General features: G+C 35.0%; 2 protein-coding genes and 2 non-coding genes across 4 annotated transcripts in view; 1 reads left to right on the plus strand and 3 right to left on the minus strand.

The window, feature by feature from the left end:
• Positions 1-5211, plus strand: part of KCNMB3 (potassium calcium-activated channel subfamily M regulatory beta subunit 3) — a 14815-nt gene extending 9604 nt beyond the window's left edge. The window contains exons 3-4 of the mRNA XM_068969655.1: positions 497-695; positions 5164-5211. Of these exons, the coding sequence (XP_068825756.1) occupies positions 497-695; positions 5164-5211 (247 nt within the window). The remainder of the gene's footprint in view (positions 1-496; positions 696-5163) is intronic.
• Positions 5212-10280: 5069 nt separating this feature from the next.
• On the minus strand, positions 10281-40243 carry PIK3CA (phosphatidylinositol-4,5-bisphosphate 3-kinase catalytic subunit alpha). Its single transcript, XM_068971460.1, has 20 exons — positions 39892-40243; positions 39182-39391; positions 37714-37964; positions 35645-35890; positions 34888-34973; positions 31050-31155; positions 30427-30579; positions 30195-30329; positions 22959-23083; positions 21997-22078; positions 21069-21233; positions 20749-20852; positions 19520-19691; positions 17653-17759; positions 17007-17128; positions 16107-16185; positions 12994-13164; positions 12298-12415; positions 12041-12192; positions 10281-11253 (listed from the first exon to the last, which is right to left on the minus strand). The coding sequence occupies exons 1-20, from the start codon at positions 40241-40243 to the stop codon at positions 10983-10985; spliced, it is 3207 nt and encodes a 1068-aa protein (XP_068827561.1). The 3' UTR covers positions 10281-10982.
• A 5796-nt stretch (positions 40244-46039) lies between these two features.
• On the minus strand, positions 46040-46146 carry LOC138093281 (U6 spliceosomal RNA). The gene has a single exon (XR_011146033.1). It is a non-coding gene; the product is annotated as a U6 spliceosomal RNA (small nuclear RNA).
• An 11073-nt stretch (positions 46147-57219) lies between these two features.
• LOC138093905 (small nucleolar RNA SNORA20) lies at positions 57220-57349 on the minus strand. The gene has a single exon (XR_011146171.1). It is a non-coding gene; the product is annotated as a small nucleolar RNA SNORA20 (small nucleolar RNA).
• Between the last annotated feature and the right edge of the window lie 14740 nt (positions 57350-72089).

Genomic DNA, 72089 nt, shown 5'->3' on the forward strand with positions numbered 1-72089 from the left:
GGACAAGCCAGTGGGCAGATCTTGAGTTGATGAGGCAGAAAGAGATGGTAAGATTTCTGAGTGTGAATTTTTGTGGTTATAGTATTGAGGCTAATATTGCTAAAAAGTATGTTTCCCCAAACACCTTAAATACTGTTAAATTCACGGATTTCTGGGCCTCAAGTCGGACCAACTGAATCCAAATCCCTGGAAGTCATAGAACCCATGTTTTAACAAATTCCTCATTTTAACAAACCCATTCAGGTGATTCTGAAATTCGAAAATCATTGATCTACAGTGAGAAATACGCCAGGAGGGTCATAACTGAGATGGAACTTGGTACCTTGCTGCTGTTTATCCCATTGCAAGTTTCTCTGTGCTCCTGAATCGCTAAATGCCTTCTATGATGCGTCCTACGTTGCTTTCAAATAGACAGGTGCCTTGGGTTATCACATTAGAAGTACAGGACTAAATTTTCTAGGGTTGAAAATCATTTATTTACTTTTCCAAATGGAAGCACTCAGAGAGAAGAATCGAACTGCACTATCATTCATGCGTATGTCATGGACCACTGGATGGACTGTGCATTTTCCTGTGGGATGGACTGCCGAGGTCAGGGCAAGTACCCATGTCTCCAGGTGTTTGTGAACCTCACCCATTCAGGTCAGAAAGTGCTCCTACATTATAATGAAGAGGCTGTCCAGATAAATTCCCAGGTAGTGTAAATTTCATGTGTGAAAGTGTTCTAATTACAGCAACCTTTCCATGGCAGACTGTCCCTAGCAAGGTGCAGTACCTAGGGCCATCTCTAGATAAAGCTGTTTTCTTCCAGTGAACGTATCAATAGTGACCCAATCAGGATAAATGAAGCTAAAAGCATTCTTGGAGGAGAAATGGGGTATACAGAAAAGAGAGTTCATGTTGGTGTCTGGAATTTAGACTTGAGACAGTGAACAAAGTTATTTGTAAGTAGTCTTAACTTATTGTTGGGAGATCCCATTCCTCATCATATCAAAAATGTTAAAATGAACATACAGCCCACCTTAAATCAAACAATAATTCTTATCAAAGAAATTTAAAGATTGTCCTTTAAAGGATACTCAACAGGTTCATGGGAGAAGGCAATGGCACCCCACTTCAGTACTCTTGCCTGGAAAATCCCATGGACAGAGGAGCCTGGTAGGCTGCAGTCCATGGAGTCGCACAGAGTCAGACCCAACTGAAGTGACTTAGCAGCAGCAGCAACAGGTTCATATGATTTAGAGAGTACATTTTCACCTAACTATAAAAAGTTGACTTAAATTAGTTGACATTTTACACTTTGTGTTTACTAAAGCACTCATTTCAATCTGGTGATTTCTGTTTTGGATGTCATAACCTTTAAGGTCTCAAATGTTTTTGTAGGCCGATGGCAGAGTGTCTTGGGTGCTTAGTGGATATGGTAATAAACCTCAGTGTCTTTATTCCCACATCTTTGTTTAGTGCTCAGAAATGGCCAGTTCACTATTTGCCCTCCTGGTACCCCTTCACCATGAGCTATGTAATGGGTCTTATCACCTTCAGAGATTAAAACTCTTAATAGCTTCAGTTGTGATTTCAGAATTAAAACTTTAAAGCATTTGATTCAGAGCCAGCGCCCTCATTTTTCTTCCTCCTCCGTATTCCTAGTGCTTCTACACACCTAAGTGCCACCGGGATAGAAATTATTTGCTCAGTGGTGCTCTGGACATAAAGGAATTCTTCGATGACAAAAATGGGACCCCGTTTTCATGCTTCTACAGTCCAGACGGCCAATCCGAAGATGTCATTCTCATAAAAAAATACGACCAGATGATGATCTTCCACTGTCTATTCTGGCCTTCGCTGACCCTGCTGGGTGGTGTCCTGATAGTTGGCATGGTGAGATTAACACAGTACCTGTCCTTCTTGTGTGAAAAGCACAGCACTGCATTCAGAGATGAGGTAAGTGGCAAAGTTCTTTACATGGCACAGCATCAGTTCAAAGTGTGGCATGTTGGGAGGAGCAAAGGAAGGAGCAGAGAAACCTTAAGACGGTGGCCAAATTCAAGTCCTGGCCTTCAGATACCTGCAGGGTCTGCACTTGAGGACCTGATCATGCCTAAACACAAACTAACGGTGTAGAAACAAAGCATGGTTATTTCATGTGGGAAAGAAAAAAGTTAAAAAGTCTCATTGTATATTCTATTCTATAAATAAATACAAATCCGCCATCTTTTTTATTCCAAATCTCTCCCCATGAGCCAGGGAAGCACCTTTTGTTTCCACAGGGTAAAAGGCGCTCACGGTCATTGTGCTTCGTCTAGTATCAGCCCCTGCTAGAACCTGTCACTGTCAAAATAAGTGATGCAAGTTTCCAACCTGCTGAGCACGGAACAGGCAGTCTAGTTCCATGGAATGCAGTGTACGTCAAAACACTTGTCAAAAAAGCCTTAGTGAAGAGCAGTTCATACACTACAGGAAGATAATAATCTGGTAATTTCAGAAAACATGGACCTACCATTTTACCTCATCACCCATGAGAAAAGAGGAAAGCTGCTGCCTGGGAAATTCACTAAGCTTAGTGTTATCTGTACTTAACCTTGCTATGTACTATGTGATTTTTCTTTTAGAAACATTTCTTTCTAGTTAATTATGCTTCCCGTAAGTTCATTTTGCTCTTTGTGTACACTCTGAAGGGAGTGGGAGAGGTGGCTAGAAATGTTATCAAGTTAGGGAGAAGCTGTACCGGATAGAATTTAACATTCATCTCAGATAATCCGCATCATAGAAAAGTCCCACATGGATAGTCAACAATTGTCCGTACTTTAATTAATGAATCAACCATGGTTATGAAATAGTATCACAAGACTCTCCCAACAAGTGCTTTTAAGATTAAGATGAATATGAGTTGAAAACAGACTTCATTTTGAAAACCAATGTTCCTCAAAGTATCTTTACAATTTTACTAAAAAAATCTTACATCATGGACAATGAAAAAGATGACTTTTGAAGCAACTCTGATACGTAGATGTAATCAAAACAAACTTTGATTCTAAGCCAATTTAATGCCTTTTCGCAATAATTGCAAGTCACACATTATTAAACAAACTGAATAACAGAGCAATATTGACTTGACCAGCAGTGAACACTTTGGGTATTTTCTCCTCCTTCTAGTGTGCAATAGTGGAGAGAACATGTGTCTCAGAGCATGATTTTGAAAACATTTGTAGGCCATAATTACAGCTTTTTAGATATGTGTCCTTGGGCAAGTCAGTTGAACTGAGCCACTCTTCTCATCTGTAAGATGGGGATGGGTCTTTTCTTTCATGAGGTTATTTTTAGGGAAGAAAAAAGTCAAAGTGTGTAAAACACTTAGGTTGGTTTCTGGTACCTAGTAGATAGATAACAAAACTTTTGCTAAGTTTCAATTTTTAGTTAGCCTTATTCCTCTTCTGGGTATATACCCAAAGGAAATGAAATCAGTACCTTCAAGAAATACCTGTACTCTCATGTTCACTGCAGCACTATTCACAACAGCCAAGATATGGAACAACCTAAGTGTCCATCGACGGATGAATAAATTGTGAGATATATATGTGTGTGTGTGTAAACATACATACAATGGAATATTTTTCATCCTGAAAAACGGAGATCCTGACATTTACAACAACATGGATGAACCTGGAGGGCATCATGCTAACAATCATCCAGACACCGAAAGGAAAACACTGCATTTCACTTATATGTGGAATCTAAGAGAGTCAAATACACAAAAAGCAGAGAGCAGAATGCTGGTTACCAGAGGCGGGATGGGGAAAATAGGGGAGACATTGGTTAAAGTGTACAAACTTCATTATGAGATGAATGAATCCCATGATCTAATGTACAACATACTGACTATAGTTAATAATACTGCATTGAGTACCAGAAGTTTGCTAAGAGAAGAGTTTAGGTGCTCTCATCACACACACACACACACACACACACACACACACACACACACACAAAGGTAACTATGTGAGTGACACATTAACTAGCTTGACTATAGTAATCATTTCACTATGTATATGTATATCAAATCACCATATTGTAAACCTTAAGTATGTACAGTTCTTATTAAAAATAAAATAATTCAACAAGCCTTGGTACCTTTTGTTGGACAGCTGGAACAGGGGCTGGGGTAAGGAGCTGCAGGAGCCGATTCCTCCCCACTTTTTCTTGGCTAAGTATGATATGTATCTAGAGTTCAGAATATGCTATTTAGAAGGCTATAGTAGATTATTTTGTATGCCAAAGACTTCCTCGTAATAAAATGTATGTATACATACACTTTTTAAGTCATTCCACAAATTGAGATTCTCTAGGTTTCTTAAATTAAGGTCACATATCTATTCCATTTCTTAGTAAGTTTGACACCCACCTAACAATATGCACTTCTTTGGATTTTTCTCCTAACAAATTAAAAACAATCGAAAACCTAAAGCATATGAAGGTGTGAAACCTGAAGTGTTTCAGATACTACAGTTTTCCATTTATATAGTAGCTACTTGGCTCATCTCAGGAAAGAGAGACATTAGGCTTGAAGAACAAAGTCAATTTACAACGTTAACGCAAATCATTTGGCAAATGAAAATTTTAGCAATTATTTGCTGTGAATTGCTTAGAAGCCCTAAATTTCAATGCCCATGTGCATTACTGGTCCAAGAAAAGCCCAGACTTACCTTTTGCAAGGTTTATGATAGCTGAATGCAAAACCAGTTTGCTTCCAGACGAACTTCACTTTTAGGTTCTGGTCATCAACTGACTCGGGAAAAAGTCTGTCCACACATACAGACACATTCATACATGTATGTGTACACATGTAATCTCTGCTTAAAATACAAGCATATAATTCTTCATGTTTAAAGGAAGTTAATATTTAAACTGATATTTCTCCAATATTCATCATGTTACTGCGACAGAAAAATTGGCTTTTAAGGCATAATAGTTTCAGGTTTTCAATCAACTATACTTAGTCATTGTTGATAAGAAAAATTCAGCTAAATTTTGATTATTACCAACAGTGGTTTGCTGTTAAGTATTAAATGGCAAATGTAATTATCACAGTTTTTTTGTTCAACATATAGTACACTAAGGATTGTTTGGACACAAGTTAAAGTAATTTTTTTTTTTTTTAATAAACAGCGTGATGTTACAGACTGCAAAGTTAAAGCAGACATTGACAGTTTCTGATGAGCACAAACAGTAAGTGCAGTCACAGGCCAAACTTCTTGCCAGGAAGAGCATGACTGGGACGAGGTCTTAAATTTAGTGACACTGTTATTATTCTATATTCTCAGTACAGTAACACATGCACTTGCTGTGTCAAATACTCTTTTTGGGCCATCATTAAAAGAACATTTAAAACATTTTCCTCCTAACTAACGTGATATACTACAGGACTCTAACTCAACGAAAGACAAATATAGATAAATAGATTTGTGACAATAAATGGGGGTAAAGAGGGTGATGGGAGCTCCTTTTTGAAGCTTCCAAAGTCTACACTGGAGGTGTCAGTAGTCTGTGGTGGTGTCACATTCCTAAGATGTTGAAGTGTTATGTTCTAAAAGGATACATTCTTTTAGAGTTTATTCAACGGAAATAAAGTCTTAGGACTGAACCACACTGAAAACATTAACTGCATTTGAAACTTTGGTTCCATAGCCAAAAACATTTCTAGAAATCATGAAGGCCAAGCTCTCCAATAGGAATATATATCTGATAAGAGTTTTTTTCTTACGAAATCAATGGCTAGTGACCACATTTGGAAATCTGCACTAGAATTAAAGAGGTTAGTCTTATTAAAGATATTCTGAGAAAATAATAGAACAGTGAAGGTTCTGCCTCCTTGCTATCCTAGAAGGATTAACAAAAGTAAGAATCACCAGAAATATACACGGCTCTTAGCATAACCACAGAATTATTATAGTGAGAGATTAAATAATATTTTAGATAGATTCATAAACTTAATGCTAAAAAATGCATTATCCTTCCCATACTTACCAACAGGAGGACTGGAGTCAACTGTTGGTAGTAAAAACCAGCTACCCATTATGCTAATATGTACAGTGGACTGATCTTTTTTTGTTGTTGCTAAAACTCTTAAATGTAGTTGTGTAAAAATTGAGTCATAAGATTTTCTTATGGCTCCTAACTATCTCTTCACGCTAACTAGCATGGCTGAAATATGAACATAACTAAAACCAAGCGAAAGGAATGGTGCTGCATTGACAAAAGTGCAAACCCTTACTCAAGTGAAGTTCTTGAACGAAGTAAGCTTGTACAAACTGACACCCCAACTTGGGAAACTCCTGATTGATTCCCAACTCTTCTGAATTTTAGAACCTTGATGTTTACACCTTTTATAAATGATGTCTCTTGACTAGGGTTAGCAAGTACTGTGTATACAAATATAAATGTCTGCAAATTTACACACATCAATTTCACTAACAACAACAACAAAAAACTAATTTCAAATGCTAAATTCAGGAACCTAGTACCATGAACGTCCTAGCACTGCTGCCTTTTCCAAATGGCTGAAGCAATGATTAAATTTTAACCCAATTTTTTTCTAAATGTATCCAATGCCATTAAAAACAGGACATGCCAACTCTGACTTTATAAATCAACTCTGACTTTATAAATCTAAAATACAGTGCTCTGCAAATTTCTGTAATATCAGAGCCAAAAGTATTGAATTGTGACTCATCTACTTTTTTTCCTTATTAACCTTCTGAGGTAGAGTTACCCATCCAATTTTATCAGGACCATAGTTATCTTGAGCTGAACCCTATATTCTTTTCAGAAAGTGAAAATAACTCTTAAGAGAAAAGAAAAAAGGCTTCCCAGGCCATGGTACATAAGATACATTTACAATTTTTAATGTGATAATTAAAAAATAAAAATGGTTTGTCTTTATATTTTAAAAAACAGCCCAGCTGTATTATTCTGTATCACCAAGAATTATTATCTGAAATTTTGTCAGTGCTGATTTGTATAGTTCAGCCTTCACAATCCCATCCTTGATGAAGAATTAATTCCCTCATGGTGTGCACAATATACTCTCACAGCTTTCAGCCTTCTTAGTGCCCGATCGAAGCAGGACGGATATGAAGAGTGTAACTCATTCAAGCAACTCCTCCTTGTTCTGCCCCCTCCCTTCACATTCCCCTCTTCTCAAAAATATCTGAAGTATGAAAGTTGTTTTTAAATAGTAGAAGCACCACAATCCATTAACACCACATATGGTCTTTAAACTGAAATATTTTAGTGATGCCTTGGACATCAAAATCAATTTTTAAGATGGATTCTGAATGTGTGGGTCCAGCCCAGGTCTGCAGTTTGTGCAGATAATAGAAACAAAAGGAATTTATAACATTCAGAAAAAGTTAACTTGCTATGTTTAAAATAATGCTGGAAATTACATTTCTTCAAAATGTGGCAAACATGGACTATTGATCAGGATATGAATTAAATGGGTTTATAAATCATTAAGAAACAAATCCAAGTTTATGCACTGTGAAATTTCCATGGTGCCTTTAAAATACATAGGCAGCTCATAAATTTTTTTAAATAAATGCCAAATCACTAGATTTTTGATGAAAAAAGAATACAGATGGACTGTGTTTTACCTATGTGAAAATCACCAATCCATTTAAAATAAAATCCAAGATATATACATTCTAATCAAGTAATTGATTATTTTCCTGATTAATAAGAACTACACTTTACACAAAATACTTTATCAGCAGCTGTTTTCTTCAAAAAACCAATAGTCATAGTTTCACAGTTGAAAAAGTTACACATTAAAATATTTTACAATTCATTATATATTCACCAGGTTCCCATTTCCTAAAGGGCTTGTAATATAAAGCAGATTAGAAGGGAAAACCTCAAAAGTTGATTACTTTGACACTAAGTTTTACAGAGGACACTAAGAACCACAAAAAGCTTAGGTTCTATCATAAAATAGTGACCAAATTCCATTCTTTTTTAAAAAATCCAATTAGAAACATCTTTTTTAAAAAACCAAATTCTACAACATGATTAACAGATTTCAAATTAACAGCATTCTGAAAGTCTTCAAAATAAATGATTTTATATAGCTGAAAATATGATAAAAAGTTAAAGCATGATTTTCAAATAGTTGATTATTTCTGGCGAGAATGTGTTTAAATTAAGTTTTATTTTCTTAAAACCTATTTTTCTTTTCTCCAAAATAGTCATTAAAGGAAATATTGCTCAATTGACCAAATGAACCTGTCAAGTCAACAGTCAGTTATACCACATTCAATGACAAGGACGGTTGGTCATAGAAACTGGCCAATAGGAACTGATCTCTGATACTGAAGTACCTGGAAGTAGCTATATTATCACTGACTTACTTGAAACATATCCTAGTCATCCCATGTAACATTTAATTCAATTTTTGGTTCCTTGCCTTCTGAGTACTACTTGTCCCCTTTTTCCTTATTTTTAATGTTGTTTGCATAAACTCTGCTTGGATATGTTTGAAATATACTTTGTTTTTAGCTAGTTCACTTAATCCATAGTCTTTATAGAATCTGTCTACATTTCATCCAATGGAATTAATTTGGTTGTAATAACTCTTAAAATTTGGGATAAAATAAGCTATGTGGCTTGTCTTTTAGTAGCAGAGAGGTCCTATGGGAAGGGACTATCTGGACTGATGTGAAAAACGCAAAAATTATATAAACTTTGTACAAGGAAGCTCAAAGGTTTTTTGGCACTCAGTAAAACACAGTTAGTAGTTCTCTGTTAAAATTTCAGTTTCCACCATCAAAACTTCTTTCAGAATTGTATTATTTTACTGAGCGTTCCTGTAATTAATCCCTAATACAGAAAATACTGGGATGTTAGTATGTATTAACTGAATAAATCTAAAAGACAAAAAACATTAATCACAAAGTTTTAACAAGTTTGAAACTTCAGATATCTGCAAAAGAATCTATCTGGTGTCCTGCTTAAAACAGAGTTTAAATTCTCCTTAACTATTCCAAGACAGTTTAGAGAAGTTTCCCTAATTTTCAAATTAATCTTTCTTATTGGCAATATTATGTACACACTTTAGTGAGGTACCTAAGTCTCCAATAATTATGCCCTTTAAGGGTTCTAAAATAGCCAAATATTAAGAGTATCTGTATTAGAGTCCCTGTTTACTATCCAAGACTTATACTATAGGTCTGATTTCATAAGTGGATATTTTTAAGTGATGCTGTATACAATATGCACTCTTCATAAAGTTGTACTTCAATAATAAGCCTAGTCTAGAAAACTGTCAGTAAATTATTGCACTTTTTCTGGTGTGGCACCTGGACATTTGCTAAAGCTATTTCCTAGGGCATTAATCATTCATTTCAAATACTCAGTAAAATATCAGATTGTAGAGTGATGACTAGCCTGAGCCCCTACATTCTGGGTTAATGTTTTTCAAAATGTTTAAGAATGTATCTTGTGCTCAAATGCTATTTAATAAAGTTGGAAAGTGAGCCCTGATGACTCGGAAATGGGACATGATCTTAAAATGGTTTAAGGTCCTAATTTTACTAGGGAGATACTGAGTAAATAGCCTTAAAAGGTAAAAAGTTCATGATTTCTGTTCCCCTTATTATAAAGTATTATTCATGAGCATACTTGGGTTGAGGGGTGAAGCAATTAGGAAAATAGTCTAAATTGTGTTAATTTGGCAACTAATTTCATATGATTGAGGCATTCTCAATTATAAAAGAGGATGGAAGATGGGCGATTCAAGTGAAAACAGAAGAAAATAAAAGGAAAGAGGAGAACTTTTAAATGTGTTTTCCTTAAGTAGTTATATACTAGTCATTGGTATGAGATAGTGCCTGAACCTTACCCACAGATCAAGAAAAAAGCTGACCATGCTACTACAAACAATAAAAATTTGGGGTGCAAAACAATGCATGACTATGGGACAGATCATGTAAATAAAGAATATATATTAATGATAGTTTCTATAATATAAATAGCCTTTAATAAAAAAAATAATCTTTTTAATAACATTAATACTTCTATTTTCTGGAAAACATGCATGAAAAATGTATTGAATTCATTGCAAAAGGAGAAAAAAAAGTCAATCTAAGGTGAATACTGTACAATTCTGGAGCAAGAATTATTCCTGCTCATTCTTTCTCTACGATGATTATTTTACTTTGTGGGAGCCCAGAATTTCCCTGGGAAATAAGAATCAGATTCTTGTAAATACTGTCCAGGAAAAAAAAAAACCACCTCAAAATACCACCTTATAACAGGTCTCATTTGTTCCTGCTTCCCAAACTTTGCAGATAAGACCCCAAATCATCAAAAGGTTTGATTTATTAAAAAAGAAAAGTCTCTGTTGAAATCTCAAGAGTCCCTTACACCCCAAGCATTTTTCTTCATCAAACAAGGAGTCAAAAACCCACTTCAAACTATAAATTGAACAGCAATGGAAAAATAAGAAATTTTCATTATTTTCCAATCTTAAAGTAATTTAACATCAAACTCCAGTTTACTTGGACCTAATGCAATAATAGGTTTTGTTGTGTCCATATTTCAAAACAGAAAACATTTGCAAGACAAAAAGAGAACATCATCCTTTTTCCTTCTCCATCATTTCTATATATTTTGGGTTTTTTTGTTTTGTTTTGTTTTTTAAAAAAAGATACAAACAATCTTTAAAGTTTACCTTTTTGGACTTAAGGCATAACATGAAATTGCGCATTATTCTAAAGCTTAATTTTGAAATGAACTAGTTTAGTGCTATCAAACCCTGTTTGCGTTTACATTATTTAAATTATATAGTATTTTATTTCTGTTCTTGCTGTAAATTCTAATGCTGTTCATGGATTGTGCAATTCCTATGCAATCAGTCTTTGCCTGTTGACAGTTATTAACAGTGCAGTATAGAATCCAGATACTGAGCTTTTAGTTTCTTAGTTATCATTTCAGTTCAAAGCATGCTGCTTAATTGTGTGGAAGATCCAATCCATTTTTGTTGTCCAGCCACCATGATGTGCATCATTCATTTGTTTCATGAAATATTCCAAAGCCTCTTGCTCAGTTTTATCTAAAGCTAGGGTCTTTCGAATGTATGCAATATCATCAAAAGATTGTAGTTCTGGCATTCCAGAGCCAAGCATCATTGAGAAAAGATTTATGAAGAGATTGGCATGCTGCCGAATAGCTAGATAAGCCTTGTAACACATCTCCTGAAACCTACAAGTAATAAGAACAGTTTGGTCAGTATGGAGTAAATCCTGTTAATACCTTCAGGTCTCTGCTCAAATGCACATAGTTATACAGGCCTTCTTAGACTAAACTATAACAGATAGCATTCTTCTCCCTATTCCTCTTACCAACACTTTCTACTCCCTGACCTGACATTAGAATGTGAACTCTATGAGTCCATAAGAAGTTTGTTTATTGCTGTCACCAACCCCCAAAATAATGCCTGGCATATTAGGAATAGAATAAGGATTTATTAAATGTATGAACTGGTCTATACTAAAGCCTTTAGAGTTAGGTTAGGGCCAGGACTGAGCTATACATAAAAGATAATTTTATAAAAGGTTTTTAAAAGTACATTAAGGTTTTCAGATAGACTAATGATACTCCATAAGGTGGTAAGAAGAATTATGAACAAACATGATATTCATGGCTGACTGAATTCCTCACACTGTATGACTAAAAAGTATTGTATGTAGCACACTATACATGATTTGTTAATACAGAGAAGGTGGACTCCAATTTTTAAACAGCAGTAAAGAAAAACTTACTGTACAAAGAAGTTTAAAGATCACTTCCTTTTTAGGCCTTAACTAATTCAGTAAGTTAAACTGGTTTTTCTTTCCATTTCCTTCACAGCATTACACAATAAACACATGAAATATTCAGTTTATGCTACAATGTTAACATAACATATATTATTTTAAATTGCTTGAAAAATATCAATTGCATATTAACAAGTATTCTTTAGCCTGTGCTTTTGATTTCTTCAGCTTACCTCTCAAATTCTCTTGTCTTTGTGCATTCTTGGGCTCCTTTACTAATCACTATTAAGAAATCTTGTGTCAAAACAAACGGCACGCGCTCTCGTTTATAACCAAATTTTTTCTTCTTGTGATCCAAAAAGTGTCCAAAATCTATATGAAACAGCTTCCAAAAATAAGAAATTATGTTAGTTTGACAAATGCAGAAATACAATGTCCCAAATTAGTAAATTTAAGAATGTCAATATATTTAAAAAGAGGAAGCTATTACTTGTCCATCATCTTTAACCATGATATTACTATTGTGACGATCTCCAATTCCCAAGATGAAGGTTGCAACACAGTATCCAGCACATGACCGTGTAAACAAATCGATGGCTGCATCATATCTACACAGAAATAAGCATGCGTTAGTATGGAAGTACAGAATGATCCAGTCCAAGCTGGTCAGAGTCTCTAGTGAAGTCTGTATTAAAACAATGAAACCAATCACTGACATTAGGGGAAGGAAGTAATTATGTTCAAAACTCTGATGAACTTTAGGATTCTGAAGTTATCAAAGGTTTCTAAGAAAACTTCTAGATATTCTCTGACCAAAGCATAATTCTTATAGTGAAAAAATACTTAGTGTGACATTAAAATAAAATTTTTGAATCATTTTAACAATGAATTGGGAGTAAAATTTTTCATTTTAATTTTTATTAATTTAATGTTAATTTAACATTAACTTCTAAAAAAAGAATAAGCATTAAGAAAAACAGATTTTAGATTCTTGGATTTCACCAAATTATAAGCAATTCTGATCATTTAAATGCAGTAACCTCAAACATTTCAAAGGCTGAAGATATCTTTTTCCAAAGTAAATACAATTTTTTTCTTCTGATCTAACTCGACATATATACAACCATTAAAAATTTTATCTATCAAAAACTTCAATTAACACAGAAGAAAAGGATAATAAACTCACATTTCTCCCTTGTTCTTGTCTTTGAGCCACTGATGGAGTGTGTGGCTGTTGAACTGCAGTGCACCTTTCAGGCCTCCTTTACACTGAATCTGCATTATAGTGTGAGAATTTCTCACCACCTCAATAAGTCCCACACAATCACCAATTGACAGACATCCATAAGGTAACATTCTGAAAAAGGATCAAGACATTTGCAATTAGTTGATGAGATTTTAAAACAGCAAATATTTTATCTTTTTTTTTTTTTAATGTGAAGATCTAATTGGCTTCATTAGGAAATTCATGAATCAAGTGGCATTCCGTCTAGCAAATAGAAGGGTGCTCCCCAAAACAGCAAGTATTTTAACAGGCTAATAAAGGAATATTCTATGTGCAAATTTGTGAAGTGGGACCCTTACTCCTTTAATCTAGTTTTAATTTTCTTTTATTACAGAATGACAAACATTCCTAGAAAAATCCTCAAATTATCTGCCATCATTTATTGTAACCTTCAACTGTGAAAGCATTTAACTGTACTTAAGCATGAAGATCACTGTGGCAACTCAAAGTTTATAAACATTTATGACTTTAAAAATATGGGTGAACTTAAAGAAGTTTAATGAACATCTAAATGATACCTTAAGGTATCAGTTCTTAAGTTTTTAGTTTCAGGACTCCTTTGAACTCTTAAAAATCATCAAGGATACCAAAGAGCTTTTATTTATGTGGGTTATATCTACTGACACTGGAAATTAAAATTTAAAAATTTCAATATTTGTAAATTCATCTAAAGTAATATTTATATTTCTTTACATAAAAATACTATCTTTTACAAAAGAAAAACCTTAAAAACCAAAACAAACAAAAAACCCTTAGAAGAGTGATATTGTTTCTCATTTTTTCAAATGTCTTTAATGTCTGGCTTAATAGCACCGAGGTGGCTTCTCATGTATGCTTTTATATTCAATCTTATGCAAAGTTTTAACTGAAGCATACGAAGAAAATCTGGCCTCACACAGGTATGTAGTTGGAAAAAGGAGTATCGTAGTAGCCTTTTCAGATTTTTCTTTTCCACTGTTTTAAAACTTGATAAGTGATAGTTTCTCAAGTTGCAGTATGGAACGTGAAACCATATCAGTAAGCTTTTCATACTCTGTAACATGAAGACCCACCCATTTGTTCATCTTGCCTCTGACTGGAACGTTTACCCATACATGACTTAGTAATATCCTACATTATTTGGAAGATAGTTCACTCAGATATGGAGATCTTTCAAATTATGGTATATTTTTTCATTATATCAACTGAAAAAAAAATTACAGTTGCTAACATTGTCACTGATCTCATCAGAAAAATCTTTAATTTGGGGGAAGCTCACAGCAGTAGATACAAGGTTCTCAAAATTCTAATTTTTGCTTGCAAGCTCAAATTTGATCCTTGACAACAAATGCTGTCAGTTTTTCTCTCTGAAGAGTCTCATATTGTTCACGCTCAAGAAATTGTTCATGCTCAAGAAAATGTCTGAGAAACATCCATGTCTGAATAACCACATTCTGTCTGTTAGTTGTTCTTTAAGTCAAAATGATGTTCCAGGATAAAAGCAGTTAGTTTAGCTCACAGCTCAAATAACCAACCAATGCTTTTTCCTTGATGTAAGCATACTTTGACGTGAAGCAGAAGTGCTTTAGGGATACTTCCCATTCACCACACAATATAAAAAAGGACAAGTAATCTCAAGCACAGAGATGTGAGGATTTACAGAGACAATGAAAAAATTATCTAAGTACTAAAGTATGGTTTTTCTTGCTCTGTTGTTCTCATAGGCTACTTTCCATCTTTCCTTTACTTCTTAAATTCCTAAAAGAGTAACAGTTTAACTTATTTTCACTTTCTCACTTAATTCCTTGTAGCCTAATTTCTGTGCCTACCATTTTACTGACTCTTCTAAAAACTAACCATGAATCATCAAATCCAAAGGCTTTTTCATAGTCCTTATGTTCTTAAACTCCTGAAGCAACTGATACTGTAAATTGTAACTTTCTCCCCTCTTCTGGGATCTGTGAATTACTTACTCTGGTCTTCCTACCCTTTTGATCATTTTTCTTCTATGATCTTTTCTTCTATCTGTTCTGGTAAATATAGGAATTTCTTAAGGTGGTACTCCTGACCATCTGTCCTTATTTTATTATTATTAAACATGCTCATAGTTACATAATGGGTTACATAATCCAATAAGGATTTTCTAAAGGGTTACATAATCCTATAAGGCTTATTATTAAAAAATTAAACTTTAAATTTAAACTTACTTAAGTTAAAAGATATAACAACTTTCCAAAGATCCATCTTTTCAATAATATAGCTAGCTTAACTTCAGATGCTTTTTTGCACAGTCACTAATTTGCAATTTGACTCAAGATTAAAGAGTTTATAAAGTTTTAGAATTAGAAAATTAATACCATGAAAGAAACTTTCTTTTAAATTCTTAACTTCTGAATGAAAATTGGGGCCTTTTGTGTCTCATGTCTCCTATGCCCTGTTCCTAAATACAGTTGGCTCTCCCCAACTGTGGGTTCTGGCTACTTGGCTTCAGCAAACTGCAGATGGAAATTATTTTGGGGAAAAAAAATCCAGAAAATTCCAAAAAGGAGAACTTGAATTTGCTACACATAGGCAACTATTTACACAGCCTTTAGTGATACAGGTATTGTAAGTAATCTAGAAATGACAAAGTATACAGGAGGCTGTGCATAGCTTTTATGCAAATACTATGCTATTTTATATAGGGGCCTGAGCATCTATGGACTCTAGAATCAGCAGGCGTCTGGGAACCAATCCACTGCAGATACCAAGGGAAGACTGTTAGTGACAGTATGGAGGCAACTGCAGAGTCTTTACTAGCTTATCAGAGACAGTTCTAACTTAGCTGAATCTCATTAGCCATTCTGAGCCAAGGAAGAAGAGGACAAATGGAAAGTACCACAGTGTACTCAACTAGTGTTAGTTACTACTCTATACATTTATTTATAGATATGACTATATTCTTTCTAATTAATATAGCTTACAATTAATATTTACTAATGATTTACTTTTTCAGGACAACTTTCAACATACATGTCGCCTTACTGGTTACCTACCGAAGATCAAGACCTTGATTTTGCCAGATATTTTCCATAATGCGAATAATCTGAAGGGTTAGCATATCTTGCCGTAAATCTGAAATTCAAATAATATGTACAGCACCACTTAATGCCACAAGCACAAATCTGAGTATCACATCATCACAATGTTTTAAACCAGAAAACATATAGAATTATATTTGCTCTTCAAAATAATCTGTAAGGAAGCAATAATCTGAGTTTTTAACCCATTTCTAAAGTATCTGCATAAACACATCTGTATAACAATGTAGGATAAGTGGGCACATATTTCACAAAAAAATTAAAATATATAAATTACTTATTTTTCTGAATTCTTAAATTTGAATGTTTATATTAAAATATTTAGATTAACAGAATTCAGGGCTGAAAGGTCATTTCCTAATGAAAACCCATCTATGATATATTTCAAATGTATACAGAATATAAAATATAAAAATATATTCCTCCACAGCCTATTCTCCAAATGACTTAGGACCTTCTTTTATGACTCCTTAGCAGACTATATCTACCAGGTTGTAGTTTTGTTTCTGTAGTTATTTGTTCAATATCTCTCTTTTCCCTGCTAGACTATAAACTCTAAGAAGGCATGGATTCCATTTTGTGTATTCTTACAACCTCAGGGCCTAGCATTCAAATATTTATGGAGTAAATGGATATACATTTAAGCAAAATGATTTTCAGGCCTTCTGATTCTAAACCTAATACATCTTTTCATTTCAAGAATTATAAATACATATTCTACATGTTAAGACATCTGCTTAATTTTACCACATGCATATTCCTTAAATGGCTTTCAATAATCTTCCTGGTTCATAAATATCCTGTGTATAAAAATATAGCTAAGTTCATGTATCATAAGTCCACTAATACTCTTACCATCCCCATTTTTAAAGATGATCTCATTGTTCTGAAAGAGTAATTCTGACATGATGTCTGGGTTCTCCCAATTCAACCACAGTGGCCTTTTTGCAGAAGACATAATTCGACACTCTTCAAGCCTTTAACAGAGTTGAAAATTTTACTCGGCACCTTAGCTTTGTTATTCTTTATAGTCTCAATTTATTTCAAAATACATATACTGTATAGCTTTTTGAACTGTTATAGCAATTTTAAACTTTCTCCTCAGTTTTATGTATGAAATAATTTCTAAGGGCATATAAAGAAAAAATACATAACAAAAGCTTAAAAATTTCTTCTACATAGAATATGAATTTTCCACAAATATAGGTATATATCATTAGTTTTACAGATATTACATTCTGTTTCTTATCCAATGATATCACAAATTCTGGCCATAGAAAGTTTTAAATTCTATTGTTAAAGCAGTAAAAACTCATTCTGAATAAATGCAGTTCCGAACTTAAGAAAATATTATTACTCTTGTTTTGCAGGGTAGGAAAAGGAAAAAGATGCATATATCATTGAATACGATTATTATGGACATTTTGACTTTTTTCAAGATTTTCTGCAGAGAACATATGTGTTTAAATATATCAATAAAACTGCCAATAAAGTTCCTTACCTGAGATTTCCCAGCTGATGAGCAGGGTTTAGAGGAGACAGAAAGCCCTGGAGAGCATCCATGAAATCTGGTCGCCGCATTTGCTCAACTAAAAACTTCATCTGTACCTGATAGATAAGCATAATCATGGTTAGAAACTGACTTGATAAAAGGTAAAACTAACTGCTAGTATCTTTTACCCACTGGAGCCTCATTAGTGTGTAATTTTTGAATCCATATCCTGGACTGGCTGCATTCTAACTAGAAGGGTCTCTCTAACACTCTATAACACAGAGCAGCACAACTCAGGCAGACAGGTGAGAGTTACCTCCCTGTAAGAAGCTACTGTGTATCCTGACAGAGGCTATGTTTTGGCTCTAGATCAAAGCACGGTCAACTATGGCTTATAAATCAGCTGCCTGGTTTTCTAAGTCAAACTGCATTGGAACACAGTCACATCTATTCACTTTGATAGTTGCTTTTACACTAGAATAGCAGAGTTGAGTAGTTAAAACAGACTGTGTGGCCTGCCAAGTCTAAAATATTTACTATCTGATTTTTTAAGAAAAGGTCCGCAGATCTTTCTTCTAGAGGGAAAACTATGGAGACATCATGTTAGTTTAGCTTAATAGTCTGACTTTTAAGCTTTTCAGAAAACACCACATTCTTTGTTCAGTAAAGAAGGTTTAGGGGATTGTTGGGAAAAGTCTCATGCTACTAAGTTCTAGTACATAGCTGGAAAGAAACATCCTTTTTCAATCACTTTTTTAGTCTACTGTATCGCAGGCAACCAATCATATGAAAACTTCATTTTAGAAGGATACTGAAATTTACAAATTTAGTATCTAATTTCTTTTTTCTTACCTTAATTACAATATAACAAATTTTATTATTTCAAAGCAGTCTAATTTCCTCTCACTCACAATTCCAGCAGCAGAAACAGTACAATTATTTTCTAATAACCTATATTTGAACTTACATACTACAACTGGAATAAAATCAACTCAGTTACATACTGATATTTAGATTAATACACTAACTTTCTTTTAAAGTTGTTTCTTTTCAAGCTATATTAGTGATGATGTTGAAAAAATTTATTCACTACTACTAATTTACATTGTCCTTTGGGGACCGCCTAATAAACTGGAATTTTCTTTTTCTCATTTCCCTAGAAGTGAGGAATAGCCTCACTTTTTACTGTGGATGTGTTGGACTGATTAATGGATAAGGAGGAGGAGGAGGTCATGAGAAACCTTTACATCTTGTGTAACGAAGTTGCACAAGATGTAAAGTTACACCAAGTTACACTAAGTTACACTAAGTTAGACTGTAGATGACTTGAATGTGTGAGCTATTCACTGCATGAATGAGTCCATTTAAACTTAGAAATACAGGAACTAAATTTCTTTTCACTCATTTTCAGGGTCATTACTAACAGAAAAGAAATGATACAGAGTAAGGAAAAATCAATTTCAACACTTAGGGCTAAACAACAAGGTCCTAATGTACTGCATGGGGAACTATATTCAGTATGCTGTGATAAACCATAATGGAAAAGAATATTAAAAAGGGCTATATAAAAGAGAAAGGAAGGTAAAGAGGAAGGAACTAACATTTACTGGGCATCTTCCATGTTCTAGGGACTATGACAGGTACTTTGCATATCTGGTTTGCTTTAATTCTCACATCAATCCTATGAGGAATGTATTAGTCTCATTCTATAGATGAGGAAAACGAATCTCAAGAGACTAAATAATGTGTCTAACATTACATTGCTTGGATCAAAATCTTAAACTGCCTAATTCTAAGGCATATATACTGGGCTCTCAAATAACCCTGCTCTACTGCAATGAAGGAGTCTCAAAAAACACACTAAAGAGTCACATACCTTTTGTGTTTCATCCTTCTTCTCTTGTTTGAGAATGTCAGTCAAGTTAATGAGCTTTTCCATAGCCTCAACTTGCCTATTAAGGTGCTTCAGATACATCCCACATGCACGGCAATAGGACTCCAAAAGCAGGCCAAACCTCTGACTAACTGTTTTATTGTGCATCTCAGATCTAAAAGATCAATGCAAGCGAACGAGAAAGCGAGAGAGGAAGGGAGGGAGGGAAAGAGGCAGGGAGGGAGGGAAAGAGGCAGGGAGGGAGGGAGGGAGGGAGAGAAAGAACTGTAAATGCGTATACATAGAACCTTTTGTATGAAAATAAAACCCATTTTCTAAATTCAAAAAATGTTATAATCATACTAATATTAACTAATATAATCATACTAACTAATTATAAAACCTATCTTTTAAGAGCAAAACAAAAGAGTTTCAGGTAGTTCCTGAAAATATAAATTTTTAAAAACCTAGAATTTTAGGTTTATTTCAACTACCTTTCATTTACTAGTCTTAGCACAAAATATATAAACATGAAAAAAGGAAATCAGGCAGAAAAATAATAAAACGAACAGGGAGGGAATGAAGAACTCAGTGAACACTATTTGACTCTTCTGACATATATGTCCCTTTTCTGTACTGTGCCTGAATTTAAGTTATTTTAAACCTAGCTTCCAGATTCAATTTTTGATTTAACATTAAAAAAAAAACATGTTAATTATAAATCTGTTTCTGAATTTATAAAAACATGCATGGTTTATGACCTCTAACTTTGTGTAGTAGATATATCAATCCTGCAAAATATTTTTGTTCTTAATTATCTTATTTTCTAGTAAGGTTTCATCATTATTGCTCTGAATTGCAAGGGAAGATTTTTTTTGGGGGGGAGGGTTAAGGAATATCTTAATCCACACGTACAGTGAAATCAATTGCAACATTAATCTAGACCTAGCAAATTTTACTTTTCTTAGAGTAGAATCAAAGTCTTTAAAAATATTTCAGCTCTCATTCCTGTATAAAATTTAGTTTAATTTTACTGCTTATTTAATGTTAAAGAGAAAAAGCTGAGAAAGTTCACTGGTACAATATACTTTCAGTATGGAAAACTCTTCTGGACAAACAAAAACAAGAGTAGATAAGTAATACAGAAGTATATATTAATACATGTATACATTATAATTAGAATACAAGTAATATTTATATAAAGAATTAAATGGAAAAATAATTTGACTTACTTTAAATGCCAAAAGAAAAAGTGACCGATCCTTTGATTAGTTAATGCTTTTTTGAGTAAAAATCTCACAAGCAGGTTATCCAAATACTGTTCATACTTTAGTACCTATGTCAGTAAAAACATACATAGAAACAAAGCCACATCAATCAGTGTAAGTTTCTTCATGGCTGAATTTAAAGAAAAAAATTTTTAGGAAGAAAATAGATACTCCTGTTAATAAAACTGATTTTTACAAAAGTATAAAACCAGCTAATACAGCATTTTTTGGAAATTGCATGGATTTAAAATAAAACATTACTTTTCTATTTTACATTATTTTACCTGTACTAGCTGAATTAGGTACTGAGAAAGTTTGTCATCTGTTAAATATTTTTCTAAGCACCGAACAGCAAAACCTCGAACCATAGGATCTGGGTAATTGCAGTCCAGAAGCTCCATAGCCTGTTCAGGCTTGATTGGAGGCCAATCTTTTACCAAGCAGTACATCTGTGTATGAGTGAGATAATAAATTATATTTAAAAAGCAAAAATAGTTGTGAATGAACCCTCTAAGACACTGTCTTAATTTCTCACTGTAAAATTAGATAAAAGCCCCCCTGATGAATTCAGTGCTTAAAATGTTTAATTCTAATTAATTTTTTCAGTGAAAGTTACATAAACGGTATTTTTCTTTACTACACAGATCTTCCTTGACTTACAATGGGCTTATGTCTTGATAAACTTATCATATGTTGAAAATAGCTCAATGCATTTAGCACATATTCTACTAAACATCATAGCTTAACTCAGACTACCTTAAACATTCTCAGAACACTTATATTAACCCACAGTTGGGCAAAACCATCTAACACAAAGCCTATTTTATTACAGCTGTATGGGTACAGACTAGTTGTAAGGATACTGGTTGTTTACCCTCATGATCACCTGGCTGACTGAAGCTGTGGCTCACTACTGCTGCCCAGTATCAGGAGAGACTATTTTACCACATATTGCTAACCTGAGGAAAGATCAAAATATAAAATTTGAAATAGTTTTCACTGAATGCATATCACTTTCTCACTACTATAAAGTCAAAAAATCTTAAGTTGAACTATGGTAAGTTGAGGACCATCTGTATTGTCATTATTAATTAATTTAAAACACAGTCTATTTCATCTCTTACACTTATGCAGATTTTCTGAGAGAAAACAATTTGAACGACATACCAAATTTGTGCAACAGTTATTCAGTAATTTCAAACATGCGTTTACCTGAGCTACTTCATCTCTAGAGTTCCATTTAACAGACAGAAGCAATTTGGGTAGAATTTCGGGGATAGTTACACAATAGTGTCTATGTGGAAAAGACAAGACAAAATAAAAAACATTCTTACATGTTATCCAAAAGACCTAAATGTCTAAATTTTCAACTATGCAATCTCTAAAAAGTTCCAAACATTTTAAAAATTTCTTACCATGACTAGCCTTTCTTAAAATCAAAACAAATCTTTGTTTACCACTATAGCTACACCTATATATATTTATCAACAGTTATAAATGGCATGGAAGACAAAAGGAAAATCCAAATAAAGGACAACTACTTAGGAAAAATTATGAATTTATAACATTCTTTACATAGTTTCTCTTATTAATCATGAACAATGGGAAAAGTTCCCACTTCTACCGTGGTCAGTAGACAAAACTTATATTTAAATGGACGTTCTGCAGAAATGCACTGCAACTTTATTTAAATAAACCAGTGTACACATATCAAGCTGTAGGGTATTTCTTCAAAAGTAAAAATAGGGGATTACATTATTACTTTCAGGAAGCATAAGAAAATATGAAAAATGGAAGGAACTCTTAAAAATGGAAAATATCTAGGCTAACTAAATCACAATTAAATGGGTCTAAAACTACAGGTATTTTTTGGGGGTGGATCTTAAATTTTATTTGAAAACAAAACCAAAAAACCAAATCTAAGAAAAGGTCATGTTAAGGATTTAGAATTTTAAAAAAGCCTTCAATCTGTAAGCTTAGTATCAATGCATCATGATTTTCTAGAAATACTGATCTACATCCATAATTTAAAAAAGGATAATGCTTATAATAAAATAAGTGTAAATTATGCTTTATTTACTCTAATAGGTAACAGCAGAAACATGGCAAGATCAAGCCAAAGTCAGTTATTTCTTGTGAAATAGAAGAAATAGAGACTCTATCTTAACACTTACCTGTGGCTCCACAGAAAATCTTTCTCTTGCTCAGTGATTTCAGATAGAGGATCTCGTGTACAAATTGCTCGGAGCTGTTCTTTATCATTTTCTCTTAATTCATTGTCTCTAGCTAGTCTGTTACTCTGTAAAATAAAGTAACATCTTATATAATTTTCTTTGTCATATTTCCTAACCCTCTCCCTCGATTTATGAGTGATCTGCAAAAAAAGATTAACTTTCAATAAATTTTACATTGATTATTAACTGTTGAAAAAGTTTATTCTCATTATAAGACTTTATTTTCAGGGATAGGGGAGAACTAGTTTAAATTCTTTCATAACCCTTGCCTAAATATATCCTTATAATCACTGCAACATTTTCCAATTTCAAAAGTAAAAATAAGGGGAAAACAGGAAAAAAACAAAACAAAACAAAACACAACAACCCACTTTAAAATACCGCACACTGAATTTTGGAAACTAAAATGAAAATACCATAACTTTTGGTGTAATTCCAAGATTCCAAGTAATGTATTTATTCCCTTTAAATACAAATATATTAGTCATATTAACTATGAATACAATAATATATGATGAAAAACACATGCCATTTAGGATGGGTTTATTTATTCCTAATGGCTAAAGATGAAAGCAGACATCCATGCTACTTGGTTTTTATTTAAAAAGTCAGTGTCAGTCACTCAGTTGTGTCTGACTCTTTAGATCCTGTGGGCTATAGCCTTCCAGGCTCATCTGTCCACAGAATTCCCCAGGCAAGAATACTGGAGTAGGTAGCCATTTGTTTCTCCAGGGAACCTTCCTGACCCAGGGATTAAAACTGGGTCTTGCCTCCTGCACTGCAGGCAGATTCTTTTATCATCTGAGCCATCACGGGAGCCCCTGGTTTTTATACATTTAAATATTGTTAATTTATCCAACAGCATAACAAAATATTACTGGCACATATTCGCTCAACAAATGTTTAATACATGGATTGTGTATAATTTGGTCCTATTCTTACTGCTGGGCTCAGAAAATAGTAAAACACCCTGTATTAACAGAGACTCTATTATAGTGGAAAATTAAATGAACAAATAAAGCTATTGGAGAGTCAACATAGACAGATGCTGTGAGTGATGTGACAGAGAAGGACGGGGTGATTACTTTAGACTGAGTGTTCAGAAATGGCCTCTAAGAACACATTAATTTGTTATTCAAATGCCAAGAAAGAACCATCCACACAAAGACCCGGGAAAGATTACCGCGGAAGAAGGAAACAGTCAAAGTGCCCCACGGACAGAAAGAGTTTGGTGCAGACCAGTGCATCTGAAGTCCAGCAGATGAGGGCGAGGACTGACAGGAGGTCACAGTCACAGCATGGAGAATTTGCAGGTCAGGGTAAAAGGTCTGGATTTTACTTTTAGTGACAGTTATTTACAGGATAAATACTGTTTTAATACTTGATTTATTTTTTATAATTTTATTATTCTGGCTGCTCTGGGTTAAGTGGGAGACCAGATAGGAAGCTACTGTAATAGTCCAGGTAAAAGAATAAATATTTAACCTTCAACTCATCAGAAAAAGTAGTCATTAACATTAATCATTTGGGTTCCAATGGACTCTTATTCTTTTACTTATTTTTGTTTTTAATATAAAATAATTTAGAGAAGAATAAAATATGGTATATACAATATAATAGACATCTTAATAATTTAAACATAGTAAAACCAAATTTATAATCCAAAATGGGCAACATATGTTGAATGCAACAAACTTGCTAATCAACTGTCCTGTGTGAGCCTGAAACATATCCATCTTGTGAATACTGATTCCAGATTTCAAATACGTATCTCCTAAGTTCTAGCTTACCATTACTTTTGGTTTTTCTTCTCATACTTGCATTTTAAAATACAATACTTTTGAAAACTTTGATGCCTCATAATTTTGAAGAGAAGATAACCATATTCTTTGCTTCGTAAGTGCAAAACATTTCTATTTTTTATACTTACAGATATCAATCAGAATAATCAATCCAAGAAGTTAAAACTTTTCTACATTACTTTTTTCCTTCCAGTAGCATTTAGCTACTTACAAAGTAAATTTTGGTGCACAACATCACAAAAGTTAAAAAGAATACTGGAAAAGATGTGGTGTCCAGGTTTTTTAAATTTTTTTGTGGTCCAGGTTCTTACTAAGACATATTGTGTGATAAAGTCATTGCTGCAGAATGACTAACTTGAGTTAGTCATTTTTTGTCCTTGGAGATACACTGTTCACTCACTGTCTCTTGAGTTTGAGAAAATTCATCTAGGATAGTGTCATCTGATGTTTCACTTAATATGATCAATTTTAACATCATCATTTAAGTCTGGAGTAGTGGTTCTCAACTGGGGTGATTTTGTCCCATCTACCTCCCAGGAACCATTGACAGTGTTGGGACACATAACATTTATGATTGTTACAAGTTGTGGTGGTGATATTACTGACATCTCATATATAGAGGCCAGGGATGCTGCTAAACATCATGTAATGAACAGGACAGTCCCTACAGCAAAGGAATTTTTGACCCCAAATGTCATCAGTGTTAAGGTTGAGCAACTTTGCTTTAAAGCACTATTATCCATTTCTTTGCATTCAAATTCTGATAATACTTGTGAAGTATTTTTCTCTGTCAAGTTTTCTTCTCTTTGCCACTGTGAGTGGAAAGGGGGAAATTCTAAATTATTAACAGTGTTCAATGAAAGCCTGAAAACTAACAAAACAAAAGACTAAAGATGGTGTCTGCAGACTTCTTTATGCATCTGGAAAGATGATGGAAAACACTGAGCATTGAAATAAGACTGAAGGATGATGTGAAAGTGATGATTTACCTCACTACTGTATCATCCTTCTAGTTATTCTATCCTTCTATATTTCCATATTATATATATATATTTTTAGCATAGTTGGAATTAATTAATGAATAATGATTAAATAGTAAAATGTCTTAAGATACAAGAAAACTAAGAATCCCATTGTTGTATCTTACTTAGATTTATGAAAGTTTTCCATAGATCCAATGGTAATTGAAAGACAGAATCAGTTTTATTCTATTACAAAAATAAACAGGTTTTCTTTGAAATAAAAAAAAATTCTTCTAGGAAGAAAATGTCATAAAATATCAATCCTTAAAAAACTTAGAACTGCTCAAAAAGGAAACTCAAAAGCTAAAATGGGCTGTGGCAAACTGAGTTCAATGACTAAAATATGAATAAAATAGGAAATAAATGAGTTTTCAAGTATGTGACTTAATTCCAATAATTCAGTTAATTTATAGATATAACTAACTGGATAGAGTTAACGGACATTTTATAGAAATGCTTAATTTCAAAATTAAAGAATCAAGGTTATTATCCTTTTTATCTAAGTTAGAATGGTTAAGAGCAAAAGACTTAATACTTATTTAACAGTGACACTGGATAACTTATTTAAACTCCTTAAACCTTTTCTGTTCTGGTAAAATAGGAGTTAAAATGGACTTCCCTGGTGGCTCAGACGGTAAAGCGTCTGCCTACCATGCGGGAGACCCGGGTTTCATCCCTGGGTTGGCAAGATCCCCTGGAGAAGGAAATGGCAATCCACTCCAGTACTACTGCCTGGAAAATCCCATGGAGAGAGGAGCCTGGTAGGCTACAGTCCATGGGGCAGCAAAGAGTTGGACACGACTGAGCGACTTCACTTCACTTCAGGAGGTAAAATAGCACCTACCTTCATTGAGGCTACTTTTAAGATTAAATGAGGGAATATGTGAAAAGTAATTGGAATGGCATTTAGTACATAGTAAGCACTTAATATATGTTAAATATATTCAAGGAATTAAATGTACAAAGTAGCGGTTACATTTTTCAAGCAAGAGAATCCCTTTTTTAATGTCAAAAAAGCTAATTGTACTTGTAGTAAATGACAGAATTCAGAAATGATTTTAAATTAATTTCCACTTAACAAAACATTTTGTACATAGCTTTGAAAGTACACAGATTGGAAGATTACTATCACTGTTATTATTATTATTCTGTTTACAAAAGTTTGGTAAACTCCTTACTGAGAACACAACTATTAACAATAAAGTTAAACTAATAAAGTTTCTAAGTGTAGGATTCCAGACTGCCTCTGGGTGCACTATTACTGGGGGTAGGCATGTTTTAGGACCCACATTCATTGAATGGTCTATCTATAATCTTTAATTAGGCCAAAGAAAAAGGTGACAAATTAGGAACCTGGGAAAAGAGACAGCAAAGAACAAAAATACTCTGTTCTCTCAGTAATGACACTTTTGCCTTGAAAAATAAGGGAGAGTTTATGATCCTTGAACCCAGTTACATTGTGGTTCTAAAACTACAGCCAAGATCAGACAAACAGATCAATATTTAAACTCCATTTTATATATACTGCTTAATAGCAGAGACTATGTTGTTATTGTTGTTTAGCTGCTAAGTCATGTCCAACTCCTTTGCAACCCCAGGGACTGTAGCCCACCAGGCTCCTTTGTTCATAGGATTTCCTAGGCAAGAAAACTGGAGTGAGTTGCCATTTCCTTTTCCAGGGATCTTCCCAACCCAGAGATCGAACTTGCATCTCCTGCATTGGCATTTGAGTGCTTTACCACTGAGCAACCAGGGAAGTCCAGCATAGACTACTGCGATATGCTATTTCCTCTGCTTCTAGGCCCAGCTAACAACACATGTACACCTTGGTTTCAAGTTCAAAGTTATTATCCCAGAGAGGTCTCTCCTGCGCCCAAGATACACTATCCTTTCACCCCAAATAGTTCGTTATTCTTGACATACTAACTATTATTTCCTTAATGGCACTCAGCATAATTTGTAATCTTGTATTTCTGCTTTTACCAGTCTCAGGCCTATCTTCACCAGCACACTATAAACAGTAGAGGTCTCTTCAGGTCACAGCTTTATTACCTGGTACCTACTGTGTCAAGATCAAGTAGAGACCAAAACAACACATGGAAGAACGGTACAAGAAAGATCTTAACGAACTGGATAACTACAATGGTGTGACCTGTCACCCACAGCCAGACATTCTCGAGTGTGAAGTCAAATGGACCTTATGAAGCACTGCGGTCAATAAAACTAGTGGATGTGATGGCCTTACAAATAGCTGTGAAAAGAAGAAAAGCAAATGGTAAAGGAGAAAAGGAAAGATACACCCATCTGAATGCAGAGTTCCAAAGAACAGCAAGGAGAGATAAGAAAGCTTTGCTCAGTGATCAGTGCAAATAAATTGAGGAAAACAATAGAACAGGAAAGATTAGAGATCTCTTCAAGAAAGCTAGAGATACCAAGAGAACATGTCATGCAAAGATGGGCTCAATAAAGGACAGAAATGGTATGGACCTAACAGAAGCAGAAGGAATACTAAGAAGAGATGGCAAGAATACACAGAAGAACTATACATAAAAGATATTCATGACCCAGATAATCATGATGGTCTGATCACTCACCTAGAGCCAGACAGCCTGGAATGTGAAGTAAGTGGGCCTTAGGAAACATCACTACGAACAAAGCTAGTGGAGGTGATGGAATTCCAGTTGAGTTATTTAAAATCCTAAAAGATGATGCTGTGAAAGTGCTGCACTCAATACGCCAGCAAATTGGGAAAACTCAGCAGTGACCACAGGGCTGGAAAAGGTCTGTTTTCATTCCAATCCCAAAGAAAGGAAATGCCAAAAATGCTCAAACTACCACACAATTGCATTCATCTCACATGCTAGTCAAGTAATGCTCAAAATTCTCCAAGCCAGGCTTCAGCAATACGTGAACTGTGAACTTCCAGATGTTCAAGCTGGATTTAGAAAAGGCAGAGGAACCAGAGATCAAGTTGCCAACATCCGCTGGATCATCGAAAAAGCAAGAGAGTTCCAGAAAAACATCTACTTCTGCTTTATTGACTATGCCAAAGCCTTTGGCTGTGTAGATCACAACAAACTATGGAAAATTCTTCAAGAGATGGGAATACCAGACCACGTGACCGGCCTCTTTAGAAATCTGTATGAAGGTCAGGAAGCAAAAGAAGAACTGGACATGGAACAACAGACTGGTTCTACATAGGAAAAGGAGTATGTCACCTAGTATACTGTCAGCCTGTTTATTTAACTTATATGCAGAGTACATCATGAGAAACGCTGGGCTGGAAGAAGCACAAGCTGGAATCAAGATTGCTGGGAGAAATATCAATAATTTCAGATATGCAGATGACACCACCCTTATGGCAGAAAGTGAAGAGGAACTAAAGAGTCTCTTGATAAAAGTGAAAGAGGAGAGTGAAAAAGTTGGCTTAAAGCTCAACATTCAGAAAACTAAGATCATGCATCCGGTCCCATCACTTCGTGGCAAATAGATGGGGCAACAATGGAAACAGTGACAGACATTATTTTGGGGGGCTCCAAAATCACTGCAGATGGTGACTGCAGCCATGAAACTAAGATGCTTTCTCCTTGGAAGAAAAGTTATGACAAACTTAGACAGTGTGTTGAAAAGCGGAGACATCACTCTGCTGACAAAGTTTCGTCTAGTCAAGGCTACAGTCTTCCTAGTGGTCATGTACGGTTGTGAGAGCTGGACCGTAAAGAAGGCAGAGAACCAAAGAATTATGCCTTCAAACTGTTGTGCTGGAAAAGATCCTGAGAGTCCCTTGGACAGCAAGGTGATCAAACCAGTCAATCTTAAGGAAATCAACCCTGAAAATTCATTGGAAGGACTGATGCTGAAGATGAACCTCTAGCATTTTGGTCACCTGATGTGAAGATCTGACTAACTGGAAAAATCCCTGATGATGGGAAAGATTGAGGGCAGAAGGAGAAGAGGGCATCAGAGCATCACCGATGCAAGGGACTTGAACTTGGGCAAGCTTCAGGAGAAGGTGAGGGACAGGGAGACCTGGCATGCTGCAGTCTATGGAGTCACAAAGAATTGGACATGGTTGGGTGACTGAACAACAACCTGTTGTGTAGTAAATATATATGTGTAGTCAGTATTAAATAAAATATTTGTTAAATGAGGCAGGCTAAACTAAGAAGCAGACTGCAGAAAAAATATTAGCATACAGAATTGTATTCTATTGCAACACTGTTCTAGAGTCTGTAATACTAATGCTAGTGTAACTAAAACACATGAAACCTTTTCCATTCAAAGAGTAAAAGTAGGATGCAAATGCACTGATTATGACTGATACTTAAGGAAAACTCTGCGATTCGCCTTACCAGTCCTGCATGGGAATAACTAAATCCTGCTTCACGGGATACGGACCAGTTGGCATGCTCTTCAATCACTGACATATCTGGAAACTTTACCACACTGCTGAACCAGTCAAACTCCAACTCTAAACATGGAGTTTCCTAAGAGATGGAACAAAAGTTATTATACATATTATACTTGACTATCACACACATAAAAAAGAAAAAAAAATCTAATTTATGATAATAAAAAGCTTACTTTATTTGGATTTGATCCAGTAACACCAATAGGGTTCAGCAAATCTTCTAGTCCATGAGGTACTGGCCAAAGATTCAAAGCCATTTTTCCAGATACTAGAGTATCTGTGTAATCAAACAAGTTTATATTTCCCCAGGCCAATGGACAGTGTTCCTTAAGAAACAGAGAAATGTTCACTATTCTGTAGATTAAATTATAAAAAGCATTTCAAAATACTTTTCTTTGCCAGAAAGGAGAATTCAACGACTGCCTTTTAAATTGTATCTATAGCAAATCACATTAATTTTTTTCCAAGTGTAGTTTCATTTTCCCCATTTGAAAGTACACATATTTTAAAAATTATAAACGGGAAATATAAATCAAAGCAAATGACATATTTACGTGTAGTTACTGTACTGTGCACATTAAAAGTTTTATCAGTATGAACTGAGGACATATTCATCATAAAATAAATTCTGGAAGCTCTACTAAGTTATTCTTCTTTAAATAAATATATTATTTTTAAATGTTGGATTTATTAATTTTTAAGTAAGGGAAAAAATATCCATTTCTTGAAAAATTCAATCAGCAGTATATTCAGGGGTTTTTAGGAGTGAATATTACTATTCTTTCTGGTACTTTACCTCTTTAGCACCCTTTCGGCCTTTAACAGAACAAATGGAAAGGCAAAGTCGAGCAGCACGAGGAAGATCAGGAATGTATATATCGTAATTCAGCCATTCATTCCACCTATGAACAATTTAAAGAAAAAAAGAATTTACCATAGAAGACTTTATCCAGACTATATAAATGATTCCTATAAATCACTAAGAGAAAGATAAATCAAAGGAAAACCAGCTCAGAGACTGACTGGAACAGAAACTTTACAAGATCAAATCTAAATGGCTAATAGACATGAAATAGTCAATATCATCTGTCATCCAGAAAATGCAAAAATAAAAAATAACACTATAAAAGAGAATGGCTAAAACGATAAAGACTGATAATACTGAGGGGTGGTAAGGATGTTCATTAACAGGAAATCTCATACATGCTAGGGGAGGTGTAATTTGTACAACCAATTTGGAAACCATTATCTGCTAAAACTGATCCCTAACTCGGCTCCATTTCTAGGTATAAAACCACACAAATGTATGCAATCCTGAACAGAATGCTAACAGAATTATATACAGTATCTCCAAACTTCAAAAAAAATCCAAATGTCTAACAGTAAATAGATAAATGGTAGTATGGTCATATAATGGCATACTGTATATCAATGGAAATGAACACTAGTTATTTACAATATAGATGAAATCTTATAAACATAATGTTGACTGTAAGAAGCTAGGAACAAAAGAATATCAACTCCTTGAGTCCATTTTGTATAAAATTTAGAAATAAGCAAAACTAATAGCATTAGAACAGTTACCTTTGGGGAGGAAAGAAAATTAATGGAATGGGAAGGAGTATGAGGAGGGGTTTTTGGAATGCTGGTAAATGTTCTAATTCTTGATCAGCATAGTGGTTATATAGGTGGTTATATAGGTATTCATTTTGTGATAATTCACTGAACTATACAATCATGATTTATATAATTTTATGCATTTGTGCTGTACTTTGGTAAAAATAAAAAACAAATTCACTTATAGAAAATGGAAATAGAAAAAGGAAACTAAAAAGTAAAAAACTAAAAACTAAAAAAAAAAGATAAAATTAATTTCCTGCTATGATTAAAATTATTTTTAATTACTCTTATGTATGACGTAGTTTCACTCAGAAGAGCCTGTTAATTTAAATAAGTCAGTAGATAAATAAAATAAAAGATACATAAGGACAAAGTATTTAAATTTCAGAGTAACTACAGGAAGTAATAAAACGACATAATGAGAAGAAAAATGTTACTACAAAAAGTGATATAAATTATTCAAATTTTCATAAGTTCCCTTTAACTTACTGGTTGTTACACGTGAAATTATGTCTATGTTTGGTATACATACTTATAAAGAACCAAATACAATAAGTAGTTCTTTTTTTTAAATTAAAAAACAGAGTAATGGCTAAAAATATGAATTCAGAAGTCAGCTTGTCTGGAGTAAAACCTTGTTTCTACTATTTTACTAAATGTGTAACCCTTGCTTTGTTTTCTCATCTGTGAAATGGGACTAATAACATCACCAACTCTCATACAGCTGTTGTGAAAACTAAATGAGATAACATACGTAAAGAAATTAGAACAGTAATTGCTGCTGCTGCTGCTGCTGCTGCTAAGTTGCTTCAGTCGTGTCCGATTCTGTGCGACCCCATAGACGGATGGCAGCTCACCAGGCTCCCCTGTCCCTGGGATTCTCCAGGCAAGAACACTGGAGTGGGTTGCCATTTCCTTCTCCAATGCATGAAAGTGAAAAGTGAAAGTGAAGTTGCTCAGTCGTGTCCAACTCTTCTGACCCCATGGGCTGCAGCCCACCAGGCTCCTCCGTCCATGGGATTTTTCAGGCAAGAGGACTGGAGTGGGGTGCCACTGCCTTCTCCAAGAACAGTAACTAGTCCATATTAAAAGCTCAAGTGTCCATTTATACAGAGAAGACTTACATTTAAAATGGGGAAACTCAGCTAGAAGGAAATCTAAAGGGAAAGCAAACAACAAATGCAGGGAAAAGAAATACTGTAAGCTTTGTTAAGTTCATAGTAATTCAAAAAAAATTAGATGGTATATCTCAAATGTACCTAGTACTTTTTATGACACTGAAACCTGGGCTGCTCATAACTAATGAAAAATTTTCTGCACACTTTTTAAGAGAGCTGTCTTATTAATCTATTATAGTTGTTCAGTACTGTGCTAACCAGCTAAAGCATATTCTTTTCTTCTTCTGAAGTCCACACAAACACGCACAACCCAATTAAGTTCTCTAGTTTTAAGCAATGGTTTTATATATATATATTCCAAATTTATTCTGATTTTGGGAGATAACTGGTAACATTTATATGGAAATCATAAAGTATCTAATTTATTTAGCATCTAGAAAGCACAAATTTGGAAAAATCAATTAATCTCAGAATTTTTAAGATTCTATCTAATAACTTCATATATTTTTATCTCTGATTTTTAAGTACAGAAAAGCTCAAAAATTTACTTAAGTCTTTATACTACTTCCATAGGGATTTTACCTTATAGACATTCTTAAAGAAAAGATAATAAAACAGAAATCCTTTCTAAATAGTTACTTTAATATATTAAAATTTGACATTTTGATCTTATATCATTAAATAAATTTACCTTTTACTTTTCTAAAGTCTGTTTATTTTTGTTACTTGAAAGAATTAAGATAAATCTATCTAACATTATTTTGGGGTCTTTCCTTGGGCTTGTTGAACCCCTTAGTTTGTTGGTTTTATAGTTTTCACCAAAATTTGGAAATTTCTGGCTATTATTTCCTCAAATATTGTTTTTAGGCTCCTTGCAAAAGCACCCACTTAACCTGTGACAGATATGCTGTATGAATGGGAAACAAACTTTTGTTGGTCTAACAAAATTTTTAAAGGATTCTGGTGGTGTCTACTGCCACAGTGTAACTTCTAACCTGAATGATGTGCTTTCTGACCTACAATGGTTCAGGCAGGATGGCAATTATCTTCCTTCTTCCTGGTAGAGAAAGCTACCATCTCTCTGAACTTTACCTGTGGTCTAGAAGGGTGGCACCTCTAGCAATTACAAGACCAGAACTTTTCCCTGACTTTTGTAGAACTCAGTCTGAATTCATTATGAAACTTACTTCTGAAAGATCCATTAGTTAGCTCTACTGCTAGTCTAAAAAGTCTACTTAAACATTTAAAACCAATTTGAGTTCTCTTAAAATACTACTATATTCAGGAATAAACTTTTACTTCCTAATGATTCTATAAAGAAAGGCAAAGAAATGGCAAGATGGAAAGTTGCTGAATTGTACTACCTTTTTTATTTCTTCATTTTATCTAGGCAGTAAGCATTTTTAAACATTTCCAATAACTCCCCCTCCCACTAAGAAATTGGTTTGTTCCCCCAAATTCTTTACTTGAGTGTCATAAACATGTATTCTTAGGAGTGTTGTAAAGGAAACTGGCTCAGAGTATTACAGCTGTGAAGTTATTTGCCAACTCTCACTTCTCAATGGAAATGGAGTTTAAAAAGGAATAAAATGCAAGGTTTTTAGATCTACTGTAAGGAATCATCAGCACAAAACTATAACCACATTCTGTTTTCTCCTTGACACAACGAAAGAGAGAAGCAGAAAAACTGTTCCAGTAACATTTTAGAGAAAATAAATAAAGTGATCCCAGAATGAAGATACTTATTTGATAAAATGTCCTTATGTTCTATATTAAATGTCTGGGAATTATATAAGACTTGCATAAAACTGATAATGCAAAATATGCTACTTTTATTTATTACACTGTTAAACACTAATATGACTTTTGAAAATATAAATTCATATACTTCCTTACCTGGGATTGGAACAAGGTACTCTTTGAGTGTTCACATTATCACATAAGGGTTCTCCTCCATGGTAGATACCTGTTCGAACATAAATCTAAGGGGAAAAAAAGTTATGTGTATACACATACATATACACACGCACATATACATACTAGACAAGACCAGTATTAAACATTATCAAAACAATTTAACTGATATGAATGAGAGAATCAACTAAAAGTTTTTGTTCAGATGTAGCTTTTCTGTTCTCTTTTTCTTCCAATATATAGTAAATTAATAAATGATGTAGATTTTTCACCAATATGTTGCTGCCTTCAACACAGGCCCACAATCCCTTTTTAGGCCAGTTATGTAATTCTGAATGATACAAATTTACAAATTTCAGAACGATAAATTGGTACATATACTAAATATTACTTAGTACTCTTAGCAGTTAGAGCAGCACTTCATAGAGAAATTATTAATATTTCTATAACAAAACATATGGATATTTACACTAAGTGGGATAAATAAAGACTATAAAAAACCTTGCTTCAGATTAGGTCAGGTTTTTCTGCCAAATGAATTCTATAAGTTTGGTTTTAAGAGCTTAGAATTACAGATATTAGAATTATTAGAATTACAGAAAAGGACTATAAACTAAGGTAGATGTTTTCCAGCCAACTGAAAACATATTGCAGGTCAACAGATTATGATATAGTTCAATAAAAAAGATTTATATAAAATAATTTATGTCAAATTATAAACACCAATACTTGACCTTACCTTGTCAATGTCTCGAATATTTACATTCACATAGGTTGCACAAAGAATTTTTATTCTGAGTGCACTATTTATAACCCAAAGGGATTTTGTAGATGTTTCTCCATTCATATATGGCGTAGCTGTGGAGATGCGTCTGGAATACGATGGCATTGTAAAACAGTCCATTGGCAGTTGAGAGTAGAGGCTTTCTTTAGCCATCAGCATCAAATTGGGCATCCTCCCAAGCATTATACAGCTTCTTATATACTGTAAGAGATTAAGGTGGGAGGGGAGAAGCCATTTCTTATAAGGTTTTCATTTTAAAAGCAAAATGCAAGACTATTATGAGATAATTTACATACTAATCTGCAAAGGTGATTAAACAAATCAAACATTATAGATTTTTTTTTAGCAGTTGCTATATTTATAACATTTAAAACACTAACATTTGGGAGTTAGGTTACAGCACAGATAAGCCAGGCACCTCCTGGCATATAAATTGTATAAAAGAAAAGAAAAATCAAGGTCAGCTTTTGAGACTTCAACTGGAAAAAAAAAAAGAAAGAATTAAAAATAAGGATCAGGACATACTCATTATGAAAACACTGTACTTAAAGGAAAAGGCAACATATTTAGAAAGCCTCAGTCATTCAACGTATTAAGTCACACTGATATAAAATGCAAGAGCTGCTGCCCACTTGTTCTTTCGTCCCAACATTTCTTGAGAAACATTTCTTAAAAAAAAATCACACACACACACACACACACACAAAGAGAAGAGACTAATAATTATGAAATATGTTTTAAAAAATATTAAAATGCATTGGTTTGAACTTTAAAATGATAATCAGGATAGAGATTTTTAATATAAATGCTACTGTACACCCCTAATCTCGGTAGGTGAAGAATTCGCCTGTCAATGCAGGAGACACAGGTTCGATCCCCAGGTTTGGAAGATCCCCTGGAGAAGGAAATGAAAACTGACTCCAGTATTCTTGCCTGGGAAATTCCATGGACAGAGGAGCCTGGGGGGTTACAGTCCATGGGGTCACACAGAGTCAGACACAACTGAGCTACTAAGCACATATACACATAGCACTACTGTACACATATTTAAAAAATCTACTTCCTTACCCATAAGCCCTAGTAGAATATAAGCAAACTAAAAGCCAAGACCATGTCTTGGTATTGTAAATCAGTACTTGACATATGCTTGGTACAAATATGGTTGCTTCTTATAGGTATTTATTTAATGAATAGAAAAACAGAGAAGTATTAACAGTACATCTTAATTAACTGTAGACCATGGATTTTGAAATGTTTAATTCCTTCTAGTGCCACTGTTTGGAAAGGGATAAAAATCACTAAATGCCCCATATTTGGGTGTTAGTGTAACTGCCAATTTTTTTTTTTTTTTTGGACAAAGAACATTTACTTTATTGCTAACACTGCGTATTCAAATACAACAAGCCCTTTTCTGAAAAGTATGGCACATGAAAAGCCTTTTGGGCAAGTTTCATGTTATTTAAAATTCCTATTGGCTATAAATGTATTTCCACTACAGAACTGGAACGATCAGAAAAAATGATAATGCATTTTTTGTAAAACACCTGAAATATTATTATATCTTACCTCATGGCACAATTAAATAGTCACCAAATCAAATGTTTGTATCTGAATAATGACATAACTATTGTTACAACTGTAAACTGTTACTCAGCTTACCCATATACATGTAGTCAGGTCCCCAAATATTAATCATATAAAATCTAAAAGAACAGCATTGGTCCTCTCAAATCCATCAGTCTCTCAAACTAAATATAGTGTAAAAAAATAAACTTATTAATGCTATTTACTAATACTAATTATTTAGTTTTGGGAATTCCCTGGCAGTCTAGTAATTAGGACTTGGTGTTTTTACTGCCAAAACCAGGACTCAATCCCTAGTCAAGGAACTAAGATTCTGGAAGCCAAGTAGTGTGGCCAAAAAAAAATTAAATTTACAAAAACTGCATCCTAAATACAGATACCAGTTCCCAATGTTATTACCTTTTAAATTTAAATTAATATCTTTAAAACTTGTTACTCACCTTATACTGACTCAGAGGATATTTTTCTAGGAAGTATTCATCACATCCACACACTTTTAAAATATACTTGCCCTGATATTCTAAAACACAGAGTTTTAGTTGTTCAGACGATAGCAACATACTTCGAGTTTTTTTCCTGATTGCTTCAGCAATTACTTGTTCTGGCACACAGTCATGGTTGATTTTCAGAGTATACTTCTGTTTGTCATTATTTGGAGAAACTATTACCCAAATCACCACTATTATTTGCCCTAAAATAGAAAAATAATATTAGATGCAATCACCACATATATTTCATTTTTCAAGAGACAAGTTTCAAAATGTATGCAGTACCATTACTCTAACTACAAACAGACATGACTTATAATCAACCATAATTAAATACAGGTAAATGTCAGGTAGAAAGGGCAAATCCTCAAATCTGATAGGGCTGACAAACCATGCCCCAACCTCATGTTTTAAGGCAAGCACACAAACCTGTGACTACTGTGTGTTGCAAGTATCTTGAGACCAAGCTAATTTCCATTCTAAACTGCATGACATACTTCATACATACAACCCCTCTGAAGAGTGATTCATGATAGCATCAAAGGTTCAACAGTACTTTAAGTACAAGTGTGTCTCGTAACTATGGGAAAGAACCATGGAGACTTAAAGAAAGATGCTGAATCAGAATGAGAGAAAAGATGGGGGAGGGAAGGGGAAGAAAATACATTTTCTATTTTTTTCCTTTTAAGATTAATGAAGTGTAAAGCTAGGGGACCAAGAAAAAGAAGATGAAAATGAAAAGATTAAAAATATGTTGGAGTGGCCAAGGTATACACAGTAAAATTCTTTCAGATTTTCAATATGTTGGAAAATTTTCATAAAGAGTATTAGGAAAAAATGAAAAGATCATTCCATTTTAAAAACTATGCTAATATAGAAATGAATTTTAAATGAAGATCTTATGTTATATAATCATTAAACTACTTTGAATAATATGGCTCAAATAGTAATAAGATGCCTCAATTTATTCTGACAGAATACTATGTTTAATAAGTAAACCTATTCTATAACTTTCATTAAAAACTTCACTTTGTTACCTTGAAAAACACAATTTTTATCTGATACAATGATATTTTCATTTCTAAAACAACTCAGTTTAAATATTCTCATGTTCACTTAATTTTAGAAACTGATATACTGTCAATAATCAAGTCATTATTATCACTCATTATGATCAGAGTTAAACACTGCATCTAACATTTACTTTTTCTTTGTATATAGTAAGAATGTGTTAACTTTCTCCATAATTTCATAAAATTTCTATTTATAGTTGTTTTTATTTGTAAAAATATAATTAGCTGTAATTCTGTTAACAGTGAATTTGAAATTCAATGTTTTCTTTTCAGTTTTATAATGATATAGGTACAGATAGAAGTTTTCATTAGGGTGGCCATTTATGGTAGATAAATAGTTTTCTTACCTTTATCCAATTTATTATATATGTGCTTTGGCAGTTCTGGTGAAGATTCTACATTTGGAGGATAAACATACATTGCTCTACTATGAGGTGAATTAAGATCCCTAAGATCCACAGCTTCTTTACAAACATTGAGAATATTTCTTCGGAAGTCCTGTACTTCTGGATCTTTAACCATATCGAATTCACATACTGGCATGCCGATAGCAAAACCTTAAAGAATATAAATATTCTGTTAAACACACAGTAAGACCATGCTTGTTATAAACAAGGAATTTGGTAGATATGGACAATCACAATAAAGAATTTTCTGTGTTAATAAAATTTTTGATGAATACATATAGTAAGAATTGACAAAATCTCAAATATGTTTAACATATAAACTATGATATGCTCAGTAATTTGGAGCAAAAGTAGCAAACATTATTATCAATTATTTTTTAGAAAACAAAACTGGGATATAACAAATATAAATCATCCCTCATTCCCTCATATGATACTTCTTAAAGAAAACTTTACAGAATAATACCAAGGTGTTAAAAATAGTCCCTTAGCCTAACAGTCAAAAAATACTTTAGAATTGTAATGACTTTTATTTTGAAATCTATTTAACCAGTTCAGACAAAATATTTTATTAATGAGAAAACAGTTAAGCTGCATAGTTATTTGCATTTAGAATGGGATGACAATGCCATTTCAAAATTTTATCATACCAATTTCTCGATTGAGGATCTTTTCTTCACGGTTGCCTACTGGTTCAATTACTTTTAAAAAGGGTTGAAAAAGCCGAAGGTCACAAAGTCGTCTTGTTTCATCAAAAAATTCTTCCCTTTCTGCTTCTTGGGTAACACTTACGAAAATGTAAGAAGATTCATCTTGAAGAAGTTGATGGAGAGGGTATTTTCTTGCTTCTTTAAATAGCTCATGCTTTATAGTTACTAACGTAGCCTCACGGAGGCATTCTAAAGTCACTATCATCCCATTTGGTAGTAAACATTCTACTAGGATTCTTGGGGGCATCAAGTGGATGCCCCACAGTTCACCTGATGATGGTCTTGGAGGCATTGTTCTGATCCTTTACAAGTTTTACATATGAAAGTACTTTAAGGAATTAGATGTGTGGCTGTCCCAAAGCAGAAATCTAAATCAAAGAAAGAAAAAGTATGTTAAAGGAGGAACCATCAAAGAATACACTTATGGCATTATTAAATGTAAAATTTCATTTTCTGTAGTTTGAAATGATTAGAGTAAGTAATTATAGTTCATCTTATATTATTGTTCCTAATTAGGCTAAAAGATGGCTTTCCTGGTAGCCCAGACAGTAAAGAATCTGCCTGCAATGCAGAAGAGACCTGGGTTAGATCCCTGGTTTGCGAAGATGCCCTGGAGGAGGACATGGAAACCCACTCCAGTGTTCTTGCCTGGAGAATCCCCATAGACAGAAGAGCCTGGTGGGCTACAGTCCATGGGGTTGCAAAGAGTCAGACACAACTGAGCGACTAAGCACAGGCTAAAAGAATTGATTCCAAACCAGAAATTAGAAAAAACAATTACTTGCATTTAATCACATTTAATAAATTCATTCAATAAAAAATTCTTATTTGAATGGATTTTTAAGGTTAGATCTTATCAAGACAGAGCTGGAGCTATGGAGAGAATAAATAGTAAGCTGCAATTGAAACCAAAATTCCCATTATATATCATTCTTTTCTATTTTATGGAACAACAGAATTTGGCCTGGAAAGGACCTTTTAGACCATGATTCCACTGTTCTTAAAAATGAGTAAAGTAAAGGCTTTTAGGCAAGAATAATGAAATGGCAACCCACTCCAGCATTCTTGCCTGGAAAATCCCATGGACAGAGTAACCAGGCAGGCTACAGTCCAAGGGGTTGCAAGAGTCAGACATGACTTAGCAACTACACCACCACCACCACCGTTTTTATTTTAAAGATGAGTAAAGAAAGGCCACAGAAGTCAAATCCTGTTCCTTTTACACTACTACCTCTCTGTGGTAACTAGAATTTACACAGTTTAGTATTTTTTTCTTTCTTAAGAAAGAAAAATCTTTGTAATTTCCTTTTTTTGTATTGATTATTGTGTAAGTGATATCTTTGATGATTCTGTCTTTAACTATAATTTAGTTATATATTCAGTATAATAAAAAGTGTCATCAATGCATTTTCCTTGAGATGGGATGATTAATTTGCAATGATCCATCCCTTTTACCAAAAAGTAGTAGTGTTAGTCGCTCAGTCATGTCCAACTCTTTGCAACCCCATGAACTGGAGCCTGCCAGGCTCCTCTGTCCATGGGATTCTCTAGGCAAGAATACTGCAGTGGGTTGCCATTCCCTTCTCCAGAGCATCTGTTCAGCCCAGGGATGGATCTTGGGTCTCCCGCATTGCAGGCATATTCTTTACTGTATGAGCTACAGGAAGTCCCACGGAGCACAATTTTATTTCTTGTGGTTTATATTTTGTTATTCAGTAAGCTAAACTATAAAACTATAAGAAAAAAATAAGGTCAGAGATATTAAGAAAATAAAAAAAAATAAAAGTTAAGCCAGAGGAATGATTCAAAAAACCCGACAACTTACTGTATTCAATTACTCTATCAGGCACTATAGACAATAGCTATAAATGACCCTATTCACCAACAATGTATTGGTGTCCCCAGGACCATGTTAGGAACTAGGTATATGATGATGAATAAGACAGGCAACATCGAGAGTGTGAAGGTTATGTGTATGCTGGTGTGGGGTAAAAAATTCACACGTATAAAACAGGGGGAAAAAAAAAACCTCTCATGAAGAAGTACCAGGTGCTTATAAAAGTACATACAGTGGTCACCTAACTTAATGGAAGTTGGAATGTGGCAGTTTTCCATAGAAGGTAACATATAAACTAAATTCTTTAAGGATAAGCAGGAGTGGAACACACGCAGTGATAAAGAGGTGAAGAGCAGGATATACTTAATCCAGAAACTGTCTGACTCCTTTATTTAGTATAAGCCAGTATCTAATTCATCAACAAATTGTGTTAATTCTATATCTTGAATTTCTTAATGTCTTGGGTCAGTCCACTACTACTTCTTGTCTGGACCACTGCAAAGGCCTAAACTGTCTTACTACATCTACATTGAAAGTGAAGTCGCTCAGTCGTGTCCGACTCTTTGCAACCCCGTGGACTGTAGCCCACCAAGCTCCTCTGTCCATGGGATTCTCCAGGCAAGAATACTGGAGTGGGTTGCCATTTCCTTCTCCAGGGGATCTTCCCGACCCAGGGATCGAACCCAGGTCTCCCACACTGCAAACAGACACTTTAACCTCTGAGCCACCAGGGAAGCCCCTTACAATTCCTCTTTCTCCACACAGCCTATGAAACCTAGTGAGAGCAATAGGATCTATTTTGATTAGACGTTTTTGCAGTACCCATTCTCAGCTGCAAACAAGTGTTTATGGTATGCTTCAGAGTTTTAACACATGAAGAAGGAGATGAGGAGTAAAATAGCAGGAATTTCAAGCCCTCTCCCTACCTCTGGAAATACAGAGATCAGTTGAAACACAATAAGGAATGTACAATTTTTTTAATACTTGAAAATATCTTCTTCAAATTTTATAAGAGACTCACCGAGGTTATAGGATTTAAAATATAATTATCCTATTCTCTATACTTTTAAAAGAAAATTCATTGGCTAATAAGAAAACCAGATGGATCAATCTGAGAGCATAATTATAGAAATGAGTTAGGCTACGCTTTTAAAAAAAACACACACAAAATTTGAAGAATGCAAGGGGAAATGCCAAATGATTACTTTTAAGTGATGATCTGCCTGCAGAAAAAAGTTCAAATAAAAACAAAACCAAACCACAAACCATACCAAAACAGCAGCTGTGTTTATAGTTTTCTTTGTTGAATGGCACTAACAGGTCTATGTTATGGAATCATGAGGGCAACTATTTTATATAATAAATAACAATTCCCATATGTTTCCTAAGAACTAGCCAAAGAGAAGTCTAGTACCCAAGATATCACTGATTCTAATCCTTATTCTACTTTAGTATATTTATGGGCAATTAACAACTATGAAAAACTTGAGACACACCCTTCTCATTAAGAGAATAAATGTGATCATAGCCATAAAATACTGGAAGATCCTGGAAAGCAGGCACTGGTCCACACTGGTAGTACTCCACAGGAGAGAGAGGAAGCTAACTTTCTTATTGTCCTCTTACCCCAGGCCTTATTCTGTTCAAACCATCACCTCAGAGCTCACAAGAACAGAAGTGTAGAAGAGACAAATGAAGCTAACACTCACTATTTAGTAGATATCTTGCACTTATGCATGCAATAACCCTTTTGGGGTAAGTAATAAACATTTTACATATGAGAAAACTGAGGGTCAGAGAAGTAAAGTTATTTGCCACCAGTAAATATTAAATATTTTGAATCCAGGTCTACATGACTTCAAAGTACACATTATAACCATACAGTTATGGCAGGAATATTCACTGGTGGTGAATAACGGTGAATAAAAGAACGGGCTCTGAAGTTACACTGCATTCAGATTCTGTCTGCCTTAGTTAATAGTTGTATGGCTTTAAGCAGTTCCATTCATCTCACCAAACCTTCTATCACCACCACCACCCCCACCCTGGCCCCCTGCCCCAATTTGTTAAGTTGGGATAAGAGCATATACTTCATCGGACCATGGTATTGATGAGGTAATAGATGAAAACCATGTAAGCAAAGAGACTGGCACACTGTAAGCACTCAAAAAATGTTAAATATAATTAGCAAACCCGTCAAGTATACCCATAGTATCTTTTCAAGTTTTTATGAATTATTCAAGAATGGCATCTGTTAGTGATAGGAAAAAGAGGACTGGGTTCTTTTACAGAGGGGGGCAAGTAAACAAGAAGTTTCAGCTTCACAAAGCAGTACCAGAGTCAAGTGCTGAAGCCTGAAGGCAGAGCTGGAACCGTAAGACTCAAAGACGAATTTGGAACAGTACCGAGTGGCTCAGATGCTGGGATTTTTGCAACTGTGGCTTGTTCCCCAGACCCCATGTATTCCTATTTAATTAGTACAGCTATTTATGGCTTAGGTGTGAGGAATCCCTGGCTTAATCGCCCTTTTTGGAGAAATACTTGTTTGTGCCAGGTTCTAGGTTAAATAGTATGAAAACAATGGTAAATAGATGCTTTCTCTTTGGTTGTTGAGTTTGTTGGGGAAAGACAAGACCCAGCAACAACTTAAACAATGGAAAATTGTTAGAAGACAGAATAGGAACTTTGGAAAAGTCACAAGAAATCTCCAACTGCCTGAGGAGGCTAGGAAAGGAAGGCATCAGGGAAGCTTATGTACAGCATTACAGATTAATAGGGATTTTGTAGAGAAGTGGCTTGGACATAGGGCAGTTAGGTGAAGAAGGAGTTTTAGACAGCTATAAAAGTGTGTATACAGAGACCATGAAAAAAATGCAGCCTTTACCAGCAATACAAATTTGATTTTTTTTACTACTTGAGTATGAAATGCATGGAAATAGGTAGGATATGTGATAATAAAGGAGGACTGAGAGATATACCGGGACACAAGAAAAGTGGACAGACTCCAAGTGAAGGAGTTTGAATTCTATGTAGTATACTCTAAGTAAAAGGGAGTCTCTAAGTATTTTGAACAAAAGAATACCATGACATTTTTTCATGATTTTTAAATTCATATTTCTTAAAAGTTTTATTTTCAAATAAATGATATAATCAATTAAACAGTAAACCAAGGTGTAAAAACACACCTTTAAGGACAAAATATGCAGCAGAAATGAAGAGCAGAATATAGTCTCAGACTCTCCATTGTCATTTGACTTTTATAGCAAAAGGTTTCTTAATTCAATGGGCAATTCAGTATTTGGAACACCAGACGTGCACTCTTCCAGCCAAAAAGACAATGACATTTTGACAATTTGGTTTTTAACTCCTTAACTGAAAGCTTTTCTCCTTTTATATTAAAATGGTATTTCCAGATTTTATCATTTAAGGCAAGAGTTGTCCAACTATGGCCCTAGGCTAAACCCAGCTAATCACCTGCTTTTTGTAAATAAAGTTCAACTGAAACACAGCCAAGAAACCACGTTTATGTACCATCAACGATGCTTCCGCACAAAAACAGTAGAGTTGAGCAGATGCTACAGAGACCATGTGGCCTGCAAAATCTAAAATATTTACTATCTGGCCTTTTACAGAAGAAGTCTGCTACCTCTGAAAACATGTCAGAATTACTTGATATCAACTAGAGAATTTTCTAAATATACACTGGCTAATAAATCATCCCAATCCTGCCTTTGCAACCTCAATCCCACACTTCCAATCTAAATATTCTGAAAACAAAGAGATTAATGTTATGTCCGATTCTTTGCGACCCAGTGGACTTAGCCTACCAGGCTCTTCCCTCCATGGGACTCTCCAGGCAAGAGTACTGGAGTGGGTTGCCATTTCCTTCTCCAAATGTTAAGTCAGTCAAGTTAAAACCTTAAAACACTAAAGTACCTTATAAGTCACCTAACTAAAGTTCAGTAGCAATTTTCAGTGTTAGGAGCTCACCTATCTGATACAGAAGTTTTTGTGAAGCACTTCTAAAGTTATTCCTAAAGGTTGTTATTCGTACACTTCTTTATTCCAACAGTCTGCCTTCTACCTCTTCACATATTGACAAAGACTTAAAATTTTCCCTAGTTCTTTTTTTTTTAATTTTAAAATCTTTAATTCTTACATGTGTTCCCAAACATGAACCCCCCTCCCACCTCCCTCCCCATAACATCTCTGTGGGTCATCCCCATGCACCAGCCCCAAGCATGCTGTATCAAAAATATGGAACGCTTCACGAATTTGCGTGTCATCCTTGAGCAGCGGCCATGCTAATCTTCTCTGTATCGTTCCAATTTTAGTATATGTGCTGCCGAAGTGAGCACTCCCTAGTTCTTTTAACCCAATTCCTTTAACCATAATTCAAGTGAGATAGCTTGCTGTCTTCTTTGCCATCACTGGATGTATTTTTTTGTTGATAATATTCACCTTGAAATGCAGCAACTAACATCTAGTACAATACTCTACAGTCAATATCATTAAGGCAGAGTACAGATAACTGTTAGTTAACTGTGGATTATAAGTCTATATACACTGGCTAAGATAGCAGAGACTTTCTAACTTAAAATATATAGAGAGCATATCTTATATATTTAAAATTTTAATTTCAGAAGTATGTTTAAAAATTATCTGCTTCTAAAATATCAATGTTACATCTGCTTCAGAAAATCACTAAAAATAAGGAAGCTATTTTGTTGGTAGAGTCATTACGGAGAACAGTATAGAGGTTCCTTAAGAAACTAAAAAGAATGCATTTGAATCAGTTCTGATGAGATGGATGAAACTGGAGCTGATTATACAGAGTGAAGTAAGCCAGAAAGAAAAACATTAATACAGTATACTAACACACATATATGGAATCTAGAAAGATGGCAATGACGACCCTGTATGCAAGACAGGAAAAAAGACACAGCTGTGTATAACGGACTTTTGGACTCAGAGGGAGAGGGAGAGGGTGGGATGATTTTGGAGAATGGCATTCTATCATGTATACTACCATGTAAGAATTGAATCGCCAGTCCATGTCTGACGCAGGATACAGCATGCTTGGGGTTGGTGCATGGGGATGACCCAGAGAGATGTTATGGGGAGGGAGGTGGGAGGGGGGTTCATGTTTGGGAACACATGTAAGAATTAAAGATTTTAAAATTAAAAAATAAATAAATAAATAAAAATAAAGAAAGAAAGAAAGAAACTAAAGACAGAGCTACCATATGACCCTGCAATCCTACTCCTGGGCATGTATCTGGAGAAAAGCATGATATAAAAGGATACATGCATCCCAACGTTCATTGCAGCACTGTTAACAACAGCCAATAGCCAAGGCATGGAAGCCACCTGAATATCCATCGATAGAGAAATGGATAAAGAAGAAGTGGTACATATAAACAATGGAATATCACTCAGACATTAAAAAGAATGACATAATGCCATTCGCAGCAAGATGGACGGACCGAGAGAGTGTCATACTGAGTGAAGTTAAGTCAGAGAAGGAGAGATACTGTGTGACATCCCTTATATGTGGAATTGAAAAAGAAATGATACAAATCAACTTACAAAACTGAAAGAGACAGACTTCAAGAACAAAATTCTGCTTCTCAGTGGGAAGAGATAGTTAGGGACTTTGGGATGGACATGTACACACTGCTATATTTAAAATGGATAACCAACAAGGATCCACTGTATAGCATATGGAACTCTATTCAATGTTATGTGGTCAGCCTGGATAGGAGAAGGGTTTGGGGGAGAATGGATACATGTAGATGTTGGCTGAGTCCCTCTGCTGTTCACCTGAAACTATCACAACATTGTTAATTGCCTATACCCCAAGACAAAAAAAAAGTTAAAAAAAAAAAAAAAGAAAGCTATCTTGAAGTATACACTTGCAAATTTAGGGGATATCTATACTGACTCTGCTGCTACTGCTGCTGCTGCTGCTGCTAAGTTGCTTCAGTCGTGTCCGACTCTGTGAGACTCCATAGACAGCAGCGCACCAGGCTCTGCCGTCCCTGAGATTCTCCAGGCAAGAACACTGGAGTGGGTTGCCATTTCCTCCTCCAGTGCATGAAGGTGAAAAGTGAAAGTGAAGTCGCTCAGTCGTGTCTGACTCTACTGTAGCTTAATCACGTTATGTGTGTTCGGTCGCTCAGTTGTGTCTGATTCTTTGTAACCCCCTGGATTGTGGCCTGCCAGGCTCCTCTGTCCATGGGATTTCCCAAGCAACAATACTGGAGTGGGTTGCCATTTCCTTCTTCAGGGGATCTTTCCGACCCAGGGATTGAACTCACATCTCCTGTGGCTCTGGCAAATAGGCAGGTGGATTCTTTACCACTGAGCCACCTGAGAAGCCCAGACGGCCACAATTTGCTACAATAGGCACCCTGTATTTTATAGATATATATACATGTCCCACAAATACAGAAGCTGCATAAATGCTGAATGACCAAAGGTTTTACATTTTTTATAACTGATAGATTTAACATGTTATCTGATTTAACTAATACATAAACAAATGTGTATCTACTTAGACATATACTGACAAGATATTTTCCACTCCATTCTCAGATAAGTCAATAGAGAAACATTAGTTTTGTGGCTAACTCAGTTGCCAAAGTTGCATCTCAGCTGCATCTATTTGCTCATAAACTGGAAATTTTATGCTCTTCTGTTTTAAAAATATTACAAATCAATCTTTAATTTATTTAGAACATGAGAACAAAAATTTGCCTCTACACTTGCTACAGAAACAACATGACCAAAATCTCAATAATTCCATGGTCTGATTACTCTCTTTAATATTTACTTCCAGAGTTAATTACTTCCTTTCTTAATGTTAGTCAGCTTCTTACATTTATTTCTGTAATTGTACCTTAATATGTTATTATTAAAATTATCTACATCCATGTTAGACTTCCTGATAGAACGTGAACTTTTCCAGGATAGGGTTTTTATTTGGGTCACTATAATCTTAGAGCATAAATGAGTAAGTAGGAAAACTAATATGTTGAAATTATCCCAGGGAAAATGTAACAAAGGCCTAAACAAAAAAGTGGTAGCAATTAGTAAAAAGCAAAAAAGAGATAGATGAAGATAACTTGTAAAGGAAAATCAAAAGCACTGAGAGACCATTTGGATTTGAGGGATAAGAAGAGTAATTTTAAACATTTCACTGCAGAGGTTATGCAGGCATGAGAAGCAAGCGTTTTTAGTACAATTATTCTGAGTCCCAGTTAGGGCCTCTAAAATTCTCTTCCTCTAAGAGTCACTGAACTGTTGTTGAAGTGAGTCCAAAGGCACAGCTGTAATATACGCTAGCTCGGAAGGATGCATATAATCCATTTCTTTCAAAGTGCTATCCTTCACTGACCTTTATATGCAGATCATGAGAAAACAGATCTAACATTCTTTTAGTGATTAAGAGAATATCAGGTTGGAAAATCAAGTTCTCATGACCAGGATATAGAAAATTTAAATTCCTTTAGAAGAGAATGCAATTCATTTTCACTATTAAATGTGTAGTGCTATAAAAAAGGTGTTATAACACTACATTTCAGAGATTTAATGCATTATATAAGATGTGCTTAGTTGCTCAGTCGTGTCCGACTCTGTGACCCCATGGACTGCAGCCTGCCAGGCTCCTCTGTCCATCGGGATTTTCCAGGCCAGAATACTGGAGTGGGTTGCCATGCCCTTCTCCAGGGTATCTTCCCAACCCAGGGATTGAACCCAGGTCTCCTACATTGCAGGCGGATTTTTAACCGTCTGGGCTACCAGGGAATTCTTCAGGCCAGAATACTGGAGTGGGTATCTGTTTCCTTCTCCAGGGGATCTTTCCAACCCAGGGGAAGATCCTAGGTCTTCCTGGGATCAAACCTAGGTCTCCCACAGCTACAGGCGAATTCCTTACCAATTGAGCCACCAGGGAAGTCCATTATATAAGATAAGCATTCCCTAACGTGAGGTCCACAAACAGGTTTAGGAAGGGTTTTGCGCATAGATTTTTAAAATAATGACAACATCTAGGTCAAGAATATCTCTAGTGATATAGACTTTTGGTTATCAATAAAAATGAACAAGAACTTTAAAGTGGTTAAAAGAATCCAGTGTGAGAGGCAGAATCAAATGTGCTAAACATAAAAGGCATTAATAAGGTGAAATATAGATTAATAAATCTTGAAATCTGAGAATTTGATCTTAGATTATTGAATTATGAATTTTCAAATTTTATACAGATAAATGAAGAAAACATAACAAATCTCAAAATATAGTACTAATTTCCCCAATCTGAACTTACAAAAATTCAAATTTTAGTGTGACAGGATAAATTAAAATTGCTTAAAATTTAAGCTCAAAAGTAACTAAATACTAACAGAGGTGAAAATCAGAAGGACAAGATTATGAAGTAAACATAGTTAAACAATGTGGAAAATACAATAAGAGATATTTCATAGTAACACACAGTTTAATAATGATTCCATAGTGATGTAGCTTTCCAGGAAATATTTTTTTTATCTTTGTGATAAAAGTCAAAACAGATTATCATAGCTTCACATAAAACAAGCAGCAGGCAGTCAGAAGTAAACTGCAAATCAGGTAACTCTATAAATCCCACTTACTTTTCAGATGAAGATAGCTGTATTTGGTTAAATTACTATTTTGAAATATAGAACTAAAAGAATGACTAATACTTCAAATAAAAAAATACATTAATAGTTTGCCTTGTTTTTCTAGTTGTAGAAAATAGTAAATTCTAATTCTTTGATTCCTCTTTATTAACCAGGCTACCTTGTGACTAACAGCAAGCACTGGTAAGACAGGTGGACAGCATTAGGAGTACCTCCTTCTTGCCCAAAAGGAAGAGCAAAGCTAACCATTCCATAAAGAGAATCTAACCGTGACTGCAGCCTTAACATCTTAACACCTGTAGCAAATGAGTAACGAAGGGACCAGAAACATTTTAGAAACCTCTACATTTTTTCAGTGATGCTATTATTCAGTATTTAGTAGCAAAGAGAACATATATGAAACCAGTCTTGTTCTAACAGCAGAGCAGAAATGGTCTAAATTGAAGGTTTTCCTTTGGTTCAGGTCACTACTCCATCACCCTCAGCATTACTGACCTTATGGAGAACTCTGCAATTACTAAGACTTCCTCAGGAAATTTCGGGCAGTTCCTTATTAGCACCAAGTGAAAAAAAAAAAAAAAAAGTTACTACCTCATAGTGATGTTGTAATAATTAAATAAGATAACACATGTTAAAAAATCCTTAGCATAGTGCTTGGAACATAAAAATTCAGTAAAGTTTCCCTCTCTCTTATCTGTAAGATCAATGCTATCAATGCCTTTCTGTCCAGAAAGGGACAGAACTTTATTGTTTCAGGTCCAGTGTAAGAAGATGATAGATATTTTAAAAAATATTTTTTGATGCAGAATAATTTTATTGATATATTTGGTATCTGAACAGATATCTCTGTCCTCATCTTTATATTTGTCTCTGTTCTTATTCAAATATGAAATCCCTGAAGGATGAAGCCTATATCTGTTTAACTCTCACAAGAGCATAAGCATCAAATGGTCATCTGACATATTCCAACAATGACAAAACACAAGAGATTATTCTAAAAAAGTAGATGGAAATAGAGAAAACTGTTATTTTAGAATTATACATTATTTGTAAAATCTATTTCTTTAAGTTTATACATGAAATTTTATTGGTTTTCTTATTTAAAGAAAAGGGAAAAATTGCAATGAGTAATAGAAATAAAAATACAACTTATAATAACAAGTATTTTTGGCTTTTTGGACTGAAAAAATAATGACCAGTGAGGAAAAGCAAGTAGTAAAGAGGAATGAAATAGACTACACTATCAAATTTCTCTTCATGCTAAAATAAATGCCTTTTAATCATATCTGAATTGACTGGAAATAAGCAGGGATGATGGTGATCTTTTGGGTTAAAAACCAACAATACAGCTCATGTACATTCATTAAGATACTATTTAGTTCACAGAAGCAATACTTAAAGGCTGTATTATTTGGTATAATAGGTGATTTTTTTAATGAGAAAAAAAAGATACTTTCCATGAAAAATGGTGAAAAAGTAGTATCTTTTATATAAAGAGAGAAACAGCTCTATGATATTTAAGTTTGACAGCTATATCTCCATTTAAGGGTTTAGAGTATACTCCAACACAACAGTGAAAATAGAAGCCTAATCATGCACGAATGCCTCCATGAAAATTCAACCAATATGAGATCAGTGAAGAGACCAGCCGAGTAAGGAAGCATCACCCACTATAAGAAAATGCAAAATATGGAGGGGGTCTAGAAATGTTACTCCTATTTTCTACTAAGCAAAAATTTTAGCCCATGAAAGATGAAGAGAAAAGGTCCTAAAAGTTTAATTTTTTACACCAAGTCAAAGTTTATAACCAAACTTTCTACTGATGATTACCAAAAAATGGGGCTCACAGTACTTTCTAATTTCCCTTTTCAGACGAGATCGGACATAGTCAGGGTGGTACGGCCACAGACTCTAATTTCCCTTTTCAAATGAGACTCGTGTCCCATATATTTAAGGAAGACAATCTATTTACTACTTGGCATTATTTGGATGATGCTAACCACACACCATTCCCTTCTTGATTGATGGGTTCACTTTCCAAAGTATAAAAGGGCTCTACTCTCCCATTTTGCTCTCAAAAGCCTGGGTGCTTTACCAAAAATAACTTCATTCTTTATCATTCTAATGAAGTTAACACCTATCCAGGACTCTGATATAGTCTTTTGAAGAGACAAGAGTACATCATACAGGGCCCATCCAGAGAAATTCATTAAAGAGTTTAAGAATGTCCTGAGTAAACATCTTAATCAAATTAAAACATCTAGTAAAAGGTAACACTAGCAATGTGTCTTCTAGTGTTGACTTGATTCTTTTTAAAGACCTGTAATAAGCTGAAGGCAAGATGTTTCCATAAGTCATCAGGAATGAGAACTTCTCTTCCTGAAGTTTATCAACTGGTCTTTCCTCTTTCATTTTTGTTTCTCTCTGGTTTAGCATAATGCCTTCACAAGACTTTCCACAGCTTTAAATACCTCAACAGTCTTTCAAGTTCTCCCTCTACTACGGGTGAGGATGGATGAACTTCTGGAAAATATCTGCTTCACACTGTTCCTCTTTGTCTTTTCTTCTCTTTATCAAGAATGAACAGCAGGCAGATTCTTTATTGTCTGAGCCACCAGGGAAGCTCTTTGTGTCCACAGAGAAAGAGAGAGAGAGAGAGAGAGAGAAACCTAAATCCCCAAATAGTAAATTTTCACTCTAGTTTGATCCAATAAAGTTGAAGCTAGCAATTTTGACTGGGGATACTAGCAGACAATATATTCACTTAAATGCTTCCAGATATAGCTCATTGAAAATCTCTGCACAGCATTACTTTCATTTTTGGTGAACTCAAAATTTATTCAAATTTTAAAGATTTATACTATCTGTCACAAGCCCAAACTTATCTAGAAGACAGAATAAGTGGCCAATCATAAAGCTTCAACATGGTCTACAGTTTCCAACGGATTTCTCTATCTCCTGAGTTTTATGCAGTGTCATAAAACTTCAGCTATGGTATCTGTGTCTATTATCATATACTACCACGCACAAATGACAAACAAAGCATATATTTATATATCATTGCTATAACTGGCTGTTGTAGGGACTATTTTCAAAATCAAATGACAAGGCCTAGCATGCACTGCAACGATCATGGTGGTGATTCTGCTAGTACTCACAGGCTAAGGAGAAAGTACAAATGGACTCTGCCAATTTCCTTTATAGCAGGAAAAGGGCCTGCTGCTAGGTGAATCAAATAAAAACATGAACGTAAAACTGCGGAGTACTTCTTGCATATGTGTATCAATCTTACACAGGGACCAGGACTGGTCTTCTGCTGTCATTCTAATTTTAGCATATATTCTGTGGAAATAGGTATAATTTAATAAACTTTTACTAAAAATACTAGGAAGACTTTACCTTTAGTTTCATTCATCTCAAGGCATACTCCCCAATGTTTGTACTACAAAATTAAGCATCAGCACAATACAGTGCCATGAAAACCTATTTTAGTTTTTAATTTAGATTTGATTTAGATTACACTGGGAAAATCTGACTGAAGATGTACTGCACAATCTTGGTTGTCATATCAATACACAGGTCCCTGCCATTTTTGTCTAGCTATTTATCTATGCTAGCTATTATCCTTTCGTCCCAATATCACAATCCCACCCTCTGTCCTTGAACTGATTACCTTTCTTGGAGGCCACTACTACAATCTCTTTAAGCATTCTTATTTTTATACCATACTTGTTGATATATTACTGGCATTCTTACAAATAGATACAGAGCATAGAATGCAAAGGGCACTGGCTTTTATTTCATTAAATTTCACTTAAGATGATCATATAATGTTTATTTTTAATCTGCTTATTCCACATACCAAATTTACTGGCCAAAACAAAAAGTCCCTCATTTTACCAAACTTAATCAAATAAATCCAGAGAGAGCTACTTGCAAATATCTTCCATTTTCTTCAAACTAAACTCTAAAAAAAGGTAAGATAGGTATTATTTGTTTAGTGAATACTACCCAAGTCTATCTACAGATAACAATACAGTTCAAGAGGAATGCTACAACACTGGATGGAAGACATGAAATAGAGTAGAAACTTGATTTTAAAAGTGTCCTTTTTCAGTGATAAAGACCAAACAATAATACTATACTCTGTAGTAACTGGTCCATTTTCTGGCAGTAACAGAATACTTTAGTATTACACTAGCAATGCAGAGAAACTCCCCTGCAAGCAATTATTAACCAAGTTAGTAGTGATTTATGAGACTTCAGTATTTGCTCTCTAGTATAAAGGCTACTTCACTAAAGCAAGATTTGGAGTAATTCAGGAGAGCTGTCTGGCAAGCAAAGGAATACAGATCTTTCAGTGTGCAATCAGAGAGAAGGCAGCTTAATTTCAGCACAAGCATCCCCTAGTAGAGATGTAAAGACAAGGAGTCCTATGAGTGACAGCAGCAACAATGTGGAGTCATGTAAGCACAGACTTGTTTTTTAAAAACTCGATTTTTCAGCCAACACAATATAGGTAAGATATCTCAGAATCTATTTAACGATGGATTAAATAGATGCGTTTCACATTGCTCTTTCAAACATTTACTATTCATTTATACTTGATACAGTACAATGCACCAAGCAGTTGGGAAATCATACTTACTATATACTTTAAAATGAGAGCAATGAGAATGACAAACTGAAGTGGGTGTGACTGTGTATAAACAGCAACATACGGGATCAGTAAGTAGAATATTTCCATTTTATTCATTGCTGCTTAGTATGTCACCAGTCAACTGCCTAACACATAAAGTTAAACAATAAATTACCATATAAGTCAATAAGTTAAAGCACTTTTTAAATCTGTATCAACTGACAAAACCTTCAAAACTGACTATTTAACATAAGTCATTAGATTATTATCGAACAACTGCTTCCCACATTATGATTCATTAGTTAATTTTGCTGAAGTTAAAATAAATGCACAGAGGGAGATAAAAGAAAGTTTGAAAAAGGGAACTTAGCTAAAATTCTAAACCTTCACTAGGGAGTACTATTATCTCAAGAAAAGGAATGATTGCAAAGTTTACAGTGAAGAGATAAGGGAAAGTTCCTAGGTTAAAGAGAGCCACTATAGGAGATATTAACAGAGACTTCTGTGTATGTGCCCAATAACAATTATTAGAAGAATGGATACCTTGATGGAGAATCCTGATGTGGTGAAAATTCAGCAATAACAGCATCTATTATGGAACATAAATAGCACATTTAAACCTCTATTTCTTAAACTGCAAGATTAAGGTTAAACTGGAACATAAACTTTAAATTCACCTTGTTGTTGTTCAGTTGCTAGTTCAGTTTGGTTCAGTTCAGTCGCTCAGTCATGTCCACCTATTTGCAACCCCATGGACTATAGCACACCAGGCCTTCCTGTCCATCACCAACTCCCAGAGTTCGCTCAAACTCATGTCCACTGAGTCGGTGATGCCATCCAATCATCTCATCCTCTGTGGTCCCCTTCTCCTCCTGCCCTCAATCTTTCCCAACATCAGGGTCTTTTCAAATGAGTCAGTTCTTCACATCAGGTGGCCAAAGTATTCAAGTTTCAGCTTCAACATCAGTCTTTCCAATGAATATTCAGGACTGATTTCCTTTAGGATGGACTGGTTGGATCTCCTTGCAGTCCAAGGGACTCAACAGTCTTCTCCAAAACCACAGTTCAAAAGCATCAATTCTTCGGCACTCAGCTTTTTTTATAGTCCACTCTCACATCCATACATGACCACTAGAAAAACGATAGCCTTGACTAGATGGACCTTTGTTGGCAACGTAATGTTTCTACTTTTTAATATGCTGTCTAGATTGGTCATAACTTTTCTTCCAAGGAGCAAGCATCTTTTAACTTCATGGCTGCAGTGATTTTGGAGCCCCCCAAAATAAATTCTGTCACTGTTTCCCCATATATTTGCCATGAAGTGATGGGACCAGATGCCATGATCTCAATTTTCTGAATGTTGAGCTTTAAGCCAACTTTTTTTTTTCTGGCATCCTGTTGCATTTTAATGTATAATATTTGAGATACAAGCAAGGTACATCTAACGTTGTTATAAATAAGACAGATAAGTCATCAAGGGCTCCAGAGTGAACAGCATATTCATAACCTCCATGCTTATCATCTTTGCTTTCTGGGTGTAATTTAATAAGATCATTAATTCAAAGAATGGTAATTGCCGCTTCAGTTGCAAATTTCAAGCTCTTAACTTTAACTATGGTTGGTTCAAACACCCCTGTTTGTTTGTTGTCACAGGGTTTACCATTGACCAAGTCAAGACCAATCCATTTTAGATTTTTTCCTTCTGGGTTAACCTGAGCCTCATTATGAAAAGCTCTTAATTTTGCATCCAGATCTGTGGAGTCTTGGGCAGCATTAACTGCCAGAGTATTAGGAATAACAAGAAGAGATCTTGCAAACTCCGTAATAGAGAGTTGTTCCCGGGAGCCCATGATGGATGCTTAGTTCTCAAGGTAAATAGAAAGGGCCGCCTATACAGCACCACCACCTGGGACCACAGACTTTGACTCCAAAACTCTCTTCACCACACAAAGGGCATCGTGTAAGGAGCGCTACATCTTGTCACACATGAAATCATTAGCCCCACGTAAGATGACCGATTCAGAGGTACGAGCCTTAGTGCTATATAAAACAATAGCAACAGTCATATCAATTCAGCAGTAGTAAGTCCATGAAGAAATTCACTTCTACTTACACAGGACATTCAGACAGAGAGGCAATGTCTAGACCATGGAGAAGAGATGAAATGGCAACTTTACCTCCATTTACAAGCGCACAGTATTGTTTTATCCCATGCATATAACTGCTCATATCACTGAAGGACTATAGGAGCAAATAAATGGGAAGTAAGCCAACTTTTTCACTCTCCTCTTTCACTTTCATCAAGTGGCTCTTTAGTTCTTCTTCGCTTTCTGCCATAAGGGTAGTGTCATCTGCATATCTGAGGTTATTGATATTTCTCCCAGCAATCTTGATTCCAGACCGTGCTTCTTCTAGCCCAGCGTTTCTCATGATGTTCTCTGCATATAAGTTAAATAAGCAGGGTGACAATATACAGCCTTGACATACTCCTTTTCCTATTTGGAACCAGTCTGTTTTTTCCACGTCCAGTTCTAACTATTGGTTCTTGACCTGCATACAGATTTCTCAAGAGGCAGGTCAGGTGGTCTGGTTCCCATCTCTTTCAGAATTTTCCACAGTTTATTGTGATCCACACAGTCGAATGCTTTGGCATAGTCAATAAAGCAGAAATAGATGTTTTTCTGGAACTCTCTTCCTTTTGATGATCCAGTGGATGTTGGCAATTTGATCTGGTTCCTCTGCCTTTTCTAAAACCAGCTTGAACATCTGGAAGTTCACAGCTCACATATTGTTGAAGCCTCACTTGGAGAATCTTGAGCATTACTTTACCAGTGTGTGAGATGAGTGCAATTGTGCGGTAGTTTGAGCATTCTTTGGCATTGCCTTTCTTTGGGATTGGAATGAAAACTGACCTTTTCCAGTCCTGTGGCCACGGCTGAGTTTCCCAAATTTGCTGGCATATTGAGTGCAGCACTTTCACAGCATTTTCTTTTAGGATTTGAAATAGCTCAACTGGGGTTACATCACCTCCACTAGCTTTGTATGTAGTGATGCTTCCTAAGGCCCACTTGACTTCTCACTTCAGGATGTCTGGCTCTAGGTGAGTGATCACACCATCGTGATTATCTGGGTCATGACGATCTTTTTGGACAGTTCTTCTGTGTATTCTTGCCACCTCTTAATATCTTCTGCTTCTGTTAGGTCCATACCATTTCTGTCCTTTATTGAGCCCATCCTCGCATGAAATGTTCCCTTGGTATCTCTGATTTTCTTGCAGAGATCTCTGTCTTTCCCATTCTGTTGTTTTCCTCTATTTCTTTACACTGATCACTGAGGAAGGCTTTCTTAACTCTCCTTGCTATTCTTTGGAACTCTGCATTCAAATGGGTATATCTTTCCTTTTCTCCTTTGCTTTTCGCTTCTCTTCTTTTCACAGCTATTTGCAAGGCCTCCTCAGATAGCCATTTTGCTTTTTTGCATTTCTTTTTCTTGAGGATGGTCTTGATCCCTGGCACCTGTACAATGTCACGAACCTCCGTCCACAGTTCATCAGGCACTCTGTTCATCAGACACTCAGATCTAATCCCTTGAATCTATTTGTCACTTCCACTGTGTAGTCATAAGGGATTTGATTTAGGTCATACCTGAATGGTCTAGTGGTTTTCCCTACTTTCTTCAATGTAAGTCTGAATTTGGCAATTGCTAAGTCATGTCCAGCTCTTTGTGACCTCATGGACTGCATTGAGCCAGGCTTCCCTGTCTTTCAGTATCTCCCATAGTGTGCTCCAACTCCTGTCCAATTAATCAGTGATGCCATCCAACCATCTGGTCCTCTGCTGCCCACTTCTTGTGCCCTCAGTTTTTCCCAGCATCAGGATCTTTTCCAATGAGTCAGCTCTTTGCATCAGGTAGCCTAAATATTAGAGCGTCAGATTCAGCATCAGTTGTTCCAATGAATATTCAGGACTGATTTCCTTTAGGACTGACTGGTTTGATCTCCTTGCTGTGCAAGGGATTCTCAAGAGTCATCTCCAGCAACACTAAGAATCTCTATTATTGGAGAGTTGCTTTATGGTCTATATGATTATAACTTGATAGTCTTATACCAAGTTTGAGTGGTATATGAAAAAAGGCACAGAAAAAAATTCTTTAAAATCTCTCCACTGTCACTATGGGAAGTCAGAAATTTACTTGTCTGCCACAAAGTCCTCAAAACAATGAAGTACTTAAAAAAAAAGAAAAAAGTATGTTCTATTTTTATAGCATAATCAACAAAATCACAGTAACTACCTTATCATTAAAAAAAAATATCTAAATACTTTTATATCTCTAGGATTCAGCTAATTAAAACCTGTCTGTGATTCCTTTGTTACAACTGACCTTACAATGCTAGTGTTCTTACCCATCACTAGTCTACTCACAATAGTATCATTAGCACTAAGATCCAAATAACAGTGGTATATTTATGACTGCACTTCAGCTTCCACAAAAGCAAAATTCCGAGAAGAGTGTGAGTCATTATCCCCAGGGTAAAAAAAAAATAATGTTTCTTTGCTCAGAATATGAAAATTATTACTGAAACTAGTAAGTTAGCCTAGAAATTCAATTTCTGAATAAAAGGAACAGAAAGTTTATTTCCTCTACTAGAACACTCCAAAACTAGCATAACTGTCCATCTGTCTGCTTCTACTCTTCTCCATATCTGCTGTGTGGTGACAGAAAAAAACAACCTTTACTCTAGCTATTTTCAATACTGTTCTTTTGTTCTTCTGTCCTGTCAGGATGTCATTTCCCAGGACCAAAAAAAAGACACATACACTCAGGCGCTCACTCATACATCCTCTGCCTCTCTCACTGTTTGACCTACCTATCTGTAGAAACTCTGTAATAGATCTCACTATCAATTACAAAGTTACTACAAGACAGTATGAGAACACTCTAAAAGTGACTATTTCTACAATGGTAATTGTCAAAAAGTTCCGAGGTTCGTATGTTACATTTTACTTTGAAATACCTTCAAAATTAGAAGATTAAAATTACAAAGTTAAGAAGCTATTAATATTATAAACGATTTAAAGTTTTCTCCCCAAATTTCCCCAATAAAAAGTCAAAATAATCTTTCTGTGATATTATTCTGGTCTCTCTATTTGCTTCTTTCATTGGTAACCCTTACTCAGCTTACTATGCAAATGTGGGGACTTTTCATGACATTCCCACTCTATCAGTCTCCAAGGTTAGATAAAAACTTTGGAGATGTTTCTTGCATGAGGCCATTTCCACCCATTAACCTGTCCTGAAACCCACCTTCTGTGTTTTTCTGGCCATCTTCTCTGTCACTGTGTGCTCAGTCGCTCTGACTCTTTGAGACCCCATGGACTGTAGCCAGCCAAGCTCCTCTGTTCACGGGACTTTTTTTCTCTCACTATTAGGTCCTAAAGAGTTTTCACAAGGAACAATGACTTATTTATAATTCAATGAGCATTCATAAGCAAGTGCTTTTTCTAAGATGTAATGAAAAGAATGTCTGACAGGTACAGTGGGCACAGCAGGTTAAGCGGGCAGCAGGAACTAAGGCAAGAAGCCCTGAAAGCATACACTGTTTGATCTCTCCCCTCCCCAATTCATTACCCAGTGTCACTAGCCACCTAAAACACATCTATCATACAATTACTCAATCACAATAATATGATGAATCCCTATCTACAGAATATAGCTCAAACTCAAAGTCTCACAAATCATTACAACAATGCTCTGCCGGTACTCGCCCACTCTTTAACCACCCTCCAAACTCTAACCTCACTGGATCAATCTTTGTTCTTCCGTTTTCTTTGTATTTGTAAATAAAGTCCAGGATCTTTCTTCTGTGTCTATTTATTGCCATTTCAATTATTCCTTAAATTCAACCCAAATGTCCTCTTTCTAGTTTCTCACAGTCTCATCAAACTTGGCTTTCCATCCCAAATGAATGAGAATCATTTTGTTAAGTTCAAAAACAAAGCTCAAAGCAAAAATTGGTCATATTTTGATTATGAATACTTGATTTATGCTTAGACAGTACTGACATTTTTACAAAATAATCTTCCTATACAAGTATGTATCTCCACTTAACTACTGTTCAGTGTTCCCCAGTAATAACATTTAAAATTGAATTAATTTAAAATTAATACAAAATTACATTTAAAATTGAATTATTATTTAGTCACTAAGTCATGACTGACTCTTTCGTGACACCATGGACTGCAGCTCACCAGGCTCCTCTGTCCATGGTGTTCTCCAGGCAAGGATACTGTAGTGGGTTGCCATTTCCTTCTCCAGGGGATCTTCCTGACTCAGGGGTCAAACTCTAATCTCCTGCATTGGCAGTGAGATTCCTTATCACTGAGCCACCAGGGAAGCCTAAACTGAATTATAACTAACATACAATGAACTGCTTATATCTTAAATGTTAAGTTTGATGATTTTTAACTTTTTACATCTATGCAAACAGCACACAAGATATTGACTATTTCTATAACAGAAAGTCCCCTCATGTTCTTTTCCAATTAACTTCTCTGTGCCAATCACATTTTGATTTTTGATCCATTAATTGATTACTAATTACAGATTAGTATTTCTGGTTCTTCATATAAACTGAATCACACAGTATATACTCTTTTGAGATTTAGACATGCTGTTAATGTATCACTAGTCAGTTCTTTTAAATCACCAGTAGTACTCCAAAATATACTACGACTTGTTTGTTCATTCTCTAGTTGTTGAATATATGAGCTTATTCCATTTTGGCTATGGACATTTTTACATCGGTTTTTACTGTATTGTTTTAGTGGACATTTACTTTTATTTCTCTTGGTAAATACTTAGAAGTGAAATGCTGGGTTCTATAAGACTATTTATCCCTAAAAAGGCCTACTTACAAAGTTGGCCCATAGTTAGCATCTGGGAAAGTAGATCTTAGATACTGAGAGGATTATTCTCAACCCCTAACCGGTAAGAGTGGCTCACTGTGTCTGAGCTGTTTATGGAAACAATATGGTTTGCATCTAATAACCTGCTTTGTGTCTGGAATTGGGTATGTGCTGGGCAGAGGGATGAACCTCTAAGGCTATACCTGTGCACTGAATCTCTAACGAGCTTTCCTGGTTGGATACACTTCAGCGTTGTCACAACTCTTCACTGGGGAAATTAAGGTACCTTGCATGACTCCACTGAGAGAGGTCCCTTGTAAGCTTTACCTGCTCTCCCCTGGATTTCTCCCCATGTCCCTTTTTCATTTGCTGACTGAGCTCTGCATCCTTTGCTATAATAAATTACAGCTATGAGTATGACCACATGTGAGTCCTCTAAGCAAAACCACTGAACCTGGTCTTAGTGAACTCCTGACACAGGAGGTAAATGTTATGTTTAACTTTGTAAGAAACTGCCTACCAGTTCTCCAAAGTAGTTGGTCACTTTGCATTCCCACCAGCAATAAAAGAGAGTTCCAGCTGCTCTACATACTCATAAATATTTAGCAGTATCAGTTTTTAATCTTGGCTATTCTAGTGGGTATCTGATATCTAGTGGGTAGTGATATTTCTACAAATAAACACAATGATTTTAATTTGCATTTACCAATGACAAATGATGTTTAAAATCTTTTCATATGTTACTGGCTATTTGTATATCTTCCATGAAATGTTTCGCATCTTTTCTTCATTTTTATATTAGGTAGCTGATTTTTTTAAATGTTGGTTTCAGATTCTTTATATATGCTGAAAATAAGTTTTTTATGTCACTTATAAATATTAAGAATATTTTTTCCATTCTGTGGTATGTCTATTCATCTTCCTATTGTCTTTTTATAACCAAAAATGTTAACTTTGATAGTCTTATTTATCTTTCTTTTATAATTAGTGCTCTCCGTATTCTGCCCAAGAAATTTTTGCCTCCTCAGTAGAGTTTTAAAAGACTTCTTTATGTAAGTTCTGTTATGGCGTATTAAGTTTATTTGTAGATAAATGATCTTTTTGTTAACTTTTGTGAATGAGTTCTTCTTTTCCATTATATAATTGGTTATTGTTCATATAGAATAAAACTATGGTTCATTTATATATTAATGTTATGATACCAAGAAATCATACAGAAGAAAATGGATAAAATGACTAAAGAGTCAAAGACTGTTTTGGTGAAAGTTCTTCCATAAACCAAACTGTAAGACCACTGGCAAACAGGGAAGATGTGTTTGTAACATATATGACAAAGGGCTAATTATTTTTCTTTCTTGTAATTTACAAATAGCTCAGAAGGGAAAAAAGGAATGATAATTGAGGTGAGGAATATTAAATTTAAGTGCCTATAGATAAGAAACAAGCCAATTCTCACAGAACCTCAGAAAGGTTCAGGACAGGAAATACCCGGAACTATTAGAATTTCAGGTCTCCAACTTCACTTAACGTAGTCAATGACTTGCCAATCTTCGGAAATCAGAAGGCATAGTTCCTGGAAAAAATAAACCCAAGAGACTGTGGACTGAAACAGATACAGAAATAGCAAAGAGTAAAGTTGTGAATAAAGCCAGAGGATAATGTGAAAGTTTAAATAAGATTCAAAGTTCTTTTCTTCAGTAAAGCTCTAAAACATAAGTAGATAGTCCCACATAAGAGATAGTAGATTTTTCTCCAAAAAAGGATCCCAAACTGACTAACCTAGAGAAAGAGCATGACACTGAAGTATTTCCTAAAGCACAGTCCACCAACAAACAAGAGCCCTGACTCAAACGGAGAGCTTTTTATCAGCTTTTAAAGCTTTTTAAATATGAATGACAGCCAAGGATCTTTATGTATTTGAGGAAAGTCTCCAAATATTAAAGACAGAGACCAAGATAAAACAGGAGTGCTGAGAAACACTGAGAATAATGGGACAGAAGAAAATATTGAAGAAACTAATTAAAACATCTTCATGAAAGAGAAAATATTGCATCATTTAACAAGAAGAGGAACCAGTAAGAAAAAAAAGAGAGAATACGAGCTGAAAAGAAAATTCAATAGGCATTTAAAGTCAAGGCAATTTTCCAGAAGGCAGAATACAAAGAAAGATGAGTAATAGGGGGAAAGGTAAAAAATAGAAAAAGCAATTCAGTAAGTCTCATATCTGACTTGAAGGAATTCCAGAAACAACAATGAAAATGAAGATAAAATATAAAAAAAAAGTAAGGCAAGAAAATTTCTAAGAACTGAAAGATGTAAGTCTGCGGAAAGCAAGGACCTACTGAATACACCACACAATAAAGGAAGAGACCCATACCAAGAGACAGTGCCATAAAATTTCATGGAACATAATAATAACTTCTAAAGACAAAAACAACCCCCCTCAAGCCAAATAAATGATCAGGAGCCAGAATGGCACCTGATCACACAATAGCAAAACTGGATACCAGAAGACAGTAGAACAGCAATATTTAAAAAATTCTGACTAAAATGACTTTCAATCTATAGAGTTGTTCACTCATCTAAAATACCATATAATTGCAGGAATAGATTATGACATATTCAGGTATGTAAAATCTCAAAAAATTTACCCTTAAGTTATCCCTTTTCAACATTCAAAAAACTAAGATCATGACTTCTGGTCCCGTTACGTCATGGCAAATAGATGGGGATACAATGGAAACTGACAGACTTTTATTTTCTTGGGCTCCAAGATCAATGCAGATGGTGACTGTAGCCATGAAATTAAAAGACACTTGCTTCTTGAAAGAAAAGCTATGACAAAACTAGACAGCATATTAAAAAGCATAAACATTACTTTGCCGACAAAGAAACATCCAGTCAAAGCTATGGTTTTTCCAGTAATCATGTATGTGTGAGAGTTGGACCATGAAGAAAGCTGAGCGCCAAAGAATTGATGATTTTGAACTGTAGTACTGGAGAAAACTCTTAAGAGACCCTTGCGAGGAGATCCAACCAGTCCATTCTAAAGGAAATCAGTCCTGAATATTCTTTGGAAGGACTGAGGCTGAAGCTGAAACTCCAATACTTTGGCCACCTGACGTGAAGAACTGACTCACTGGAAAAGACCCTGATGTTGGGAAAGACTGAAGGCAGGAGGAGAAGAGGACAACAGAGGGTGAGATGGTTGGATGGCATCACCAACTCAATGGACATGAGTTTGAGCGAGCTCTGGGAGTTGGTAATAGACAGGGTAGCCTGGTGTGCTGCAGTCCATGGGGTCGCAAAGAGTCGGACACAACTGAGCAACTGAACTGAACTGAACTATCCTTTTTCAAGAAACCACTAGAGCATATGCTCTTATAAATGAGAGAGTACACTATGAAGGTATGGGACATGGGAAATCAAGGCTCCAACACAGGAAGCAGATGAAGGGAATTTCCAGGATAAGAGCAAGAAGTCATAAGACAACAGCTGTGAAACAGACCTAGGAGGTAGTCAAGATTAAATCAGAAAAGCTGAAGGCTCTAGGAACATTTCCCAGGTGGGACTACTGGTAAAGAACCCATCTGACAATGCAGGAGACATAGGAGATGCAGGTTTGATCTCTGGGTTGGGAAGATCTCCTGGAGGAGGGCATGGCAACCCACTCCAGTACTCTTGCTTGGAGAATCCCATGGACAGGGGAGCCTGGCAGACACAGACCATGGTGTTGCAGAGTTGGACACGACTGAAGTGACTTAGTATGCACAGCAAGGTATCTTACAAAAGTAATCAAACTAATTACCCTATGGGTGAAAGTTATTATTACAAAGATGGTTTGACGCCTCTGGGATGACAGACTCAGATGTAATCTTAACTAAGCAGAATTTTTAAATAAGGTAATTATTTAATTAAAACAGCAACAAGACCAAAAACTGTACCAGAAAAGACATATCATATGCATTTACCATGAGGTATGATTTTGGTTGTTTTCATAGATATTCTTTATCAGAATGGAAAAGTTGCCTGCCAATTCACAGCCTGCTGACCTTTTTATGCATTTGTGTTGAACTGTGTCAAATAGTTTTTCTGCATCCATTGAGATAATCATACAATTTTTCAATTTTATTTTATTAGCACTGTGTATTACACGGAATTGATTTCTAAAAGTGAAATCAGTCTTTCATTGTTGGGATAAATCCCACATATCCAGGACACATTTTTCTTTTCATATCAATATACTGTTAGATTTAATATGCTAATATTTTGTTATAGATTTCTGTGTCTATATTTGTGAGGAATGTTCACTGCTAGTTTTCTTGTGATGTCTTTGTTTGACATCTGGGTAATACTGGCCTCATAAAATAAGTTGTGATGTTCTCCTTACATCTGTATTTTCTGAAAATCTGGGTAGGAATTATAATTTTTCTTTCTTCAGTGTTGTCAGAATTACCAGCTATGGCATTGGGGCCTGAATATGGTTGTTGCTGGAAGGTTTTCAATTACTAACTGCATTTCCTTATTCTATATAAGTGTATTTAGATTTTCTATTTCTTCTTGAGTCAGTTTTAGTCATTTGTATTTTTCAGGGAACTTGTCCATTTCACCCAAGCTGTCAAACTGATTGGTATGAAGTTGTTCATAATATTCGTTCATTATCTTTTTAAGTAGCTATAGATCTGTAATGGTATCTATTCCTTCATTCCTAATATTGTTAATTTACTTTTTTATTGATTATTCTAGTTAAAGGTTTATCAATTTTACTGACTCTTTTAAAGAATGAGATTTTCATCTCATTGTTTTCCTGTTTTCTATTTACTTGAGTTCCTCTCTGATCTTTATTATTTTCTTTCTTTTACTTTGATCTTACCTATTTCTTTTTTAGCCCTTTAAAGCAGAAGCTTAGATAATTGATTTTAGACCTTTCTTCTTTTCTAGTATTAAGCATTTAAAACTATAAATTAATTTCTTAGCACTGCTTTAGCTATATACCAAAAATTTTATATACTGTATTTTTATTTTCATGCAGCTAAAAATATTTTCTTACTTCAGTTAAAAATATTCTCCAATTTCCCCTGTGAATTCTTCTTTCACCCACAGATTACTTAGAAATATGTGATTCAATTTCCACATATTGGGAATTGTCCTTCTTTCTGTATTGACTTTTAATTTAATTCCTTTAAATTAAATTGCCACTATGTAATTTCAACACATTGCATAATTTCAAACTTTTTATATTAACAAACAATGTTTGTGGGCCATTATATGGCTCATCCTGATGAATGTTTCAAATGCACTTTGAATGTGCTGTTGGGTATGGTATTCTGTAGATGTCAGGTCAAATTGGTTGACTGCCTTATTCAAGTCTTCTATATCCTGCTTTTCTGTCTACTTATTCTACCAGTTGTTGAAAGAAGAATACAGAAAATTGCAACTCTAAATATTTAACTGCCTATTTCTACTTTCAATTCTGGCAGTGTTACTTCATATATTTTGTGTCTCTGTTGTAAGTGTATTTAGAATTTCACATTTCCCTGTTATGTTCATTCCTTTATAATTTATCTCTAGTATTATTCTTTGCTTTAAATTATACTGGGTGATATTAATGTAGTTACTTCAGCATTCTTATACTTGTTTTCCACAAAGAGGAATCACCTAGCCTCCTCACACTGTCATTACTAGAGGATACATTTATTTTGATGATGAAAATTAAAAATTTAGAAGGGAATACAATGACAAACTCAGAAGATATTTGAACAAGAAAATGTTGATTATAATTCTATACTAATAAGGCTAAAACTCTGACTTTAAAAGTATCTTTTTTACATAAATATATATTCCTGTATTCCCTCCCATTTTCCCCTTAAAATTAATCACATTACTAACAATGGCTACACTTTGGAGAGCAGGATACAAGTGGGTGGTTAGGACAGAAATGAATACAGAAAGTAAAATTTGCAAATAATAATTTACATCCTCTTTTATCATACTTGTCTCCTTTCCCTCATTTAACTGTACCAGTATTGTATACCAATACAAAAAGAGTGAGAAAATAGCTGACTGTTCCTTATGTTATTCATAACGTGAATAGAATGTGAATCCTTTGTAATTAAGCCTGTGTGAAGCTTCTGGCTTGGGATAGCTACTATTTAATATATCAAGGAACAGCTTTCTATTACTATTTTACTAAGGTTTGTGGAGAGGGGGCAAAGAGGGAGTGAAAACTAGGCAGCAATTAAAATCTGTTGGAAAATGTTCTAACCAGGAATTTTATACCCACCAAATTATCATATGTAAAGAAAATATAAAGTATTTCCATGGATTTTACCTCCCATGACCCAGTCATAAGGAACATGAGTTATTACTCAAGCCAACCAAAAATGGAGGCCAAAAAACAGGAAGATACATGCTAGAGATGACAGAACTGACTTAGAGGCTGAATTACATAAATAATCTTATTTATATTAAGAAAAAGCAATCCCAGGAAAAGTTTTACACCAATCATAGATAGTAATAAGCCCAAACTAGAATGAAATCTATGTGGCCAAAGTAAAAAGTATTCAGAAAAAAGAATCTCACAGCTTTTAAACAGCAGATAAAAGAAATGAGGCGTCACTAAGTATTAATGGCATACTGAAGAATATAAATGCTTATTTTCACAATAGGAAATAAAAGAGAGGAAAAAACTTTAGGGAGGAAAAAACAACAAAAATGTATAATAAAATCAGGCTCAAAGTAAGAAGGAAAACAGCACAATTTTGAGCAACTTGTGGCATGCATAAAAAGAGTAACCATGTGATCTAAGTACTAAGGATATTCTTTGTGTGGTTCAAGATGTTGAATGTAAAAAGAAATCTATTATTTGGTTGTGGAGTGAAACATTTTTATATAATCATACCAGGTGGTGCAAGTGGTAGAGAATCTGCCTGCCAATACAGGAGATATAAAGAAACTGGGGTTTGATTCCTGAGTCAGGAAGATCCTCTGAGAAGAGAATGGCAACCCATTCCAGTATTATTGTCTGGCGAATCCCATGGATAGAGAAGCCCAGCAGGCTACAGTCCATAGGGTTGCAGAGTCAGACACGACTTAGCATGCATGCAAATTAATGTAAATACTATTAATATCAGGTATTACAATCTACCTGGAGTCAAAACATAAGAAGTTTTAAGTATGGTCACAGAATAGAATGTAAAAGTTACCCATTACTTGACAATGTACTAAGTAGCTGGATATATACTGTGTTAGGGAAGGTGGGACAAGAATTTAAAGGAAAGACAGGGTACTATTATCACTGTATAACAGTGGGATATGAGGAATATTATTATAAGTTGATGCAATAGAAAATGGACATTTGACTGTATTAAAAGCACAAAGTAACAACAAAAGCTAAAGAAGGAGAACAAAAGGATAGTGAGATGGTAATTAAACATGGTAACAAAATTAACAGTAACAGGAAATTTTTAAAATTAAGTGCTCAAATTTAATGATTTCCATGTCCAATGACTATTAAGAGAGGGAACTGTTCAATTTCTCAACTGCTAATATTTACTAATGTATTTCAGCTTAATATTGGAGGTTAATTTAGATATTTGCTTTTTACAAAATCTTTTGAGACACTGACTGAAGAACTCTACTTGGAAATCTTTATAAGATGTAACAGTTTGTCAAGTGTTTAGTGTACTTCAAAGTGTGGTACCCTAATTTCCATTTTCTTGATTTTAGTTCCAGAAATATTGGCAGAAAATTAAAAAGCTGACAGCTGGGTGCAAGGATATTACAAGATGACTCTAATTATCTAAAATGTTTCTTTTAAAAGAACAGTTGCTACTAAATATTTCATTGCTAACATTTGGTTTAAGCCATAGCTAGATGTATTCTATGGCACACTGGATCTGAACTTTGCAGCTGGTCGTTGATTTCCATCAACACATCAAGACTGAAGTACCAACACTGAACACAACCAAACTCTGGAAACTGAACTTGAAAAAAAAACAATGCAAAACCACTTGAATACTTATATATGTACTATATGTGTGTGTATATATTTATATAAATAATTTTTGTCTTAATTACTGCAGAATAAATGGTAAGTACATTAAGTGTTGGCTGAATTTAATTACACAAGTATTTGTGGATACCCCACTAGGTACTATATTATGGCTTCTGAAAGGGATACAAAGCAGAGGATAACACCAAGCAATAACAGCTTAATATCCAGTAATCTGTTCTAGCCCTAGAGGAAAATATATTATTTATAAATTGTGAATACGATAAAAAAGTTTATTAAAACACCCCCCCAAACATGTCAAATACCTAAACAGGAAAAAATGCTTAAAAGGCTGTGTGTGTGTGTAATTTTACAGTGATAATCTGTCTACCTTTCCTGTAGACTAAAACCAGAAAAGCAGCCAGGTATCTTAGAGGCAAATCTCAAGTCTATGGTACTTACAAGCTGGGTAATTTTAAGCAAATACTTAATTTTTTAAGACCTCATCTTCCTCACTGAAAAGTGGGACTAACCACTCCTTCCCTGCCTTCTTTATTGAGCTGTTATTGATATGACAAACATTTATTAAGCAAGTATGTGCCAGGCTTATGCTAAAGGTACAAGGTAAGTAAAATGACATCTATGACCTCAAGAGGCTCACAGTCTACTGAGGAAGACAGATACATCAATAACTAAGCATAACTTAGTATGTATGTGTTGCAATAAGTAGAGGCTGTGCTGTGCTTAGTTGTGCCTGACTCTTTGGACTGTAGCCCCCTAGGCTTCTCTGTCCATGAGATTCCCAGGCCAAAATACTGGAGTGGGGTGCATTTCTTACTCCAGGGGATATTCCCAACCCAGGGACTGAACTCATGTCTCTTGCGCCTCCTTCACTGGCAGGTGGATTCTTGACCACTACATCACCTGGGAAGCCCTGCTGCTGCTGCTAAGTCACCTAAGTCGTGTCCGACTCTCTGCGACCCCATACGCGGTGGCCCACCAGGCTCCCCCGTCCCTGGGATTTTCCAGGCAAGAATACTGGAGTGGGTTGCCATTTCCTTCTCCAATGCATGAAAGCCCTAAGTAGCAGTAGAGGCTATAAAGGAGGGAGAGCTCTCCTCTGCCTAGGAGAGTTGAGACCAGGAGTACTTCATAGAGAAGCTGAAGACAGTGTGCCAGGTCAACAAGTTACTGGGTAGGGGCAGCCATAGCAAAAGAGGCTCTGAGCAGCAGAAACAGGATGAGCACAAGCACAGGAGGCCAGAAGGGCTTAGGTGGCCCTGAGGCAGTTCTAGATGGCTAGATTGCAAAGTGTTCATGAGGGATAGCGTAGAAAATGCACAGAAAGTGTGTTGGTGCCAAGTTGTGAGAATTATAGTAAATGTGTAAGAGAGCCCTTTAAGGTTAGTGTTCCTCAATATCTAGTCTTGGGATCACATGGACGAGGCTCAAGAGCATGAAGCCTTGTTAAAATGCATGTTCCCAGGCACAAAGAACCATATAACCAGAATTTCTAGGCTTGGGTAATTCATATTTTAACAAGTTCCCCCTGGTGATTCTAATACACCTAAAGTTTGAGAAGCAACAATGTAAGTCACAAGGAATAAGTTTTAAGCAGATCAATTTTGTATTTTATGGTGTATTTGACAGTGTTAATCTCCCCTGCTTTTCCCCCATACAACCTATTATACCACATACACAAAATTCTGCTGATGATTTACATGTCTGCTAATTCTGGCGGCAGTAAAGGTAAAAAAGGAGTAGTAAAGAGGAGAGACTTGTTGGGATACTTCAGTGGTAAAGGAAAGGACTAAACTAAGGCAGTGACTATGAGAACACACGGAGATGAAACCAAGAGGCATTTCTACAAGATTTTGGTGATCAGTTGGGAGTTAACAGGTCAGAGATTATTGGTAAGAGTCCAAAATGAACAGAAATTCCTAATTTGGGCAGTAGTGATGTTATTAACAGAAAAGGATCACACAAAATAGAACCAAGTTCCTTTCTAAAACACTTTCCACATTCTCTTTAACTTAGATGTAGATTGTATTCATATTTCTGTCAAAGTAAAAGTAACCCATGCATATTAGAGATATTCATTCACTTA

Source organism: Capricornis sumatraensis, chromosome 1 (genome assembly GCF_032405125.1).
Source record: "Capricornis sumatraensis isolate serow.1 chromosome 1, serow.2, whole genome shotgun sequence".
Lineage (NCBI taxonomy): Eukaryota > Metazoa > Chordata > Mammalia > Artiodactyla > Bovidae > Capricornis > Capricornis sumatraensis.

Coding starts and splice junctions, on each gene's coding strand:
- PIK3CA (XM_068971460.1), bottom strand. CDS start 40,243: ATGCCTCCAAGACCATCATCAGGTGAACTGTGGGGCATCCACTTGATG. Junction 19,692..20,748: donor TTTTTCTTTTGGCATTTAAA/GTAAGTCAAATT, acceptor TTGATCTTTTAG/ATCTGAGATGCACAATAAAA. Junction 16,186..17,006: donor CATCTTTAAAAATGGGGATG/GTAAGAGTATTA, acceptor TTTGAATTTCAG/ATTTACGGCAAGATATGCTA.